At 40.7% G+C, this 64,329-nt stretch overlaps 2 protein-coding genes and 1 long non-coding RNA gene across 3 annotated transcripts; 1 reads left to right on the forward strand and 2 right to left on the reverse strand.

The window, feature by feature from the left end:
• Positions 1 to 5,890: 5,890 nt before the first annotated feature.
• On the reverse strand, positions 5,891 to 18,991 carry CMTM6 (CKLF like MARVEL transmembrane domain containing 6). The gene is made up of 4 exons (XM_085226415.1): positions 18,620 to 18,991; positions 13,493 to 13,669; positions 11,976 to 12,074; positions 5,891 to 10,580 (listed from the first exon to the last, which is right to left on the reverse strand). Exons 1-4 carry the CDS (start codon positions 18,971 to 18,973, stop codon positions 10,431 to 10,433), a joined length of 780 nt encoding a protein of 259 aa, XP_085082541.1. The 5' UTR covers positions 18,974 to 18,991; the 3' UTR covers positions 5,891 to 10,430.
• Positions 18,992 to 19,007: 16 nt separating this feature from the next.
• On the forward strand, positions 19,008 to 43,705 carry LOC146544148 (uncharacterized). Its single transcript, XR_014883972.1, has 2 exons — positions 19,008 to 19,543; positions 34,406 to 43,705. It is a non-coding gene; the product is annotated as an uncharacterized LOC146544148 (long non-coding RNA).
• Positions 24,144 to 46,052, reverse strand: DYNC1LI1 (dynein cytoplasmic 1 light intermediate chain 1). The gene is made up of 13 exons (XM_085226410.1): positions 45,830 to 46,052; positions 45,546 to 45,619; positions 36,650 to 36,766; positions 34,552 to 34,782; positions 32,018 to 32,187; positions 30,794 to 30,887; positions 29,088 to 29,223; positions 28,591 to 28,702; positions 27,735 to 27,794; positions 27,563 to 27,607; positions 26,450 to 26,570; positions 26,162 to 26,320; positions 24,144 to 25,080 (listed from the first exon to the last, which is right to left on the reverse strand). The coding sequence occupies exons 1-13, from the start codon at positions 45,943 to 45,945 to the stop codon at positions 24,968 to 24,970; spliced, it is 1,548 nt and encodes a 515-aa protein (XP_085082536.1). The 5' UTR covers positions 45,946 to 46,052; the 3' UTR covers positions 24,144 to 24,967.
• Between the last annotated feature and the right edge of the window lie 18,277 nt (positions 46,053 to 64,329).

The raw sequence follows: 64,329 nt of genomic DNA on the forward strand, positions 1-64,329 counted from the left end.
TTCTTTAAGCCCATGGAGCAGCAGAGTGCCCTCTCTGCAGAGCTCTGGGGTATTCTTGAGCAGGCTGTGTGCACGCCTCATGTTTCAGACTGCAGCACAGGTGCAGGATCTGCCCTTGGCTTACCTTTCTCTCCTTTGCAGATGCGTAGGGCTACGCTCTCACAGCTCCTGCTGGGAGCACACAGCTTATGGTTTTGGTCCCTGGTCCCAGGACTTGTTTAACTCCATGGAAACAGGTCAGAAATTCACACTGTTGTCTTTCCCTCCTGGAGAAAGATGATTACTTTTTTTTCCAACATGAGACAGTAGCTGGAAAACACATGGCCATTCTAGAGGTTGCTCATTACCTCCAACTGGCCGTTCTGAAGTTTGTTTCTATTCTGCCTGTCCCTGAGCCCAGAGTCCAACAGTCTCAGCCAGTCCCCTGTTCAGCACGCCAGCCTCTTGCAGGCACACAGTAAGCGTGTGCTGTTGTTTATTGGTAGAGACTGACCTGTATGCAGTGGGTTCCCACCAGTTGGAGTCTGAATCCAAAGGAAAAGCCCATAAACAATAAAATAGCTTTATGCTCTTTTTGACTGTCACCTTGTATCTGCACTGATTTACTGGGCTAATGACTTTACAATTTATTAACTATCAAACAAGCTCTCATCACCTGCCAGGCCCAGCCACGCTGCAGCCCAAGGAGTTTCCTCCCTCGTAGGCGAGGTAGCTGCCAAGACAAGCTTTCAACTTTAGAGTGAGGCAGAATTTAGAACCTGAAATTTCTGGTACTGTTCTGGCTTTGGTGGTGTGAAAGCTAGGCTTTAGAAATACAGAGTAGCCACAGGCACAATACTGCAGATGCTTGTTTTGTGCTGGCAAAAGCTACTGGGACAGCAGCGTGACAGGAAGGGTTAATAACAATGAGGCAGAGAGCAACCATTTCCGTTTAAGGCGACGGTACTGAGGATTGAGGAGAGCAGAGCTAGAAAAAAAAGTGCAAATGAAACCAAAATCGAAGTGACCCAACATTTTCCAAGAGAGCAGCTTAGAGCACTGCTGTTCTGTGGGTTAGTGATTTCTTATCGCATCCTGAACACGACCTCCAGTGGCACCTTTTGTTCCATAGTGCTGAACTACAGCTTTGTGAAAAGGAGCATATGATGAATGTTTTCAAAAGCAGTTTTATCAGTGGTTGCATGCTTACTGCTCTCAAGTACAGCTTGTGTTTGAGCAGCAGAAGACTTGCAGAGATTATCCAGTCAGGAAAGCCCTAGCTTTTGAAGCAGAAGAAAGGAAGTAGATAAACTGGATTTCAATTGAAATGCACTTCTTTGGATCCTGGCTTGAGCTGAGTTAAATTCAAAATGCCCCAGGTGTTGTGGATGTTTTATATTAATCTTTAGATTTTTATAGACCTAGAATAACAGCAGTGCACAAAGCAACCATTTGAAATTAATAAGCTGCAACCTAAGACATTAGCAAAAGCACAGCAGTCCTGCCCTTCTCCCTGTACCAGGGAATTCAGACAGCAGCATGAACTAACACTGAGGCACAGTGTTAAGAACAGGTGTCCCATGCCAACACTCCCTGCTACAGAGTATACAGGTTGCTTTGGTTGGCCCTTAAATGGTGTTAGTACTGTTCTGGTGCACAGAGGTACTGCCCCATAAATCACCCTCAGATCTTTTCTTCCCTGAGACTGGAGAGGCATGCCATAGGTTGGAACCCTGCAAAGCTGTACAGCTGCTTAGCAAACCAAGCACCTGCAGAAGAGAGAGAATTGCACAGAAGGAAAGCAATGAACCAAGTAACCTGTGCTCAGTGTGTATGTGTTTCCAGGTGCAGAAAAAAGTAAGGGTTGGTGGTGAAGGAAACATCTGCATGTTTCTGTGGCTGATGAAGGGACTGCCAGAAAGACAAAAATGCCCCAGCAATTGATGTGTGGATGACATAGCAGGCCAAGCAGAGCAGTGGGTCATTTATCTCTGCAGAGCAGAATATCAGACCAGACCTCTAACAGAGTCAGCTGTAAATTCAGTGGGTCTGAGACATGTGTTCTGTTCTTAAACGTTTACACTTGTGCAGGAAGAGCAACAGCAGTCAAGTAGCCTTATGGCATAGGAGGAAGTGCAGCAAGGCTCTAGAAACCTGGAGGAAGAAAACAAAGGTGTAGCCTCAGAGGCACCTAACCCTAACAGAGACAGACTAGGAAATTACATCATCCTTGTTTTTCACAGCCCGATGAGAGTAAATAAACTTCATTCTGCCAGAGACACGCACTGTGTCTCTTGGAGGCTATTTTCTTAGGACTGGCCTTAATACTTAGCCATTCTTCCTTGTGCACTCAATGAAGAGGAGGATTCATAGCAGCACAGTGACTCAGGAGCATACATTACCCTTTTGCTAATTCTCCATGTGCCTCTTCCTCCATCAGCTACCAGGTGGAGTGGTACATCTCAGGGTAGGGCCGGAGTAGATTTGCTTTGCCATGTGGAGCTGCAGCAGCACACACCTCTTAATTCCAGCATGTGCCTCTTGGCTAATAGCAGAGCTCATGCAATAGCTGGGTGGATGTGAAGAGAGCAAGCTAGGAACTCTGTATCATTATCTACAATACTATGACCTCAAAGCCTGTAGCTAGCCAAAAGCATCAGTTAAATTTTGATTTCCTCCCCCTCCTTGTACAGTCCTGCAGCATACGCTATTACAGAGCACAGCTTTTTCTTTTTCTTTTTTTTTCTGAGGTCACTGGGGCTTGTACCAAGGTAGACTAGTGCTGATGGCTTCCCTGACATGGGTGTGAATCACAGCTCTGCTGGTATAATAGCTCCTTCTATTTCAGAAGTGCTTTGTCCATCTAGCACAATCTACTGTTATTTCTATGTCTGTAAATCACTTTTAACATAAAACTTAATGAGCTGCATACCCCTTTTTCATGAGCCCCAGCCAAACGAGCACAACGCTGCAGCTGTAGCTATTAAGCTATGGTGGCGGCAAAGCACTCCATTAATACCTCATGCTCAGCAGTTTGTGATGCATGAGAGCTGAATAATTATGCCCTTGTTACCCTCAAATGAGAGGCGCCACTGCCAGAAACAAGAGTTAACAATTAAAAAACTGTACCAAGTCAAGGACAACATTTATTCATTCATAAAACAAGCCTTTCTGGGTAAGAGAACTGTGAGACAGAAAACAGGCATACTTACATTAGTAGACTGGTTTCTATTGCTGCGTTGTACCCCTTCAGCTAGACCTCCACAGTCACTTTATCTCAGCTGCTTTGAGAAACCAGCAGAGATGCAGCTAAAGCTAAAGCTCATGGTACTATAAAGCAGCAGTTCCAAGTCTTAGGTTAGCTGTGTAGAGACTACAAAGTGGCTAAGAAACCACTCCTCCCTTACGTACAGATGAGTGGGAGCGGGGATTTCAGAATGTCTGCACTGAGATTTTTGGAAGAAGAATGACAGCCAGTGCAAAGGAAGGCTGTAATGAAGACAGTCAGATGGGTTATTTTGAGCAACACTTTACCTAGTAATTCTCTAAGCAAGTGTAGAGCATATAATAATAAAAAACTTGCAATGCTTACATTATACAATATTATGACTTCAGTAAGTCTTATGACAAACACAAATGATGGTTAAAGGGAGTTGTGAAGTAGTCTCCAAACTTGGCTCTGCAGACGGCGACATGCTTTTGTGCAGAGTATCTAGCAACAGATACCTGACTGGATATGCTTGTTGTGTGTTGTCCTCATCAAGCTGCAAATGAGTTGTGTTACAGAAGAATGTGTTTATGCTGTCACCTCCTTGTGAAGCCCTGACTCTCACCTCAGGACGTGCCAACTTCAAAACAGCCCAGGCTGTTTTATTTCTCCAGTCCTGTTCTAATATTCAGCCAAGAGATAATAGGTCATATGAAATAAATTGAATGAGTGATCAGGACATGCAAGTGGCTCAAAGCAAGTTTTGCTGTGGTGCCTGTGGAGGACTGGAAATGCGAGCAGCCCTGTCAGGCACGCTTTATGGCTATGTGTGCCAACATTTCTGTTTGTGGACCCTGACATTTTTCCAGCATACATTATTTGCATTTGTTTTGATAATAAGCTTCTCTCATTTAGCTTCCCCAGAGTCTTAAGAAATGCACAGGTACTCCCCATTCCTTTCTTCTGCCTCCTCGCCTACCCAGGATCAACAGGCCTTTCAACCGAAAACCACAGCATAATACAGACCACAAAAGTCTTCAAAGCTGCAATAGTGCATGATAGGTCCAGAGTCATCATGCAGCTGAAAGTTGACTTCATAATAAAAATAAGGAAAACTTAAAGAGATCTCTTGACAGGCTACAAAACAGAAGGAATAAAAGCAAAACTTTCACTGTTGCAAACTGCTTAGCTAAAGTATTGCATTGAAACAATATTGATCTACTACCAGAAATCCACCAAGCTACATTTTAAGAAGTGACTGTAAAAATCATCACTAAAATACTCTGTTCAATTTATAGTCACACTGACAAAAGCAGAGGGCAAATGGGCTTCGGCTCCAATGAAAATACAGGTCGGAAGAGAACAAAGTGCTTCGGACCAGATTATTTCAATTACCCGACCGTCTTTGCCCTCTTGTGGGCAAACTTTTCTCCTGCAGCTTCTCAGCAGATGCAGACAACAATATGTGAGCAGCTGCACCGTGTGGGTAGTGCAACAGAATGCAAAAACATTACTCGACTTCCTTGTGCTTCCTTTAAGCGAGCAAAGAATAGCTATTCTGAATTCAAAGGGAAGTCAAAACCACCACCCAGCCAAGGAGATTCCTGCACAGCCACATGAAGGAGGTTATGCAATAAGGCAGGTGGTCAGCAAACAACAGCAATCAGGAGGTGCCTGTGCCACTCACAAAGATAAGATGCAGATTACCAATCTATGTTCAGCCCTACTCTGCCATTCTGGTCATTTACAGTAAATTAATTTGGATTACACTGCTGAGAAAGGAGTTGTCACAGTTCTAGCAGTAACAGGACAAACTGTGGTTATGTTCCTAATTATTAAATCTTAATCAAGTTTCTTAGAACTCACTCTGTAAATCCTCTGAAATTCCCTCCTTCTACATTTTGCCCTTATTGTATGCTTGCACCTAGTTTTCAAATTTAATTTAGTTTATGGTATTAGAGGCCTTTTCCCCCATCAACTCTTAGGTTTACATTCATCTCTGGCAAATACATCATAGAGAATTTCACATTTAATAAATAATATAAAGAAAAATATAGTTCATTACTCCAATTTCAGTGTACAGGATAAAAAAGTGCAACTCTCCTCCTGCTCCCAAAATGAATAGGCAAGAAGCAACCTGATTATACAAAAAAAGTTACCCTGCCAGAAAGCATGCAAGTTTATTATTTCCTTTTCCATACCCCAGCCACCAACAATCAAACAGACATTTCTAAAGGATCCAGTGACTCCTCCTCAACCTGGTAGCTCGGTCATCTGCATTTTTCTACACCAAAAGATACAATTTGCTCATGACACCTTATGTTTATTTGTGTTCCTTCCTTTAACAAGTTACCACTTCATTTCTCATCTCCAACTAATCAAGACAATAGGAAACCAGCACTTGAATTACACTTGTTGCAGTACCCTTAGGCCATAATAGGTGTGAAGTCTGTCATTGACTAGCTTGGTTGGACCCTATGACATGGGACAATACTGACATTATTGGACCTTTCTTCCTGGAAGCTTCCACTGAAAACATCCAGCTTTGCAAATTTGCAAGTTGGACACTCTTCCCTAGTAACAGGCAAACACAATGCAAGCTCCTTCCTCCAAACCAGGAACAAAGAATGATGTTATTTCCTATAGTTTGTTCTGAGAGAACTACATACTGATACAGAATCATTAGCAGTAGAAACCAGAAACTTATTTACTAATATTTTATTTTAAAAATGATTACAAAACATCTTTAAGGACCAAAAGAACATAATACATTAAAAAAATGACAGATTTAGAATGGAAAAATAATTAAACATTTTACAATTATTTTAATGGAAGTTCAAGGCAACGCTGGCTAAAAAACTATATGCTTTTTTTTTTAATATATATAAAACAATTGCATTATCATTCTGATTTAATAATCATTAAAAGGCACTTAAGTTCTCAAAGGTATAAAAGTGATAGTTCTGAACAGCATAAAATTTAATCTAGACATCTCCTGCTGCTTACAGCAATAAAATAAAACAAAGATGAATTTCCATCTTAAAGGCACTACCAGCATATTAATTCATTACAACTTTGTACAATCCCTCAAATATCTCACAAAATGTTTCCCTTCAGTGTAGTAAGGTTGGTATTTTTATTGCACAAGTTTGAATGGAGTGAAGATTACCACAATGGCCATTATGCAAAAACATCTTGTGCTGAGCTCTTAGCATTGCACGAAACAGTTCACTGCATTTTAAAGTTGGTGGGTGCAATGGTAGAACTGAGCTGTACAGGACCACAACCCTGCCCTGCTGTTTTCAAGCACAGAGTACAAGCTGTAGGGCACAATTCCTTCAAATACTTGAATCCAAAGGGCATGGCCAGCATTATGATTTTAATATGCGCTTAACACTTTAAAAGTTCATACTCTACATAACGTACATGTGGCTTTTCAGAGCATAAACTCACAGTTCAGCTACTTAACAGCAAGTCTTCACATGTCCAGGAGAACCCTCTGCACTGATTCTCACAGCACCGTAAGCATAAGAGATGCCTGAAAGTCAGTGCGGAGCCTTCAAATATTTTTGGACGGGCTCGACTGGAGAAGGCTAAAGCTTTGAATGTGTCTGAGCAGGCTCACAGCACCACTGTCAAGCACAGCGTTGAAGAAGGTGAAGACAATCTTCAGCTTGATGTACCATGCCAACTGCTCCTTTCCACAGGTTTTACTATCAGTTAAGACTGTACAAGTGTGGCTGCTTTGCAATCAGGGAAAGAAATTTAAGATAGTTTCTCATAACTGCCCTTCTGCTAAAGCTCCCACCATTCTCTTGAAGAATCCCTAATCCACTTCAGTCACATTCAGCCAACTTTGTTTAGCAATGTAAATAGCTGATTTAAAGAAAGCAGAATGGGTTAATCAGGTACAGGCTGGGAAACTTGCAAACCACTTTGCTGACAGCGCACGAGAGTGTAGGAGACATACAGCCAGAAAGAGTTCCTGCAAAAACTGATGTTTAATCCAGTGCCATCCTTTGGGATCAGCCTACTGGGAGGAAAGACACTCAAAGCCTGCAACCAACACCAGGAACATGACGGGAGCACATCAGGACAGCAGGAGACCACTCTGCTTGGCTGTGGTAGTAAGGAAGTCTCTCATCCTAACTGGCCTGGGGGTTGCAGAGACACACATCTGCCCTTGTACCCTGGGGAACTGACAAAGCAAGTTAAGCAGCAGCAGAGGACTGCATAGATACAAACAAACCTCATTCCCAACTATTTCTAAACAACAACAACAAAAAAACAACTACACCCTACCCTCAAGCTTAAAAGCCTAGGATTAACAGTACAACCATACAGAAACTGCTTTGTTAACAAACAGCTGTTTTGGGAGCAACAGTTTAAGCAATTACCTCAAACTCATAGCCCTAACTACTTCACTATATGACAGATGAATGCCAGTTAAACAGTATCTGGGATAGAGCACTATGTATTGTTTTAAAGAATTTCATGTCTCCTATTAGGAAAATCCTATGACAAGGGAAAACAGATCTAACCAGTTTCTAGAAAACTGCCTGCTCATTTTCATTAGCTGGTGGCAATGCTTTCATCCCTTTCAGTCAACAGAATTTGGTTCTCAAATCCATAGAGAGATCAGCCAGTTGGTGAGAGAATGTGTAAACGCTTACTGCTTGGAACAGCTACAAGGAAAATGAAGCGTATGTTAAAAAATCCTCACTCTTAACAACCTGAAATATACCAGGGATGCCAGCATGTACGTAGCAAGAGAATCCATCAAACTATTCTGCAAAGGTTGGCAATATTTCTGTTTCAGAAGGTCTGACACAGGTCGTGGGAGTCACAACTCAGTTCCAGTCACTTCTGACACCAACTGCTTGTGGCACCTTTTTGTAAAAATAACTTCTGTATTCCAGTTTGCCTGTAAAGAATCAGTGGTAGATACCAGATAGGATAGGGAAGCCCAAGGCAGAGAAATGGCTTCATGGATCCCTCTCTCAGTACCTACATCTCCAATTCAGGAGTGGATGCCAATAGCAAATCACTTAGGCAGAGAAAAGTCGATAGAGAAGGTAATCAAAACCCATAACTCTCTTCATATATTTTAAGCTAAGAAAAAAAAAAAAAAGGAAAGATTACCTCAAGATGAAAGTTTTGTTATAGTCCTGCATTGTTTAAATAATATCAGCAGCACCTTGTTAATTTTATGCTGTATTTATAGCATCAAGATTAAGAAACAACAGAAATCTTGATGTCGGAAAAATTCAGAAGAATCTTCAGCAATAAACTAAAAAGGAAACAAAAACAAACAAACCCACAAAAAACTCACACCAACCTAAAATGCTAATCACCATTGTGAACATATACGCCAAAGTCAGACACTGAATTGCAGCAGAGATATTTCTCCCTGTGACCAGTTTCCTATTGCCTATTGTAAACAAACACATCTCTGATCTACCCAGTTTTCAGACACAGCTACAACAAGCTCTGTACAGCTACACTGAGATCAGGTTAGTGCAAATGGATTCTAATAAATACAAGAAAATAAATGACATGCAAATAACATTTCATCTTCAAGGCAAGATCCGTACAAGGAAATATGTATTTTATACATGGCTCTGAAACCAAGACACAGCTTAAACTTGGTGCTTCACACCAGCTGTCAGAATGTTACATTCCCCAAGCAAAGTGTAGTGTTAAAGTTAAGGCTCGGAGCTTAGGGAGAGAACATCACAAACTCATGTTCACCTGAAAGTAACAGTACTAGGAAAAAAAAATTGACCTTTTACACTGCTTTCTCTTACACCGGCTTCCTCATCCCTTTCCAAATACAGCCCTCATACACAATTCCTGGAGGGCTTAGTCTCAGCACTGCCACAACAGGTTACAGGACTATAAATTTGTCAGACAAGAATATTGATGAGATGGTGTTAATGCCTGGAAGACATTACAGATGTCATGAGAATTCAAACAAGAACTGTTTTTGCATAATCAGCTTTTTTTTTTTTCTCATGTGCTCTGGTATTTTTGGAACATCTCTTGGCTTATGGCATTTTGCTCTACTTTTGAAGGCATTCCTCTACATGATGTCTAGCAACTTTGCTTCTACCTCAGACATCTAAAAAAATGCCTTTTTTCCATTTTATTTATAGCCATCAGCATCTAGCCTGATACGTCCATCACTGGTCTGATACATGCTGCATCAGCAGTGTTTCTTGCAGTCCTATGGCCTGTTGCTTTAGGGTACATGTATTTATTTACCTGCTCACCAGCTGAGCCAGCCAGTAGTAAGAAGTCTTATACCAGTGCCATAGTGCACTAGAGCAAAGAAAATAACATGGTCCACAACAATTCCAGTAAAGCTCACCATTAACTATGCATAGACAAGTTGTGTATGCCATTAACCTTGCAAATCATATTCACCTGGATAGTACCAGTGTGAAGTAATGTTTTTCCCAGTAATGTTTTTCCCATTGATGTCCAAATTGCTAATTTAGGGTTACTTTGTGAAAATACTTATTCTTCAATTTTTCCTCTCACAGCTAGCTTTTCTTTATTCCTGCAAATTTTCTTGGTTTTGAAACAATCTGAAAGAACATTCTGTCATACAAGTTTGAACACCGACGATCATGATGTGCAAAGCTCTCTCCTTAATAAACAACTACATTACCCCCTGCATAAAAACTCTATGCTTTCATTAAACTGATCTCACAGGCAGAACTGAAGAAAGAGATTGAACAGTAAAAACAAAATCCCACACTCTTGCATAAGGATAAGCATTTTTGTAAGGCTGCAGTTAGGTGTCTCTTACATTCACTGTTTGACCAATAAGAATGAATTCTGCTCTCCTAATTTGGAACTTGTAAGAGAAGTGTCTGGTCCAAGTTATATAGAAAATGTCGTCAGAGCATAACTAAGAATTTCTGCATCACATATTTCCCTTTATTAATCACTTCTACCAAAATCAAATCAGCACACTATTGTCCTTCAGTTATTCTATTTACACTTTTTTTTTTTTTAAATGTATGCCACCTAAATAGGTGGCAGGACCAGTTACTTAGAAAACTAAATGAAGCACAGTGCTCAAGATGTCATTACTTGCCTACAGATCTTTAAATTTTTGTGACGAACAATGCATACAAAACTGATTAGAAGGAAGAGACAGAAGTTATTACCTACAGAGCACTGAAACTTTGTTTTAGTTTGCTCCACTCACAAAAATGAACTAATTTCAGAAAGTTTAGCTTGGCTTATTCAGTGGCTGATCTTCTGTGGCACCTTGAGTGTGGCCTGGATTTTCAGAGCATTCTTCAGTGCTTTGTTTCCGACTGCACCGAAGTTCCCATATAAATTCAGCTAAAAATGTCCCACTTGCAAAAAATCCAAACACCTATGAAAGTGAAAGGAATACAGGAATTAAAAATGTACAAACACTGACAGTATTCTGTGTCTGGAGAGATATGTTGATAATGCTCGTATATTAAATCATTGGTTCCATTTAAATTGGCAATGGGTTGGAAGTCATATTGTAGCATATAAAATGTAAAAGATTTTACAGTTCTCATTCTCTTAACCAGCTATGGATGTTAAAATATTTTCTAAACAGATCTTAATAGTGAAAGTATATATATATTCTCTTTTTTTCCAGTAAAACTAATGAAGAAGTATAGCATTGATGGTATAGCAGAACAGTTATACAACAGATGCATGCAGTTTAGAAGGACCAAGCGAAGAAGAGTAACAGATAGAAGGTGAAGAGAGAGAAACCAGCAGAACCTCAGCAAGGCCTTGCTGGGTCAGCAAGTAAGGATGACAAGTTTCATTGTTAGTCATAGCAGAAGAGTGGTAAGCAGAAGGTTGGTTTTAGCACCTTCTTTCAAGCAAGGAGTCAAATGTACACACTTACACTCATTTTGACTGAATTTAAGTAGCTGTTTTTTCCCAAAGCAATTAGACACTAATAAGTCTTAAATCACAATTACTTTGTTTTTCCAGTTTAAAAAAAAAAAAAAAAGCGAAAAATGGGGAGCCTTTATACTCAAACCATTAGGTATGAGTATATCAGCATCAAAACAGGACCACACGGAAATGTGTGTATCCAATAGCTCATCCTGCTTATGGTGTGGAAGTATTTCACTTTCCTTTCTAATTCTTTTTTAATTCATTCAAGAATAAAAATCAAAATTTGATCTATTAAACTCACATATTCACAATTTCAAGGTTATTTAAAAAGAGTGCCAAATAAGTAAGAACTACGCCACAAAGCCTCTATAGTGTATTGCTCTGAGCCTCTTCATTGTTCCCGGGAGGTGCATGCCCTGTTGTTCTATTTCTGTCACTGAGGAAACTGTGATTCTTATCGCAGCCTTTACAAGCCAGCATTCTCTACATATGTTTTATAATGCCTGACAAAATATATGGTTGCTTGCTGACTTTACAACTGGAGGATATTATGGAAATGCAGCTGATCTGCATTTCAGAGATGAAATTATCAGGGAGCGGTGACAGAGGACAGGGAAGAGAATGGAGCCAAGGGAGCAAAATTAAGCGAGGAACAAAGATGCCGGGGAGCTCAAGAGTACACAGAGCTCCCCAGAAGTGCTAAGGAATGCCTGCTTTCCAGTTTGTAGAAGCTCCAAAATAGCTCTCTCTTCCTGAAACAACGTAATGCACCGAAGTCTGTTCCCTGCCCAGCTTCTTGCCTGCAAACTAAGTGAGGTTTCAAGAGCAGAGAAATGAAGATACAATTTAAATGTAAAGTAAATGATACAATTATAAGACTTACACAAGCAGCTTTTTCAAAAGCAGACCCCGAGCTGGTTGCAGCAAGCACTATTGAAGCTATTAGAAAGAGGGCGCCTATAATTAGCATGGTCCAAAAATTCTGCAAATAAAAGAAATGAATGTTACACAAGCGTAGATATGCTACCTGAAAACAAACATCCTAACAGCAACCAAGTTAATCTGACAATGAATTTACTATTTGAAACACTGAAGTTCATGGGAGATTCAGGAAACTGATTTCACTACCAACCAACATTCAATATCATTAACTATTTTTAAAAGTCAACTTTATTAAATCATTTTTTAATCTTCTTTCAGTATTTCTCTCATTACATTTAACCTTTTTCACAGTCAAATTCAAGTGCACGTCAATCATGCTAACATTATTCCATCTGGTATGGACTAGAAACCTGTAAGTGAAGGTGCTCATTCAAGTCTCTGACTACACTCCCTTATCTGTACCTTCACATGATATTGTTAGTGCTTGCACTGAAAGGACAGTCCAAAAACAACAGCTTTCCTGACTTCACAGAGTGACACTGTGACACCAGTGCACCTTCTGAAACATAAAAGCATGAGCATTAACCAGTACGATTATTATCAAAAAGGAGATAGGCTACACTCAGTAGAAAAACAGATACCACAGACAGGCAGATGTCAAGTACCATGCTGGCAGAAAACCATATCATACATATCAAGGCTGCTCTGAAAGTAATGCCTCCTAATTTATTATGATGGCCACAAGGTCAGAGGCAGGCAGATGCTGATGGATGGCAGCAGAGGTTGAACCTTCCCACCAACGTCCCATTACGTGTTATTGCTATGTGACAGATGGCATCAAAAGGGCAGTCTGACAGAATGGTGTCTGACATGGGAGTGCATCTGAAGCAATGGGGTGGAACTGAATTCCTTCATGTGGAAAAAATGGCACCCACTGACATTCACTGGCACTTGCTGAATGTTTATGGAGACCAAACAGTAAATGTTGGCACAATGAGGCGGTGGATGGTGCGTTTCAGCAGTGGTGACACCAACAGTGGGTCACCTCCACTGGTGCAATTTTTTTTTTTTTTTTTTTTTTTTACAAGCGCAGGCTTTTGTTCATCTCTAGTGAAAATGCACAGATGACAGTGGTGACTGTGATGACAAATGGCATTTTCTAGCTGTGAATTTGCTCTATCTCACAGTGTTACTGAGCTCTTTGTATCTGTTGTAGTTTCCACGGAAATAAATAGAAGGTGTTGCTTTTGGAGTGATCTATTATAACAGTGTAATAGTGGAAGCCTTTATGAAAGACTTTCACATAAGTCTTAACATCCTGTATGTAGGACAATTTTTAAAAACTGTCAATATTAAGAAGACTCTTAAAGTTGAAAAAGTCCAAGTAATGTAACCTCCTTTAGTCTACTTTTTAAATGGAGAATAATAGGAGATTCACTCTGCACAGCCTTTTGATTCCACAGCAGTTTTGAAGAGCTTACATTGAATGGTTTATTTAAAACAAATAAAATTCCTTACCATTTTGTTTACTTTATCTTTCCCAAATGTTTCATATGCAATAGTGCAATACACACACAGGATCAGAAGGCTCAAAAGAAAAGCACTGCAGCTTACAAATTCAAAGAAGTACAGCCCATGACAGTTGATACAATCCTCCACAATTTCTTCAAAAATAACAGCCAGAAAAGAGAGGACCTGCAAACAAATAACATACTTCAATCATACCAAGTCTCATCAATATCTCTAACAAATGAATGTCTGAATGCCTCTGGTATCAATATTAATGAAGACAGCTGTAAGAAAACACTGGATCTAAAAAGAACCCCGTACAATTCTGTACTGTTTTATTACATGCAGAAATACAGGGACACAGTTTTGTCTTGATGTTAAAGTCAGGCAGTGAACAACACTCGGTTAAGCTGAGCACATGCTGCCAAACTCGCTTTTTGGTTAGAAAGTAAAGACTCCTGATTTGTGATGCTGTGCAGGAGGCAGTGGGAAGCAAACCAGGCAGATGAAAAGCACAAACTCTACTGCTTACCACTTACAGCTGCATTTAATTTTAAATGCACTTTGGTTTGGGGCAGGGGTGAAATCAAAGACATTGATCCAGCCAGCTGCCTCTCTTGATCAACTTCAGAGAAAGCGTAGCTTGTGTACTTAGAACCCTGTAATAACAGCAGCTCAACTGCAGGAACCAGAAAGTTTAAGCTATGTTTAAACTACACTGGACAATGTTTAATCTGTGCAGAAGCTTATGCTAGCCTTCCTGCAACTGTCCTTTTTTGAGGACGCAGCAGGAATTAATTCCCATACAGCTGTCATGCATCTGCTGCTGGATTTTCTGCTACCTTTTTGTGCAGGAAGGAATAATGTTGTATTTAAATAATCCCTCCTTGTGGCCACTTCTCGCTGGTTTTCTTCATCCTGTAAAGATGACACAGGATATAGATCCGTGCAGTAAGGAGTTCAGAAAATTAGAGCAAAGCAATGATTAGGAACCAGAGTCGGTCATAAAATCAAGACTGGTGCAAGGATGATCATATTATTAATAACAGCATGTGGGAGGGTGACAGTTCTATGAAAAATACCAAATTCTAGAATTCAGAATTGTCATTTTTCCAGATATGGCATGTAAAAACAGTTGCAGGTGCTTTATCTGCATCTTATTTTGGAAAATAATTATCTGCCCTCGGTTTTGGCTTTCTGACAGTAAAAATAAGAAAAGCGACTTAGCACATGAGAATCACACATTCCACCAACTAAGCCAGACCTCAGAAGGGCACTTCAAAACATTGTATTTTGAATACACAATCCTGTATAAAGTAAACAGGATCTCAGAAAGGGAAAGAACTGGAGGTGGGAAACTGCATATTACAATCAGGCCTCAGCATACTTCCCTTCCCTCATGCAGCTGCTGGCAAAGGCACATTGCTCAGGAACACTCACACCTAAATCAGCGATTACAATGGTTGGCCAAGGAATGTATTAAGCTCTGAATTTCCAATTTTTAGAGAGTTTTTTTTAAATAATCAAAAGATTACTTACACTGCTTACGGTTTTGTCCAATGACTAATTCACATTTTTTGCAAGGTGAGCTAAAATAGGAGGTACGTTTTTATTTTTCTTCCCCTCTCTTCTGCGATTTACATTTCCACCCCTTTATATATCAGCACTCTTTATATCAGCCATCACTTTCACCAGAAACAAAACAGACCAGAAGGAAAGCAAAAGCCCTTCTGGAAACCTGCCCTGAGAAGACTTCAGTACCCAGGTAACCATAACCAACCTCTTGGCTGAGCGTACAAGCGAGTGAGAGAAAATCACATTCAAAGAGTACTTAAAGGAGTTCCATGTCAAAATAAAAATTAAAATAAAAGGATTGATCAACTGGAGTCTTTTATGGGACTTGTCCTTTGCTTTAGTTTCACATTTGCCTTCTCCACACTGTGCCTGTGGAGACTTCCAAGCAATAAAAGAACAGAATACCAACAACTGTTTTCCTCCAAGCTGTCAGCAATGAGCAGAGAGAGGCAGCTCAGCTAAACCTATGGGACAGCTTCCTTCACACTGAAGACCAAGGTCACACCTGAAGACACAGACAGTCAGCTTCCACCTTCCCTCCCTCTCCTACAGAAAATAATTATCTTCCTCTGCCCTTTGCCAGCAAGAAGTTTTTCATCTACACTAACATTACTGCTACTGCGAGTTTCTGCACAAATGTCACGTTTCTCAGGTGGGTTTAATAAAGAAAAGGCTACAAGAAATGCTGCAAATATAAAGTAAATCAGTGAACTTGCAGCAGGCAAGCAGCAGTGGTATTCCTGCCACAAACCTTCCAGTTTAGAAGAGCACAAATGTTAGTTCTGTACTGCTCCAAGGTGAGGGCTACTATAGGAAGCAAACAGTTCAGGACAAATAGCAGATGGAGGCTGAATTACAGTTTTCCTTTCTGGTCAAGGTATTTTTTAAAAAGTAAAATAACTGCTAATGAGAAATACTACTGCTTTAGATGAGAACTCATTTCTACTTCAACCATGGCACAGTAGGCACCGTGACATTTAACTTAGTGCTGAATTTGAACCAATCATGGAGTAAAAAACAACAAAACAATCCAGCTATAGTAAAAGTAAAACAAAACAGTAATTTAGAAACCCACGCAATTAGGATGCCTACAAAGAAGTTTTCTGCAGGTGATTTCACGGTATTTTATAAAATACTTGATCTTCTTGTTCAATGGAGAAAGAACTGGCTGCAGGATCAAGTCCAGAGAGTGGTAGTCAATGTCTGGAGTGGCTCAACGTCTGGACGGAGATCAGTGACAAGTGGTATCCCCTAGGGTTCACTGCAGGGACTGATACTCTTTAATACTTCACCAATGACATTGACAGCGTGGTCGAGTGCACCCTCAGCAAATTTGTGGATGACACCAAGCTGTGGGGTGCAGTCAACACACCAGAAAGACAGGAGGACAGGATGCCATTCAGAGGGATCTAGACAGGCTTGAGCAGAGCACCCAAGTGAACCTCATGAGGTTCAACAAATCGAAGTGCAAGGTCTTGCACCTGGGTCAAGGTAACCCCTATTACTAAAACAAGATGGACACAATACGAAAGGATTGAGTGCAGCTCAGCTGAAAAGGACTTGGGGGTACTGGTGGATGGGAAGCTGGACATGAACCAGCAATGTGCCCCTGCAGCCCAGAAAACCAATCATATCCTGGGCTGCATCAAAAGAAGTGTGGGCAGCAGGGTGAGGGAGGTGTTCCTTCCCCTCTGCTCTGTGCTGGTGAGGCCTCACCTGGAGTACTGCATCCAGATGTGGAGTCCTCAGAACAGGAGAGACATGGAGCTGTTGGAGCGTGTCCCGAGGAGGGCCATAAGAATATCCGAGTAATAGAACACCTCCCCTGTAAGGAGCTGGGGCTGTTCAGCCTGGAGAAGAGGAGACTTCAAAGTGACCTGAGAGCAGCCTAAAGAGGAGCTACAGGAAAAAAGGGGACAGACTCTTTAGATGGGTCTGTGGTGATAGAACGAAGGGAAATGCTTTTACGCTTAAAGGCAGAAGATCTAGGTTAGATATAAGGAAAAAGTCTTTTACAGTGAGGGTGGTGAGGCACAGGCCCAGTGATGTGGTGGAAACTTTCAAGGCCAGGCTGGGTCAGGCCCTGAGCACCCTGATCTAGCTGTGGTGTCCCTGTTCATAGCAGCAGAGCTGGACTAGGTGATCTTTAAAGGTCCCTTAAAAGTCTGAGGATTCTATTATTCTATTCTGTAACAAAGACAGGTGATTTTTGAAACCAACACCCTATTTAGCAGTCCACCCCAGTGATAATCAGTGTATAATCCTGAAAATAACAAAATCCTTATTTTAACAGATAGCTAATAGATGCTAATTTTAGCTAAATCACAGGGATTTCCAAAAATCCTTCCTAAAACATTTACTGGGGATACTGACGATTCCACCCTCAGTAATTCCTGGTGCTTCTTTTAAATGCTTTGACCAAAAACTCCAGAACAGTGCATTTTGGTAAATGGAAACAAAAGGAAGGGAAAATGTGTCAGAAATCAGGAGAGTGAATGATTATAATTCAGTATTCTTTTTCCTCTCGTTGTAGGACAAGTATAGATCACAAACTACTTTTGGAGCCTATCAAGGAGCTACCTATCATGGTTAGGACTAGGCCCCTCGTAACTTCTCTTTCTCCTACCTGGAAAGCTTTTTAAGGAATGCTTCTGCTCAGGTAACAAGTTGAAGGCTTTGCTTCACTGGTGAAGTTGCACATGTAATATTTTATTCTATTCCATCAGACTACTGATACAAATGATCTGCTTGTTTGGCAGCAACAGCCAGCAGATCTTACTCTAGATGACAAAGAAAAAGCTTACATGCTGTTATATCTGATTATATATTTAAAGTATTCTTGGGCATGATGATTTTAAAGCACTATTAAGAAAACATTGCTTTTGGCAGCACCTATGTTTAACTTTCTTTTCCTTTTAACTCTGTGTGAGCCAAAATTTAAAAACAGAATGTCCTCTTTTCTGCACAGTGAGCACACGAGAGTGTTGGAAACCACCTGTGGTTCCCCCGAGCTTGAGACATCTGACTGAACAGCCACTTCGCCGGAAAACAGGCACCGACACACTTAGAGTCAGCAGCCGGTCCCACTGCTTCCCTGAGAGTACTTCCCCTATCTGTTCCTTGCACCGTTACCAGCATCGCCGGACAGACAGCAGCACGAATCGGGCGCCCACGTGCTGAAGGCACTCAGAACATGACAACAAGCAGGCAAAAGGGGAGCCTGCATTTTCCAGTGCGCGCAGGACCGCCCGGGGAGAAGCAGCGTCTCAGCTGTCCGGACGGGTCACCATCAATCAGTGCGTTAGATGCTCTACGGGAGGCAGGAGAGGCGCTGCCGGGGTGTGCGAGGAGCGGCCAAGTCCACAGCCGTACCCCGAGCTTCGGAGCAGGGTTTCCACCTCCTCTTTCACCCCCGTCGCCCTCTGCAGGAAGCACTGCCCCTCAGATTGTAAGCCACGGCACCGAGCAGCGCAGCCGTGCTGGCGGCGGCCTTTCGCCTCAGCCAGGACACGAGAAAGGAGCGCGCCCCGTTCCGCCCCGCCGCGCCCGGAGGGCACTCACCGGCTGGAGGGCTTTGTGCGCCAGCCGCCAGCCCCGCAGGTGCCGCAGGGTGCAGCCGCAGCGGCGGCGGAGGGGCAGCTTGGCCCGCGGCTCGGTGGTCTCGTTGTAGACGCCGCCGTTCTCCATGGCCGCGCTGCCGAGCCGGCGAGAAGCGAAAGGGCGGCGGCTGGAGCGGCGCGGCAGGGAACGGGAACGGGAAGGCGGAGGCAGCGCTCCGCCCGCCGACGCTGGAACAAAAGCGCTTCCTGCGGGCCCCGCGCACGAGAGGAGGGGCGGGCAGCTGCGTGCCGCTCTGCTGCCCTGCGGGGCCCGACGGCCGCGTGTGCCGTCCTTTGCGCGGGAGCTGGGGCGCATCCCTGTGAACTTTCACCAGACGGCGGTGGGCGCGGCCACAGGAGCCAGAGCTCAAGGAGTGTTTGGACGGCGCTCCTAGACGTTGAGTTTGGATTTTGGATAGTGCTGTGTGGAGCCGGGGTCGGACTCGATGGTCTTCACGGATCCTTTCCAACTCTGTTCTGTAATTCCAACGTGCTGCCGTACCTCTGCCCAAACCTAATTTCATAGGCAGCTACAGCTCTTACTGCCATGAGGAAATAGATGAAGCCTTTTGTATATAAGCAAAAGTGTACTACATTGACTTTAATTAGCATATCATCCACAGAACTTTTATGGTCCTTCGCAGTCAAATTCAGATATACTTTGCTAAGTATGATCTACTGATAGAAAAGCAGCAGTTTGCTTTCTTGGCCTTAGTTCTACTCATGCTTTGTTTAAGTGCAGTGTGTGCAGAAGAAGCCAAGCGAATGGTCACACTGCCCGCCTCAGCCCGGCAGTGCAGGACACGTGTGCAGCACCGAGAGAACAGGCACCATATGTGCCTGCTGGGAGCCGGCACGCCTGGACAGCTAAGGCAGCGCAGAGCAGGTAAAGGACTTGGGGCGTGCTCTGGGCTACTGTTTGCCAGCAGGCTGTAAATGGCATCCCTCCCTGTAGGAAAACACAACCCAGAGGAACATTGTGGGAGCCCTGGGCTGGGTGGTGCAGGTGTGTTTGTGCCATAAACAGTGCCTGTTGCAGGAGCTGGCTTTAGAGGCAAGTGTGTCGGCAAACCCTGTGATTCCTCAGGCACAGGAGTTCCCAGTGAAATGAGGAAGGTATTGCCATGAGTGCACCACAGCTTCTGCCAGGGGTTGGGACGTGTCTAACACAGTTTTGCATGCAGCATCCTGGGAGTGCAGAGCTGAGCAGGTAGGTGTAGTGAATGATATTTACTGTTATGGATCCAGAGTACTGCTGTGCCTTCATTGCTGGTTTTTACATTAGTAGACTGTAAGGAAGGTTGTATTACAGATGCCTTTTCTAAAGGAATTTCCTATTTTGTTTTATTTCGTGATTATATTTCAAACCGGGCTGAATGACCACATGTCCTAAGTGGTGAGACTACTTTTGTCTGAGGGAGACAAGGCTGAGGCAGATATAAACAGTTGTGAGTTCTTCTTAGTATGTATTCAGTACCATCTAAGGATATCTGCAGCTGCTCCCAGTCTTGTTACCTGTGCCCTAAGGCAGCCTTACAAAAGGATGAACGCAGATGTTAGTGCTGAGGACAACTCTTGAAAGGAGCTTCTCAAAGACCAATAGAAAAACTACACAAAGTTAACTAAAGATAAAATATATTGTAACCTTTTTCTACTTGCTGCTGTTTTCTCAGATTTTTTTTTCCTGCTCAGGCCTTCAGCAAGAAGTGTAAAAGCTGGCTTGCCACTTAAATCCTAGATTATTTAGGCTGCTTTCTTTATTTATAAGGCAACGCATGGAAAGCAAAACAACCACAAAGATCCGTAGCAGAGCAGGAATGAAAACCAGACAGCATCGGACAAAATACTTTGAAAACAGTTACAGCGTTTTGTTAAAACATGCAAATGCTGCTATGCACACAAACTAGAGCTGTTCTTTACCTTTTCACTAGAACTCTTTCAAGTACAGCTTTAAAGTTCACTCCCCTTTAAAGAGGGAATGCAGAACAGTAGTTGCGATACATAATGTCTGTTTAATGAAAACAACTGCAATTAGCTGGCTGTGATGTAACAGAAATCCCATTCCAGGTGGGCATCTTACTCAATTTCTTCTCTTTATGTACTGACAGAGTTTTCAAAAAATAAAGTCTTTCCTACTCATGCAACCTCTACCAGAATGGCAGAGCCTGAGCTTAAAGCAGGACACTGCAGCATAAAGCAGTCCTGGAATTAGATTGTAAACTGCCACAACGTCTCCACTCAGCCAAGGAGTAGGAGGTTAGTGGGAGCAGATTAGTGATGAGTGACCTAGTTTTCTCCCGCATTACATCTTCTCCAAAGATAACCATCACAGTGACCATAAAGCAGTACCTATTAAATGGAGAAAGCTACGTCATTAGGGGAGATTACAGTATAGCTTTATAACACGGATATCACTCCTCACCGCATTGAAAAAATTTAATTTACAGAAGATCTGTGACTGGAGTGACAAAACAGTTGAATAAATGTCAGCCTCTGGGATATAGTGAGTACAAGCCAGGTATCATCCCAGTTTTTACAAAGTGAAGCCCCAGTAGACCTTTGGAACTAGCTTCGTACTGTATTATAGAATTACCCTGATTATGCTGAAACATAAATCTTTCGCTCCCTTGACCTGACTTCTCACAAATGAATTCTCATTTTCCCATGTCCAGAAATACAATTCCGTCTTTTTACTTTCCTTCAAGGAAAGCAAAAGAGAAGGAAGCATAAGAATAGAAAAGCAATTTAAAAGCCCAAACCACCAAAGGAGGCAGGCTCCATTTCATTTGAAGAGTGGTGAGGTAGATCACCACAGAACAAGTTGGGAAACTCCACAGAAACTCCACAGTCATAGGCACGGCTCTCCCCTAGTTTCGGTTCCCATGCAGGCATCTAACAGCATTCTTTCACACAGGTTCTCTGCAGGAGATGACCAGCTAGCCATGGGAGTCACAGAGCAAGGACTGTGACAAGTAGACAGACTCAGACAAGACTTGCACATGCTGCATCTCCTGACTCTTGCTCAGCTCCAAAGGCTCTATGTCTGGGCTCAGTGTTGCAGCTGAACTTCACAAAGCCTGAGCACCATACTAACTAGCCCCAAGGTGGGCTTTTTAAACAGCCAAAGATCAGGAATCAGTATTTCTAACAGCTATTTCTGAGTAGCCTTCATGGCACCAAAATAAACAAAATGCTCAACTCTCTCCACGTTTCCCAAATGCTGGGCTAGGATAACTATTGTTACTGGTTTTCTGCAATGCATCTGCATAAAAAGAATCCTAAAGCCATGAGAAATTTGACAGCTAATGGTTCTACAACTGCAAATTAAGTAGCTTTATTTCAAAATACAATAATCTTATTTGTTATATTTTCATTTGATTAAGGGACAGCATACTTTCTCATTAAAGAGTTAGCCATATTCAATACAATTCATTCAGAATACTGAATAGTGGACTGGCGTAGGACGTAGGGACCGCTAACCATTAATCGATTGTTCCAACTGCAGTACTTACAATTGTGCCTACGGTGGTGATTCAGCAAAGGTGACGCATGGAGAAATGCATGACCTGCTGATGAACAACTGCATGGAGTGAATTGACCTGGAAGGTGTGGCAGGAGAAGCTTCCCATCAGGGATGCAGGGCATGCATCACTATCAGAACGCTGGGAAAGCTAGACAATATATTAGAAGCTATCAAACTAGATGGTTTGCCTTTTATTCTTTTTCTGTGGAGGAAGGGACTGGGGAAAACCGGTCGAATGACTCATTCAAATTTCACTTCATAAAAATAAGTTCTAGAAACAGCAAGTCACTTCTGTGTATTTAAAACTTCTAAATATGTTTTTTCCCTAACCACTGCTAGCTGTTTGGTTTGTAAAGATTTTTAATATTATTATTATTATTATTTACAAAAAGGCTAAGAAAGAACTTTCTCTACCTGGTCTTTCTATTCAACAGCATCAAGGTAGCCAGCCTCCCTACTTCAAGTTTAAGTTCTCTTTAGGCTGCCATCACTAACTACAGCCTGTTTATGCTGGTTGGACAGCTTGACAACAGCAGATGGAGAAAGTGGAATTTACCAGAAGCAGTGTGCAAAACAAGGCTTTGTGACAGAGGCCTATTTCCACTTCTTTCAGGCACCAAAGCTACTCATTTGTGAAAACAATGAAAGGATGCTTGGAAAGGATACTTCTTCCTTATTCATTATTGTTCCCTAAACTGTATATTGTGCCCTAAACTGTAGGCATGTGAGATTTGCAACGATCTCAGTTCTACAAGGAATAACAGCACCAATAACATCGATTGCATTTCTCATCACTCCTGCATGCCTTTAATACCTTTAATGTTACTTAGTACAAGGCTTTGGCCTAGCACACAAGAAGAGCAGATGATGATTTTTCATAAAGTAGTATTTCAAAATGTTTCACAGTATGAATACTGCAAAACCACTACACAATAAAGAAGTTACTTTGCACTTTCAGAGCTAAATCTGTGTAGTTAAGGAACCAACTACGAACAACTTTTAGGGGATTTCCTTTGCTCTATGTTCTTACATGATTTCTTTGACTAGAGTGGTTATAATAAACCTGCTCTGCAAATTTTAAGCTTGAAAATTTGGGGTAAAAGATCACTATTTCCAGGCAGTTCTTACATTTCAGCTGAAAACATGGTAGTCTCTGAAATGCGTATATGACTTCTGTTACATGGACTAGCTACCGTACTAACTTTAAATTTCTACTTATACACCTGAAATGGAGTTACCAGTCTGTTGGGTTGCAGTCTTTTTCACTGGGAGCAAACGTAATTTAGAATTTAATATGACTAGCATCACATTCAAAATACAGAAGATGTACTCCTTCATCAGGAGCCTTTAGAAGTTTCCTGAATAAGCTGGAGAAATTAAGGCTTTATTTAAAAAATCCAAAACAAATAACAAAACTAAAAACAAACAAACAAACAAACAAACAAACAAAAACAAAAAAAAAACAAACAAACACCTTAAACTCATTGAAGTTACTTGGTAATTAAAAGATTGGGATATACTTTTTACACTTAATATTCTGTGGCTATCAGTAGGGAAAGCCCATAAGCTTGAAACAGAACAGTGAAGGGATGCTCAGTGTTTGTGTACTGAAAGCTGAAGCCCTGACCTTGGTCAGCTATCTAATACAACACTTGATAATCTTTATGGTCCTTTTCAACCCAGGCCATTCTAACACGCTGGAGTCATTAGCGGGATTCTTGGTGTAACTAGCGTGCTTGCAGCAGAACCCACACAAGTCTGAGAAGCTAGTTTGACTGCTAGCAACAAACACAGCAGACTTTTATCCAGTTCCTCTCAGAAACAGTGCTGTAAAGAAGTTTAAATCTCTACCAGCGATACTATTCAAAGAGAGATACAATATAAAGTGTAATTTAAGATATTTTACATCACATCCTCAAATTTAGCTGTAAACAAAGAACACCATGGCTTCAATGAAAGTTACTTAAATTTGAATGCAGAGAACACTTTATTAACTGATTACAGTTTTGATGACCAATCTTAAACCATAATTAATATGGGAAACATAGTGGGGGACATTAAGGCTGAGCCATATATATATAGACAAATCTGGATACTGATAATCTGTACATTTAACCTCTGCTTTTTTTTTTTATACATCTTTTATTCAGTGTCTGAAATTAATCAAAGAAAACAACCAAAAAACTGGCCACTAATTTAAGATCTTAGTCTGGAATGAAATTTTTGCATGGGTTTTTGAATGCAGTATAGATCTCAGGGGAGATCAAATAAAAAAAGATTTGCAAACATGCTCCAAATCAAGCATTCAAGTATATTTGGAGTTTATCATTACAGTTCTGTGCAAGTGATTTTATTTTCAGCAACAAGTAGTAGTTCTCTCCTTTAGAAGTTTACGCTCTACTTAAGAGGGTATTAAAATCAACTAATAAGTTGGGAAATCAATATAAATTAAGTGCCTGTGGTGTGCATCAGCTTCCTGCTCTAAGCAACCTTTATCTGTAAGTGGACGTAACTGCCAGTTTCACAGAATTACACCGACTTATCAACAAAACCCAGAAATTTATCTACTATTCTTGCACTGTGAACAGTAGTCCTACATGATGTGACACCATTTTTCACCTGTACAGCTCCCTTTTGTAAAGTTGGGCAACACATGAAAGAAAGACAGACAAACTCTTTGTGTTCTGAAACGACGTTTCAGTTCTTTAGTTCCAGTCACTGAAGGAAGAGGCAGAGGCAAGTTTGAATTACCCCAGAAAACTGAACAATTGGTTTTATTTGGTGTCTTCAAGATGCTTCACCTTCTGTGGGAGACGTAGGTGATGTCGGAGAAACCATTTCAGGTTTTCGTGAAATTCTGTCCAATTCTGCCTGAACATCTGTTAAAACTGGCTTCTGACCTACAAAAGAAATGCACATCACTCAGTGATGTTAATGAAACCATTTTGGGAAAGACTTTCTATTTTCAATTCTCAAGCAGCATCTGCAAATCTGCCAAACAAAAAAAGCCAAAGAAAAAACCAACCTGTTACTGCTTCAGGCAAATCCTAGAAATGTTACTCTGCACCCCGAAGTGTGCAGTAAAGGCCTAAGGCCAAGAATCAGCAGCAAAGGAACAAAAGAAATATAGTCACGTCCTGTATTTCAGATTTTTCAAAGTAACTTCCATAACTATATATAAAGTTGTGGGCATATGAAGAGTTAATGTAAAGTCTAGAAAATACACTTCTCTGTATTTTATAAATTATGAATTCTTCTGAACAATTTGCTGTATCAGCTGTATTTTGAAGTAATTCTGAATAGAAATCAGGAGTTTTACCATAGACCAGTTTCTGTTCCACAAACATGGTCAGCTGAAGTTGACACTGCTGCTCAAGGTATGTGCACAGCTTCAGGTGGCAAATCTCTCACTCTCCTCACCTGCTTACCTCCCCCATAACTTGGGATAGCACAAACATTTGTACACTTACAATTACCCTAGCTTGCAATACACCTTATTCCCCAGCCTTGCCTACATCTAGCTTTAAAGGAATCACTATCAGACATTTTGGATGAATACTAAACATGCTGTTGGAAGAAAATACTAAATTGATTGACTGCTGAAGTCACTCATTCAAAACCTTCATCAAATCAGAGCTATAGCACTGGCAAAAGGAAGTTTAAAAAGTATTAAGAAGTTAAAAAGTATTGAAGTCATTTTAACATCGATGATAAAAATACACTTCACTTTGAAATGAAGTCCCAATGTATCTGAATAATATTAAGATTGCTTATGGCATAAGCTGCTTACACAGCTACAAGAGAAGGTTTTCTTTCATTCTCTGAGCCATAAGAAGGGCAGGCAATACTGAATCACTGTGAGAATAAAAAGCCATATCCAATGAAACATGCAGTTAAAAGTAGTAGTGTTCATACTTCTGATAAACTACACTGAATGATGCACAGCTCAGTCTAAATTGTGAGCTGATCTTTTTAGCATACCTGACTTTTTTGCTGATGGTGGTAGATTGCTGCCAGTACCTCCTGTGCTGCCACCTCCAGGACTGCCACCAACACCACCAGGGCCACCAGGGGAACCAGTTTTCTTACTCAACAGACTATTAAAGAAGTTTGCCAGGACTCCCTCACTGGTAGCTCCAGCTACAAGACAAAAAACATCCAAACATTATCCAGATAAACAGCAATTCAATATTTTGGTTATGCTAAATAAGCATATTAAAGAAAGGTACGTCCCCAAATTAATTCTTGTTCCCAAAAAGAAAAAGATACCTTTCATGTTGGGATCAATTTTTTTGGATCCAGCAGGGATAGGTGTAACACTGGCAACATTGGATGTTACAGATCTATTTGGTGTCCTAGGAGATCCTCCAGGAACTCTCGGTGAGGCGTCCTGTGCAAAGGAAGAGGAGAAAATTAAAAAGTCTTCCAAATAATCAAATCATGCACTGTAATTGCATGTGAAATTAAGCACCTGCTTCTCAGTTCTACTTCTTTTTTAATAATGTAGTTTCCCTCACAACTGAAATGAGGCAAGATTAGATTTTATGTTGTTTTTGTTTGTTTTTTTTTTCCCCCCACTTATGATATTATTACAAATATTAACTTCAGTGCAACTGAAGCACTGCTGAAGCTTCCCTCCAGGCACCTCAATGAGAAAAATGAAGCTGTTATTTTATAGTTCCTCTGACCACAGTGAAAACTGCACCGATGAGATTATAGAGGACCTAAAATCAGCTTCTTGGAAAGACAACACCACATGCCATCAATTACGTGGAAAGGACTAAAGGCAGTCCAAGGAAAAAAAAAACAAGTGAACAAAAGAGCTCCAAACAAAATAAACCCCCCAAAACATTACTCAGTTCTTCAATGATAACAGATGTTTTTGTAAAATTGCAGTTCATCTAAAAAAAGTTGAAGTAATCTCTAAAAATTAACATGCTCTCTATTAAGCTTCTTACTTTCTAGTTATTTTGAATTTAGACATCATAATCCTCACTTAACCATATATAATTTTTTCCCCCAGAGTTTCAATATTCCTAGAATGACAGCGCCAAATTTTGGATATAAAACTCACCAAAGCAATTCAGCTGACATACAGTTTGCTCCCTGGCACACTCTTGGGATGGAAAGGGTAGTCAAGTAACTGCTTAGATGCACTCTAACATATGAAAAGTAAAGCCACAGCATTTAGCCCTTGCTGCCAATACAAGTTGTCATGCCTAGCTGAGAAGAAGTGTCATCATTTTAGAGCAGTGTAAGAAATAGGCTTTAAACACTACATAGTTACAAATAAATTGATCAAAACTACTTGATCACACAGTTAAGAGACAAACAGCCCTCAAATACAGGTGATGGTATTGGAAGTACTTTGTTACTACTAACCACTGGTCTTCCTGCAGCAGTAGGTGGCTGTTTCACCAATTGAGACTGCAAAAAAGAAAAACAAACAACCAATAAACCCAGATATTATTAGATATTACAAAACTTTTTTTTTTTTTCTGAAGAATCTTGTTAGATGAAACATCAGCTGTTTGTTTTATAAGCAGAACATTACCTGCTGCTTCATAAGAAACACTTGGTCATCTTCTGCAACAATTTCTTTCTCATGAACAAACTGCAACACAAAAGAAAAAAACACACTAATACCAGGACCTGCAAGAATACAACATAAAGCATAGGATACACAGTATCTGTTCACAGATGCACGCTCTGACGCATATCGTTACCTTATCCCGGCCTAAGCTTGGCCTTACTTTCAGTAAATTTTGCACTAGGATGAAGTGGCATAAGAAATAGAGACATCTTAGATCCCAGGTCTACACAGCAAGTCACCAAACATAAGCTTTGCCAAAGCAAGCAAGGCAAATACCAAAATTTATTATCTGCAGTATATAAGCAGGCAAAAAGTTTGCCAGTTACATTTCCCTTGGATTCTTAGTACTCAACACATTGCTGTATGCCTTGGTTTCTCCCCTGAAGATTATAAAAGGGCACAGCATTATGTTTTCTCAGCTGAAATAATCGACACTTGGAAAATGATCACTCCCAAACTCTTAACTTCACTAGAAAGAAGGCAAATATTTCTGCGATAACTATTACATATACATGGGCCCACTTTGCTGGCATTTTGTTTAATCCCTCTATGTTTTCCATACAGTTCAACCTTTTTTCTTAAATGGTATGAGAGAGGAAATAGACCAAAAAGTTCTGAACATACTGTGTAAGCTGGAGAAGAGCTATACAAAACACTAAGAAAACATTGAGAGCAAAATGAAAAGACAAAATAAGCAAAAATAAGTTTATTGTATTCTTGGAAGCAAAGCTCTGAAAGCTGACAGGGAGATAAGCAAATAAAAAGCTGCCAAAAATATTAGCAAAATGTATTCCATTTTTAAAACCTCTCATTTTACCTTTCTGACCGGTGGTTTTCTTATGCTGTCTTCAAAACTGTCTTCTGCTTTTAGTGTTTGAAAGTTCTCATGCAAGATGCCAATCTTCTTGTCGTTATCCCAACCTGCAGGACTAGAAAGAAGGATCATTTGGCTTTAAATTCCATCATTACTTCAGGTTATTCTTGAACGCAGTTCTTATCATGGATCCACATGATCCATGATCCACAAAGCCCAGAAAGTTGTCATTTCCTTTCTTCTGTGCAAGGGTGTTATTGACCAGTACAGGTAACTGCAGACAAGGACTGGTTCACCATAACAGAAAGGAAATGTCTCTTGGTTTATCATTTTTCTTTGAGGCAGCGAGTATTTGTTAACTCAGCCAACTTCCCTCTCCAAATCCCCCAGCTCATCAGACTGCTACACTCATCTTTCAAAAACATAGGACAAAAAAGGCTCTGCAGTCCTGTACAAATGTATGTTGTAGTCATATACACACAACAGTGCAGATAACTTACATAAATACTGCATCTTTTTCCACAACAACAGCTGGGACATTGAAAGGAAACCCGTACAACTTCTGGACTATATATTTATAGACTAAATCAATGTTTTTGTTCTCCTTTACCGAGGTGTAAATAAGCGCGGCCCCATCTGAGTGCACTTGTTAAAGAAAACTCCATTTTAGTGGTTAGTAAGAAATAGGAAAATGACCCACTTTTGTTGTTTTAAAGGTTATCTCCTCTGAAACATTTAAGAGGAATACAAAAATCAAATAGGCCAAGCAACTTCCAATGCCATTTTTTGAAATAAGCTATTTAAGAATTTAAGTCTCTCTTCCTGCATATATATTTTAGGGCAACTCATCTATTGGTTTTTGAGTAAAGGCTCTTCTCACATTCGAAGCCCACAATACCAATAGCTTCACTATGATGTCTTTTAAACCTTTTTTTTTTTTTTTTTTTTTTTTTTTCAGCAAATGAAAACTTTCATGCCATATCCTTATCTCATCATTCTCCCATCCTGCAGGACTACACAGAGATGTGACACAGATACTACAGCATTAACATCAGTAGCTCCAAGAATACAAAAGTTCTTTCACTTTCCCAGCTGGGTTTTTAAATTTGGGACCAAGCTCTTATATTACAGAGCGATCTCCTCTGAAAGGAAGATAAATGAGTTGTGCTCTACTTTAGTACTAAAAAGAGTGATTATTATTCTCATACGGTTCAGTATCAAAGGAAGATTATTTACACACAGGATTAATAAAAGCAGCAAGGGAAGTTTCAAGTAGTTGTCACTTTGATATTATAAAATTGCCCCAAACCCTAACCAGTTTCTACATAGATGAAATTCAAATTCTGAAAGAGGTAAGTAATCTAACAAGATCTGATTCCCATTCAGTGACATTCAGAATAGAGTACTGAGTTGCATATGGCCTACTAATCTTTCATATTCCTTTTCTTCATCTACAGAACTTACTGCAATTATCTGTAACTCCATTTTGAAAAACTAGCTCCAAAGGAGGTGCCATCACAGTACTTTAATGAGATCTCAGGGTTTTGAACTACCTTTCCATCTGTTAATTTTTGTCTCTCCAGGAGTATTTAGACTCCCACTTCCTACAGCACACATTATGATGACACAATGAAGGCACATTATTGGCATCTAAAATCTAGATCTGAGCACACCTAGCTACCTAAACAACATTTTATACATAGCATAGTGACAGTTTACATATGTTGTGCCTACTAATAGGAAAGCCAGGGGATCTTTCCCACAGCACTCTGTATTTCCTTTCTTCCCTCATCACCTTACCTGTGGGATTACTGAACCCTGAAGACACCACATATTCGGTCAAAAAGATTTGGGCATCTGAAATGATTTCATGCTAAAATGAATTATCTTCTTGCTATTTTAGGGAGCTTGTTGGTTAAGATTTGCTGATTTAGGAACTGATTCTTCAGTGTGGAATTGGCAAGGAAAGAAATTCAAAGTAAGGGAACGTGCCAGACTCTTGCATATCTGTAATGAATTAAAATTATTCAACAGAATGAAGAAATATTTAACCCAGCATTGTATGTTGGGAATAACCAAAGCAGACGTCCAGCAACAAAGAAGGAGTTGTGCACAGTTTTGGTAGAGATGCAATATTCTTTTAAGCTGGTCACAAGTAATGCAAAGCTTTGAGTCCTTATCATCTTTATGATGTGTTCAAGGATACACTGTAAGCAAAACCGTCTGATATGTGACTGAATGAAGTCAAAGTGTTCATCTCTGTAGTCATGCTCTTTTTCCAGGACACTGATGGCATCGCACTGTTAAAATAAGCACAGAATTAATATACCACTTCCAGCCAGCTGTTGAAAGCAGTGCTGCTGCATCTCCTGTTCACAGCTGGGTCATAGGAGGCAAAGCAAAAAAACAAAAACCTCCTGAGATGGTTTTGAAACATAATTTTTTTTTTTTTTTTAAATATGCATCTTGGCATGCATGTAGCGTGGGCTGCCTTAAATTGGGAGTTAAAGTGTTCGCCATTTTCCATTCTCTTCCACACTGCAACCATGTTATGCAATAAATCAAACATCTCTATTGAACACCAATCCATTGAATACAAGCATTTTCTGCACAGTGCTTTTACACGTGCTATTACAGAACACAGTCTTTTTGACTGGCTACTTGCTCCCCCTTTGCAAAGGTAAGCCAAAGCAAGGAGCGTGGAGATGAGAAGAAAAAAATAATGGTTGTGGTGAGGGAAGAATAATGGAGACCCAGGAGGTGAGAAAACTCCTGCTTTCCAAACAAGAGAGTCAGCCTTCTCTAGAAGTAACGGCATTAAAAAAAAAAATTCTCTCTCTATGGGCCAGCAGAGGCTGCAGATGCAGTATGTTTAATGCCAATGAGAACTGAAAAGCCACGGGGGAATAAAACAAAACATGAGAACCACGCTACTTTCTCTCTAGACTAAAAGTGTGGAGTATTTAATAGAAATCAAATCAGGTCACAGAAACACCCTAAGAACTGAGCAATGTTAGCAGAGCAGCACTCTACTAGCTAGAACCCTGAAACTTATTTTCCTTCACATATAAAAAAAAAAAAGCAGAAGTATTTAAAAATCGAAACTATTGTTTGCAGAATATAGAATGGCTGTGTAAATTAAAGGGAATTTCAGTTGCTTACTGACTAGCTCACTTCTGAGAGCAAAACCAGGTCTGAGGTATTTCTCAATTCCCTGAAAACTGGTAATACCACAGGAAATACTACACCCAAATTAACATGCAAATAGGGTTTCCAGAAGATTCCCAACCTTCAACATAAAACCTGTTTATAAGAATTCTTATCCAACATATACAGAATGAATTTAGAACCAAGAGTTTCCCACCCCAAATCCACAATTTAAAGCATCCCCTTAATAAAACATACAAAAAACCTAAAATGTGAAACAAACCTTTGTACAAACTACTACTACTGGAATGCCTAAGTTACATGTTAGTGTATCTGCACCCAGGGGTAAAATCACACTGTCATCTTTGTCTTCCTGTAATGAAGTATTTCTTCTCTGTGGAGAAGCTGGAAAATCCTCGCCTGGTTCTACGTATTCCTGGAAGTCTCTTACCACTGAAAAGAAAAAAAAGTTATATTAAAAAATCATCTACTTTAGTATTTCAACATTGATTTCCACTGCCATTGATCTCTAGTACTGCTGACAGTACAGTACTTCTGTAGGTTGAAAGAATTGAACATGCAGCAAGCGCCACTCATTTATTTGGCGAGGCAGAAGAACATGGCCAGTTTTAAGTGTCCATGAGGACAACATTAATCCATTTTGATTTTTTAGCACTGTGGAAGAACCACTGGGCAGTTGTTATTAGCTATCACTGCTTGATAAATCTCCTAAAGAACCGAAGACCCTTGCATTGCTCTTAGTGAAATTAGCAAAAATCTGTTAGCATAAACAGCAGCAAGCCTTACACAGATCATTTAGCTGGTTTGACCTAAAAGTCCCTCATCCACAGTCTTCTGTACCATGAATCTATACTAGTAATAAACAAACAAACAAACAAAAAAAACAGCTAATAACTAGATTATTAAGTAGCAGCATGTTAAATATTTGGCATGATTTTACAACAGATCAGATACTACTTTAAAGTTTAGCAAGAAAGGCAAGTCAGAATCCAACAAGAATTTGAAGGGAAAAAAAAAAATGACAAGGTTATAAGTCAGTTCTGATGCAAATGCCCAAGGTCTAATTACAAGGTCACTTAATGTGCTTCCCACCAGGGATGCAGTATCAGGCATCAGATGTTTGTACCTTTCACATCAAGTGTCTGATTTCACCCAGCAGAAAATGGATTCTACCCCAAACCACCTCCATTACTTTTCCATGAGTAGCACTGCCTGAATCAGCCAAAAATCCAGGCAGCAAGATGACTTAGCTGAATCACAGCTGAATCACACACACCAGCAGCGCACTACTCTAGTACTTTCTCACTGCTTTGTCCTGATTTGCCTTCATCCATCCCTACCTTTTCTAAACTGACTGAAAGCCTGAGTTCCTACCTAGAAAAGCATTCAGAACACTGAATTATCCAGCATCCAGGATAAAAGTGCATTGGGCTGAAGTTATTCAGCTCTTCTACCCAAAATTCAGAATAAAAAGAAGCATATGTACAGATCATCATCTCTACTTCAACAGTTGATTGAGGCTCTTATTAAAGCAACACTGCCCCTTCAGTCTGGTCTGAGAGCCTCCCAGACTGTTTATGTTTTTAATCCAGAGCTCTCACCAGGATATGCCAGCAACTCAAGGGAAGAAAAAAGATTAATGCACTGTATCAACTCAGAGACCTCGGAATATTTTTTTTCTGGATTTTGTAAAATTTGCTATTCTGTTCAGTCAGTCGGTAAAGAAGCAAAGCTACCATCTCCACAGTTTTGATAGCAAAGATATTGCATCCCTACTTTCATCCAGTAAGACCATATCCTGAAACAGTTGGCAATTTTAATACACAGCCTTCCCACCAAGAAAACAAAATGACCGACACTCAAAAGCACTCTTCTCCCCCTCTTAATTTTCCACAATAAGAATTTAAGACAACTCCTAGGAATGACACTCCCCTGAGAATAATCTTTTAAAAGAAAAGTAAGCTGTTGCCTTACTGCCCATTTAATCACATCACAGCTACAACTTGGATTTCAAAAAAAAAAAAAAGAGAAAGAAAAAAAAAAGTTATCCAACAGCTGCTTAAGAACATGACCATTCTAGAGACAAACTTCAGACTTCAATAAATAAAGTTTTAATCACACTATTTGATCAGACACAGCCTTCCCAAATGCTTGCTTCCTGTAGTAATTCAGAGAGGTGAAGGGGCAAGGTTGATGATTTAGTACGCCAAGTGAAATACGATGGCTGCCCAAAACCAGTAGGTGCTATGACACTAGCAAGCTCAGTCAGACAGTTCAAGGAATTCTGCAATAACCTTGTGTTCTGCATATTTAAGTTAAAAAGATATGAAAGTGATAGAGCATATTCATGCCAAAAACAAACAAAACAAAACAAAAAAACCCCAAACCAAAGCATACATAGCTGCATTTGTGTCAAGAATAACTCCTCATGCAGAAAGGGCCCAAACATTACCGTGCATGAAATAATCCTGAATGCTTTCAACATTTACATTTTTGTTAAACAAAGAAAAGACCCAAAATCGTCTAGTCTGACTACAGGAACAAGTACAGACTAATGCAGTGTAAAAGATGAAGATCTGCCTTTAAAATAATAAGATATAAAATAGAAAGCCATTACTTTTTTTCATTTGATAAATCTTATTTTCTCTAGGAAACAAGACAAATTCAACCTGGAACTCCTGATTTTAAGCCATCTTTACAATAGAGAAAAAGACTGCAATGGAGAGATTAAGTTGTGCAGGAAGCATTAAGCATACTTGACTTCAGTGGAATCCTAAATATCTACAAAATACTCACATTTTTGTTCCATTTCTTTCATTTCTTCAGGAGGAATTTTTAACTTGTCAATGTGTTCTCTTACAACACTTGCCCATTTTTGCAAAGAATCCATTGCAGTCCAAGGCCTTGACATGTCTACTACCAACATAACTAGAGTGTCCTTTAGTGAGTTTGACTCCATTGCAAACTTAAGGAGACCCTTGTGATACAGGTCACCATCCAAAATCCGTACATTGCATCTTGTTTGGTCTATAACAAAAGAAGAAACATTTTGAGATTCACTTGCAACACTCCACTCCATAATAACCATTACATCTTCATTAGGTATGTAAAATACAAGTCAAGAAAATTAAAAAACATGTTTTAATCGGTCAGTTTAACACACACACACACACACACACACACAGAGCAGCAAACTGCAGCTTGTGGAGAGCCCTTGCCCCTCAGAAACACTGAAGTTTGAAGAATTCAGCTTAATGGCCATAACTGAAGATCTTGAACACAGTACCTGAAAATGAAAACTCAGAAAAAATTGACTATTTCCAATGTTAATCTTCATCAGTTGTGAAGGAAAATGGTTCTCTTGGAAAAGCAACTTAGAAGGGGGAGTTTTGAAGGAGAGATGGCAGTCAAGGGCCAAAAAGGGATGGCTGAATTCATTCAATGTGATGTGCATGTATAACTGTATCTTGGCCATCAGAAAACTGAAGCAGAACTGCAAGTTTCTGTCATAAGCTTTAATGATTTAGATGGAGAGTGAACAGGCAAGAAAGTTATTCTTCGGATCTGCAGAAGGACAATCACAGTGCAAATAGGCCATCCTACTGCTTCTTCCACCAAAACAGTGTATGTACTCCTACACTCAGAAACACTTTTAACATAAATGAAGAGCCAGTGATTCAAAATTAGCTTAACATAATTATATTTTCCCTTCAGGTAAATTTTCATTGCTTGATACAGAAGCTCTGAGGAAAACATTCAGAACCAATTCTTAACTTTGTGATGTCAAGTCATCTTTGAGATCAGAGGTGGAAGTCAAGAAAGCAGGTGATTTCAGAAGGTAAAAGGAACTAACTTTCTTTTCTCCTTCAACCTGCATTTGTTTTCATAGCACAGAGAAGTCGTTTTTACCCACAAGTACTTTCATATGTTCTTATTCACACACAGCTGCTTCTAAGCATTGCCTCTAGATAATTCATTGCATTTCATCAGCTAGTGGTGAGACCCCACCTGCAGCACTGTGTTCAGCCCTGAACCTCAAAATAGGAAGTATATGGATCAGGGAGAGCACATCCAGAGGAGGCCACAAGGTTGGAGCATCTCTCCTACGGAGAGAGGCTGAGAGAGCTGGGGTTGTTCAGCCTGAAGAAGAGATGGCTGTGGGGAAACCTTATAGTGACATTCCAGTACCTAAAGGGTCCCTGCAGGAAAGGTGGGGAGGGACTTTTTATAAAGGAATGCAGTGACAGGACAAGCAATGGCTTTAAACTGAAAAATGAGAGATTTAGGTTACATGTTGGAAAGAAATTCTTCACTCAGAGTGTGATGAGGCGATGGAAGAGGTTGCCCAGAGAAGCTGGGGATGCCCCATCCCTGGAGGTGTTCAAGGCCAGGCTGGATGGGGCTTTGTGCAGACTGGTCTAGTGGGAGGTGTCCCTGATCATAGCAGGGGGGTTGGAACTCACTGGCATTTAAAGGTCCCTTCCAACCCAAAGTATTCTATAATACAGTCTACAACCTCCTTCCCTGGCCCTCTCCCCTTCAATTTAAGCATCAGGGTGGAATTAAGCATTCCACAGGTATAGATATCTGTAGTGGGAGTCTTACACACCTTTTCCTCTAGGTTTGACAAGCGCACTTTTGCCTACCATCCATTCAGAATGTTGCAAAAGACTGCTTTTCTTCTGGCCTTTTCAGTCTTTTAACTGGCTCCTCTCCTCCTCATGCCTGGTCATTCATGATATACGTAAAGGAGATTAGAATGAGAAACCTCATTATAACAAATTGTTTGTGGACTGAACTGACCTTTTACTGAGAAAGAAAATCATCCCATTCTCGTTCTAAACATCACAATACTGAACCACTACTTTGGTTTAAGATATTATTAGAAACTTACCATCTCGATCTTCATCATGCACATTTAAATACAAATACTCCATGCCTCTTCCTTTTTTGTATTCCTCAATTCCTTGAATTTTTCCTATTAAGCTAGTTTTACCTGCTCCATCTTCACCTGGAGAGACAGAAATTAGATAACACTCAATCTTTAAACTCAGCTACATTTAAAAATCATTTGTGACAAGAAGGAAACGTTCTTTAACAAGACAACTGAGCTCATTAAATTTTCGAAATATAGAGGGCTTTGCCCAACTCATCCATTTGTTTAAAGTGCGTGCTTCATCTTCAAGTCTCATCTCTAATTAGTTATAAAGGCAGTTATGACAGTACCTATCCTTTTTGAACAAAGTTTTTATACCTATTTTACAAGCTAACTTAACACTTGAAACCATTTCAGTCTTTCACTTGTAACCAAAGTCTTTCTGAAGTAGAGGTCCAACTGAGAGTAAGTTCATCACACAGTCAGAAGAATACCACTGACAATTCTCCCCAGTCAAACAGGGCAGAACACCAGGCTGAATAGGGCAAAACTGTTTCCTTACAATTTTATGAGTTGATTTCTCTGAATCTTTTCTACAGTTCTTTAAAGCTTTAAAGGAGGTGGAAAACAGAAAACTTTTGTTGTACAACAAACATTTTGTTGTACATGACACAGCCTACAGTCCAGATCCATCGACCCACTCCTAATGCCCACTTATTCCCCCCCCTCCAAAGGGACCTCAGATTGCCAGCGAACCTTACACCATAAACACACTACAACTGCTCAACTGCTGCCAAAGACTCATCCTGAAAATCTTCTTAGTACACGTCCTAGAGCTGGAAAACTTCATGCACCATTTTTCAAGTCCGAAAGAGTAACCTAAGTACACCTGGACATCGATCAGGGGTTTTGCTTCTCTGATTTGATAAAGTGATGAGCACATTTGACAGGCTGAGAGAGCTGGGGCTGTTCAGCCTGGAGAAGAGGAGATTTCAAAGTGACCTGAGAGCAGCCTTTCAGTACCTAAAGAGGAGCTACAGGAAAGAAGGGGACAGACTCTTTAGATGGATCTGTGGTGATAGGGCAAGAGGAAATGGTTTTAAGCTTGAAGAGGGGGGATTTAGGTTAGATATAAGGAAAAAGTCTTTTACAGTGAGGGCAGTGAGGCACAGGAACAGGTTGCCCAGTGATGTGGTGGATGCCCTATCCCTGTTGACTTTCAAAGTGAAGCTGGATCAACCCTAGGCAACCTGATCTAGCTGTGGTGTCCCTGTTCATTGCAGGGGAGTTGGGATAGATGGCCTTTAAAGATCCCTTCCAACTCTAAGGATTCTGATTTCATGACAGGAGTTAGTGAAGACGGAGATTAGTAACTTCCCAGAGCTCACTCACAGGTTACAAAATCAAAATTAATAACAGGTTCATAGGTACCTTATCAGCTTTATGTCAAAAAGAACATTTTTTCAAGTCTCAACTATACAGTGAAAGTGTAAGCACTACATAAAAAAGAAAAAAAGTGCAAGGGCAATAATTTTCTCTGTTACATATAAGGATGAATTTTCCCTTTAGAGGAACTTGGTCATCATCCTCTAGATGAATATTACACCTAGAGTAATAGACCACAGAAAGAGACACAGAAGATAGCAGAAAAAAAATCATACTTACTGATCTTGATTTTTCCCAACACAAAATGCCAAGGTTGCTGTAGGAAATACTCAGTGTAGAGTTCAGCTTCAGATTTGACCAATAGTCTAGAAGCTTCCAGAAAGCATACTGCTATTTACTCTAAGTAACCCAAAAAACTGGGTTACTTAGAGTAAAAACTGGAAAAAACTGAAAAAAATGAAATTACATCAGTTAAACTTTAAATTTGTTTGGAAAATTAGTCAGCGAGGTCCTTAGCTTTATTAAGTCTGGGCACACCTCAGAAAACACAATTACAGGTAATTTTAACTAAATGCTGGAAAGCACAGCAAGTTTCTATTCACACAAGTTTTTCTTCTTGTTGTATGAATATTCTCTTAAATAAGAAATTCTGCCTGAAAGGTGAACAATTGAAATGTCTTCATTCCAGATGAATTACAGTTCTTCCCTTGCCTTCACCAAAGTACTCCAACTTCTTGAACTTGTCATCTACAAATAACTGTGGAGATTCTGTTGAGCTGCTGCACTGGCAAGGTGCTTCAAGAAGGTGCTGTTACTACTGCTAAAGTTTTCTATAGGTTTTACCAGGCTTAAATTAAAAAGAAAAAAAAAGAAAAAAAAGCACAAAACTAGGTAACTTTGGTTCCAAATGCTCAAAAGACAAAACAATCCTTATTCCTTTCAAAGAGGACTGTAGTTTGCCACTTCCCAGGGTGCTCACACTAGCTACCTCCAGCTAAGTTCTTTTACATTCTACTTTGTTTCACATCTATGGTAACAAAGTTTACAACTTATTTGCACTGGGAAAGTTTAGCACCTTCAGCAAAGTTCGTCTGCCAGTTCTCAACAAAACTGCCTGCAACCTGACTCTAAGAAACATCTGTGGTCATGAGAAGTTCCAAACATCGCAGAAGAAACCCTTAATTTCATTAATTAGTCAGGTAAATGAAGAGAGTAGTGAGATGTGCAGCTGACATAAAGGAAGCCAAAGGATACATGAAGAAAGGCATTAAAAAGAACACTGGCAAGTGGTCCAAAACAAGCAACTCATGAACTAAGCAGTGTACAAACGCAACTGCTCACAAGAGTGCAAGATGGCTGCACAGCCAGATGTGCCCCAGCCCACAGGTGATCCTGAGCTCCCAAAAGATTCATAAACCAAATTAGAGTCAATGTCTGGAAAAAGCTGTCAGAAAGTAAAAATGGGGACATGGTGTATGACATCAGCACTTTCTCCTCGCCCACACCATTCATTGGAAGTAAGAAAAGATTACCTTTAACAAGAGAACAAAGTCTTGATGCTCCGTCCTGCCTCTATTTCTTAAGTATTCTTAAGTATGTTGGACATATCTTTTACAACTGTGATAGCTGCAAATACATCTGATCCCTGCTATTCATCTATTTTTTCCTCATCCTAAAGCCTTCAAAACAAAACTCTGAAAAGTCTCTCAAATGAGAGACAATTTTGAATACACCCAAGCTATGCTGGGAAATAGCAGCAGTATAGTTCTGCTTTCTAATTATTTTTCAGCAAATTCTCTCTGCATGCAATGCTAACGTCTAAGGCATCCCAAAACCCAAATCTTCTACTGTAATGCTTTTAGTATATCCTGAAGCTTTCCTCCACCAGAAGACAAGGAAAATATTGGTGAGGAAATGGAAGTCTGTTGGTTATTTTATGTTTGAGGGGTAACAGACAGTACTATAATGCAATTAGTGTAGATACTGCCAGGCACATACATAAAAGTGTGCATATACTCACTTATTTCTAAATAAGAACACATGGATACACACACCTGTAGCAGTTGACATTCTGAATCCTAACATACTTAACAATATTTTTTTGTCACTGTCTCTGGGTAACCCTGAAGTACGTAAAAAAGCAGTGGTACTTAGTTTCAAACAAAAGGGACAGTTCATATCCCCAGCTCTTAAACGTTACTGCCTGTTCAAGTTATGAAATAAGGTGCTTCATTTTATCTGAAGCTCTACTGAAACACTATGCGAGATAGAGTGCTATCGTGCACCTCCAGGAGGATTAATCATCATACCCCTCTTCCCTCCAAAATTTTGAGACAGAAAATCCTTCGGCTTCTTTATTTCAAAAGATACGATAATCAGATTTCTATACCTAAGCTCGTAGAGCAAAACATTTCTGACATGCAATTCTTGCTCTAGAACTGCAAGGCAGAATAAAACTCAAGGTGCACATGTAAGATTTTGCATCCTGCTTTCATAAGTAACCAAAACCCTCCTTTTCTAAGATAAACCTTAAAGAACTAGACCTCCCCACTACATCAAGCTGCACTTGTACATTAATCATACAGTGAGGAAACAGAAGCAGTGCTTGCCAGCAAGCAGTGCTGTACACTAAAGCTGAATACAAACATGAGAGACAATAGATTTAATTTTTCCGGAAGCCGAGCTAGGAAGCAGTCAAAGCAATCTGCTTACACAGTATTTCACCATCTTGTTAAGCAAAAGGAGAGCCTTGCATTCAGCTGAACAAAAGCCATCTCACTTCCATGCCCATGCTGCTCCTTCACTCCCTGACAAGCCGCTCAAGCACTCTCGGCCAGGAGCACCAAGGCAGCATGCTACAAAACCCTGCCCTGCTCCCTGCTGTTGGGTGCTGTCCAGCCCCAAACCCAGAGGAAATTTAGGTTACAGAACTTCTGTCCCACTGAACATTGGTAATTATCAATATTTACTACTCAAACTTCCACTTTTCTTCCCGTTTAGGAAACAAAAGCAGAAGCAGATTATCACTTGTCTTAGAACAAGGCAAACATTTATTAATTTCTTACTGCACATAGAACCATCCTGAGTATCATTCATTATTGCCACGACAGACATTAGTTTGCACTTATGTAAATCTTCTCCACTGTAAAATGTGCTCAAAATACGTGAAATCAACAAAGCAGAATGCAAAATGTTTCTTTTATTGGTATTGGTACCCCTTCTACGAGGGGCTTCTTTTCCCCAGCAGTAGTTTGAAAAGCTCTGGACTTGCTGAAAAGCTGTACATGTAACCATAATGCCAAAGGTTCCTTGATGGAACTTGAAACTGAGTTATCGAGGGCAAAGCAGCTTTCCCAGAATCTCAGTGATCTCTGTTCTATGCAGTGTGGAACCTCCCAGCCCTAATCCAGTAGAGTGGAGACACAACAGCCTTCACACTACAGTCAAGGGCATGCGTACTATAGCTATTTTCCAGATAAAACACTTCCCTCAAGCACAGGCTAGTAGCTGCCTTTTCCACAGCCTCATATCAGTCAGTGAAAGAGATTTGCTTACGCATACTATACTAATTGAAGAATGCCTTCTGTGGAGCAAGACCAAAATAATCAGGGTAAGCCAAGTTTAGTTTGCTTTCAGAGAATGGAGGAACAAAATTAATTATGCTGACGAGATTCTTTTTCACAATTCTTCAAAACAACGTGCAAATGTGCAGTCAGTAGGTCGTATCAAGTCTTGGAATAACTCACCACCAAATTAGACTTCACTTGTTCGACAAAAAGCTTTGTTTTACCCCACTGAAAACATTTTTCTCCTCACACATCATTTGCTTGGTTTTACCGTGGCACTAAAAATTAAACAGCTTTTCTGAGGAGCACAGAATCTGTACTTCTGCACAACAGCAGAATATAAAGCAGAGCATAAACAACCGTTCCAGCATCCTTTTGTGAAGTCCTGCAACACAAGAATAGATGGGCTGACCATGGAAACAGGTAGAGCAGTAGCAGTATTACTTATTTCTACAGTGAATACAAGCAGCACAGCTCTAAGGCAAGCACTAAGTCCCTGTAACACAGCAGTAAGCCATCTACTGCATTTTAACCCAGGTTCACTACCAAAAGAGAATAATCCTGCGCTACTATCAAAGGGATGCCTTTATTAGTATTCCCATCACGAGCCTACCTGGAGAGTACAGAAACACAATTCCTTCCACATTATCACCTTCAAAGCTATTTCTGAGATAGATCCAGACATCAGCAACACCACTGGCAAAGTGGAGACAAATTGAATAAATGCAGTTCAAGAATTCCACAGTTTGCCATGCTGTTATGATTAAATATGGCTTACTACACAACTTCCATTTAATTCCAGCCTCTTGGAAAACGAGTTAGAACAAGAAGAACATTCCCAAAAGCACATCTTCATTCTGAAACAGTAACCTAGTTGTTTTGCTGCTACACTATCTAGGTAAACGTCCCATCAAAACAGCTGATACTTTAGCACTGTAACTCTGTTGACTGAAACGGAACATGGCTTACGTTTGGAAGGCTCTTACTGCACAGAAGGTGAAGAAGTTCAAATTTGGATTTGAAGAGGAAGAAAAGAAGTTATCTAGCAACTCTTGCAAGACTAGAGAATTACAAATCATTCAAAATGAACAACAGGAATCAACAAGCAACATTTCATCAGCTGAAATGATGAAGTGACGGTGGAAAAGCTGCCAGACATTTGAATAGGAAAAAAAAAAAAAAAGAGCAAATGGACAATTAAAGTTGCGTTCAATGCTAAAAATTAAGTAAAAAGATTTCATATTCTTTTTTGTAGTCTCATTACAATCCGCTGTCTCAAAATGTAATGCTGAAGCTCGCTATAGTTCAAGGATCCACTAAAGAAAAGCAACAAGCTGAAACAACTCCTTGGGATATACCTGTTCCCTGCAGTAAGTCATCCCAAAACGTGCGCACGCAGAAAAGCGCACCTGCAAATCAGCTGTATAGGCTGCGGGAACTTCTTCTCAAGCACCCTGACAGCCAATAGACAGGAGCAGAGCTCAAAGCTTCAAACAGACAGGTCTGGCCCTGCAAAATGAGAAAATGTGCACACGAGGCAGCTGAGCGCTGACTGCCCACTCTGCTCAACCTTTAGTACAGAGTGGAGTAAAGCACAGAGAAAGCCAAAATACTAATGATTCAATGGCAGTGTAAGTGAGCAACACAGACACAGTCGGGTTCACGTGACACTGGATGGTTTGACATCCTGAGTATTGCAGGCAAAGAACTGTGCTATGCTTCAGGGATTGGAATGCACGATAGAAAGCAGCTATTCAGTTGGTTTGCAAGCTAGGGAGCCTGTTTTCTCATGCATCGTGGAATGACTTTGCACATTACTGCTTGAATACATGCTGCAATTTACTGAATGAATGATTAGTTCAGGTCTCTGAATTCAAGCCTTCACACATTCTGTGCTGCTATGGATTCCATCCATAACCCACAGTGGTGACATTTCACTGCTCCATCTATCCCACTTGCTGGTTCAGGTTTAATTATTGCAGGAGGGAAAGAACAAGAGGGCTCTCAGTAAGCATCAGCTTTATCATCACACTCAAGAAAAAAGCACCAGTCTCTTCTGGTCAGCATCTTTACCGTACAAGTGAGCAGAAGGAAGAGTTTGGGGGGAAAAAAGAATGAAAAATGCCAACGACAAGAGCTACACACTTCCAGCTGTCTTCAAAATCGTATCTAGAATTGGCAGCAATACAAGCCCAGTACCTTAAGAAAACAGGGATGACATGTTTTCTATTGCTATGATGTGCTAAATGAGGTGGCTAAGGCTCTGACAGAACTGCTTAGGGATCAGAGCATATTTGCTGTACAGAATTGTTTAGGAAAACTTGTATTTCTATTATTAGTTCATACAATCATAGAAAAATGCTTTTATACTGCATGCAGTGCCAATCAAAGTTTGAAGTCTTCACATTAAGACTGAAACAATTCTGGAGAAATAAAACTATAAATTAGTCTGGATTTTGTCAATTTTGAGTAAAGAATTACCAGCATTACATGCTAACCTTCATTTCACAAAACAGTGCATCATATTCAGAAACTGGCATCTGGTATCCCACTTTTCTTGAGTTATTTCTATGGTGTTTTGAAATGTGTCCTAGGTTCTTAAAAATGAGATGTTAACACAGTTAAAAATAAATGCTGAAATAGCAGAATTAACATGCCAATATTATAACTGCTCTAGCACAAAATACGTGAAAATGTACTTTACAACTCCTGCTTAAAAGCATTCCAAGAGTAAAGAAATTGGAAATAGTCATGGCAAGAAGTGATCCTTATGAACAACAAAAAGCCAGTATAAGAACTACTTAAAGGAAGAAAGCTTAAAAACAGAGGAAACCTGGGACAACTGAGAAACTGCCTGAAGAGATAAGGCTTCACCTACTCCAACCTCAGTCTGTCCAGTACAGCACACACCTGAGCTCTCCTTTCCCACTGGCAGCATGCTTCAGGGACAGCACCCTGGGTTGCAAAGGAACAGTCAACTGAGTACGGAGGTTACACAGAATTCTTACCAAAAACAAACAAACAAAAAACCCAACAACAATCACATGAGAAAAAGAAAAAAAGCATCAGCTAAAAAGAAGAGTTGCATTTAGGTGTTGAAGAACCACGTGGATGTGGCACTGAGGGACATGGTCAGTAGGCATGGTGGGAGCAGGTTGGTGGTTGGAATAAGTGATTTTAGTGGTCTTTTCCAACCTTAATGGTTCTATGATTTATGTAGAGCTACAAGCTCTACATAAAGAAATAAATAGCATATCTCTATACAAGAGATTAAACAAACAGAATGAGTGTTTGAAACCATTCTACGATGCCCTCAAGCTCTGAAGGAAACACAGATTCACACTGCTGATCACTGAAGATTAGCAGTATCCTATACACCACACTACAAAGAGAGAAAGACAGCGTAATCTTCTTGGCAAGGATCACCACTGGAAGGAAGAAACCTTCCAACTTCACCAAGAACAGCTATCCAATTTAATTTCAAAGGATCACATAAAACGCTCTCAATTATTACGCAATCTTTCTCTAACATCAGCAGAACCTCCAATCTCAAAAGCCTACTCAGTTACATCACGTAACAAGCAACAAATCAGAGGGCAAGAAGTTCTGTAACAGGTTCAGCAGGCAGCCCCGTAATCCCCGCACAGCATTCTCCTCACTGGGAAGTTCTAAGGCACCACTCACAGCAGGAAGGGTCGCAGCCACAGACAGCTCTAGGATGAGAGAAAACACTCGGGAAAAAGCCCTCAAGGAAGGGATGACCACATGGCTACAAAGAGCCACAGCGCTCCCAGAGCCCACACGACTCCCCCGGGCTTCAGCCACGCTCCCACACGCCGACACGCAGCTCTCGGAGCGAGGAGGGCTGGCCGAGCGGGAAGAGGCAGCGAGCCCGCAGATCCACCCGCCCACAGCCCTCCGGTTCCTTGCGGCGGTGCGCGCGGGAGGGCCGCGGTGCTCACCCAGCAGCAGGACGCTCTTCCCCGAGGGCAGCTTGGAGCGGGAGCGCGTGGACACCTCGCTGAGGATGCAGGACCTGCGGCGGAGAGAGGCGCGGCTGAGCCGGGGCTGCGGGGCCGCCGCCCAGCGCCCCCCTTCTCTTCGCTTCCCTTCTCTTCGCTTCCCTTCCTTCCCGCCCGCCCGCAGCGCAGCGCGGCCCCCGCCTCCCCACCCGCGGGGCCGGCAGCCACCGCCCGCCCGGCCGTGTCGGCCCGCAGCCCGGCGGCGGGGCGGGGCGGGCGATTACCAGAGGTTCTGCCCGTCGTCCTCCTCGCCGCCCGCCCGCAGCTCCGCGCCGGCGTTGTTCGCGGCGCCGGATGCCGAGGAGGAACCGAAGGAACCGGCTCTCCCCACCGCCGCCATCTTCGCCGCCTCCTCCCTTCCCCGCCCCGCCGCCTCCCCGAAACGCGGAGCGGGCGGCAGCGCGGCGGCGGTTGACAGGAACCCGGATGTGGGGAGCCGGGGGCGGAGCGGAGGGAGGCGCGCCGCGCCCCGCTGAGGCCGAGCGGGCGTCCCTGAGCCGGGCGCCGGCGGGGAGCGGCCCGAGGGCCGAGAGGGCGTGGGGAGCGTCTCCTGCGGGCACAGCCCTGCGGCTGGGAGAGGGAGCCGCGTTCCCCTGCCCGCCCGCTCTCACGGGGATCGGTGATGCCGGCTGGTAAACGCGCAACGATGGTTGCAAATGTGCTAAAGCTTATTCACCGCGATGGAAGCCCTCCTTCCCTCAGCCATTCCCACTTCGAGGCGGCTTTCCCTTCTCCTTCTGCAGTCGTGGAGGGTTCAGCTGCGTGCCTTTGCACGAGATGTGAGAGGTGTGCAGTCCGAACACCCGGAGGACTCTCGTACCACAGGTGGGCACCTGACGCCTCTGGTGATGTTGCGTGTCCAATGCCTTCACCAGAAGCCGTCCCTCCCTCCTCTCCGTTTCGTTCCGCTCTCAGGCAATGCGGAGAATCACAGAATCACAAGGAAGTGCTTGGTCATCGCGCTGTCCTAGCTTAGTCTGGGGGATAAAACAGCAAGGTTGAAGCCTGTATGCTAGAATTGAGCCTTCACCAGCTATGCAGTGTGCTGGCACGCACGCTGTTAACAGGCGAGGCTGCAATAAGGCGAGCATTACTCAGTTAGCTGTGCTTGTGATGGAGGAGGAAGTTTAGAAAAGCCTGTAGTGAAGATGGTGCAACCGTAGAAAAGAATGAAAATCTTTAAAATGTTATTTCCTTTCCCCATCTGTAAAGTAATCTTCTGTCTGGCAGAGACAGTCATGGGGATGTGTGGGAACTGCTGTTCCACGCAGCCTGTACCCAACGGGCACTGCAGACAGGGGCTGCTGGTAATGGAATGGCACCCAGTAAACGTGCAGGCCTCCCTTCCTCACCCAACCTGTAAGGATTTATCCAAGCACATTAAATAGGAGGGCTTTCCACAGTATGAAACTGTAAAATTAAACTTACACAATTTAAATATGTTTTCTTAAAATATTATGCTGTCAATATATCCACTCCAAAACTACTGTTCTTTTCTGGTACCCAGGCACCATTACGCTTGCAGGGGTAGATCTGTTGTATGCAGAGTATAACAATAATGAAGATTTAGGTCCCTCAGCTATGATGACAAATAACTTCATCTCTGCTGTTGATTGTTAGCAACAGTTTTAACTTGAAAAACGGGTGTCCATGGTTTAAGGACCTCTCTGAGGTACCCTGAGGCAGCCAGTCCTGGAGCAACCAGTCATGTTGGCAGCAGGGAAAGGCATCTCCTGGGTGCAGAGGTTGTTGACTGCAGGAGTGGAGTGTTGCCTTCCCCAGTGTTCTGAGCCTTCCCCTGCCTCTGACAGGCTTGGATCATTCTGTATTCATCTGCTTGTTCTTTGTACAGGGCTCCTTGTTGGTTGTCAGTCTTCACCTAAAAATTTTTGTCTGAAATCCATGAAATCCAAGAAGTAATAGTCCAGCTTCTCTGCCTACATGTATTGTCAGTGGCCAAATGCTGTAAAATTGGTTGCAAATCTAGAAGGCATTTTGTTCCTATAGCCTATGGAAATGAATTATTATAGTTCAATTACATTTAAAAGATCCATTTTAGGTTGTTGGAGAGATTTTACCTTTAAGGCAAAGCTGTTCTTCTCAGTATTGTTGACCTTGTTGCTGAAACCAAAATCACAAAGGTCGCAATGCTCTATACGTGCTGTGGTTCACTGTGCAGAAAGCATCTCTCTAAAGAGGCAGCAGTGAAGAAGCTGAGTAAGTAGAATTTCCACAAGGTATTTTGTTGCCTTCGGCTACAGTTTATTAAAAGCTACAAAGCTAAGCTTTGAAAAGAAAGACAAGTGTGATTTGTTGTTATTTGTTGATGTGAATTTGTACTTACGTAATATTCAGAGAGTGCTCATGAAGACATTAATGATTTTTGAAAGTGATTTTTTTTTTTGGTAGTTTTAATCGCAGTCATCTGAAGTGAATCTTGAAAGCGAATGACTGATTATTTTCTTGTTTACAATGCCCTGTTGTTCTTTCAGGGAACAAAAAATATTGTTTGACTGGGCTGAATAACTGACAGTAGTGCGAATTGCAAAGGGACGACATCAATACAGATTGAATATTCAGCCTGGATGCTGACATTTCTTAAAGTATGCATAATAGTTGTGAAGAACAAGCACGTCTCCAGAGACATGCTGGGATGAATCCATAAGAAGTATTACACTATGACCAGGTATGTCTTACCTATTCCTGTTTTTCTTTAGACCAAGTGAAGGTTACATTATCCATCCTCTGATGATTTTGTTGGTTATTGATAGTTGCTTCTGCAGAGATGTGCAACAATGTGACCACTGAATTCTGCATTTATTTACTACATATTCATTGTAAGTTTTTAAATACGTGCAGGGCTAAGTGTAATTTTACAAAGCAGAGTATTACGGTCTGCTACAAAGGAGACAAAAGAGTTTCCTTTCTCAGAGACAGTTTTATTTCTTTAATCTAAACTGGTTAGCATCCTGCAGCTGATGTAGGAGAGCATCTTCAATATATGTTTAAGTACACCCCTAAATTTACTTGGAACCAATAGAATTTAAAGTGTGCTATACTTGTCTGATTGGCAAATCATAAAATGGCTTGGGTTGGAAGAGACCTTTCAAGATCATTGATTCCAATCCCCTGCCATGGGCAGGGCTGCTACCCACCATGTCAGGCTGCCCAGGGCCCCAACCTGGCCTTGAGCACCTCCAGGGATGGGGCACCACAGCTTCTCTGGGCTGCTGTGCCAGGGACTCACTGCTCTCTGAGTAAAGAATTTCTGCCAAACACCTAATCTAAATCTTCCCTCTTTTAGTTTAAAGCCATTCTCCCTTGTTCTATCACTAGCAGAACACGTGAAAAATCAGTCTCCCTTATATTTATAAGCTCCCTTCAAGTACTGGAAGGACACAATGCGATCTCCCAAGGCCTTCTCTTCTCCAGCCTGGACAAGCCCAGCTCCCTCAACCTTTCTTCATAGGAAAGGTACTCCAACCCTTAATATTCACTGTGTGTGTGCAGAAGGAAACTGTGCAAGGTCTAAAGGAAAGGAGCTGGATGGCAGATATGTCACCCTCAGGGCATGCTCAGCACTCTGAGGGACATGTGGTATGAGCATGTTTGTTCCTTTGGTTTGAGCAGGATTTTTCCTTCAAGGAAAGAAATGTCTCAGTCATATTTTATTCTGGATAAAGACTATTGAGCTTAAATATATACAATTTCTCAGCCTAGGGTAGAGGTGGTCAGCAGCAGCACTTCCTCATGTGTCATTCACAGTTCTGCTCTACCTTCAATTGGCTTTTTATCCAGAGCAGTTGAGCAACAACTTCTCAAGTAGGTGGTTTGCTTTATGCTGGCTGTTTGGTTCTCGAGCAGCATGGCTGCAGGTGGGTTACCCTAAAGCAAGGAAGTATATTTCTGAGTGATGTCATAGCTAGATTGTGCATGTTGTCTCTAGGTATCTCTGAAGACATTTGTATTTGCTCTATCTTGAGTGGGAATAAGGTAAGATACTTCCATTTACTGCAGAATAAGAATGTTCATAGAGACAATTACCACAGAATAGTTAAAAGTGTAAACTGTACTCTGACTACCTTGCAATAATTAATTCAGACATACTCTTCTAAGTAAAGACTGCCAAGATGTCATCCCATTGTGTGCTCTGAGAGCCTTTCACCCTCAGGACTCGGTGCCAGTTCAGTCTTCAACCTCTGTCTGATTCCAGCCCTTAGCTGGGATTTCCACAACCATTCCATGCTGGAAAATCCTTAGCCCTCCTTAGGAGGTAATGGGCTCCATTTTAGCTGCCATCAGAGCAAGCATTCCACACCACTTACTTTGGAAAGAAATATTCCAGTTATGCGAGCATTGTATTAAACAATCTGAGTTTATGTTTTCATCATCTCACTGGCTTAATGACCTCAAAACCTACTACCATTATACCCTACCTCTTTGCAGGAAGCTCTGTTTTGTTACTTTCTCCAAGGCAGCTCTATTTTCAGTTTGATATGCCTTCAAAAGCAAAAACTTTGGAATATGTTTCTTTTATTTATGCAAACTTTTGCAATTCCCTCCATTTTTCCCTTTAAAAGCCTAGTCACTGGAGGTCTACAGAGCTCAGAAATACCCATCCACCTATGTTCCTGGGTGATGGGCTGCTATTAAAGCTGAGCAGTGTGTTCTGTGTTGGAGGAAGATACTCTTTTCTGTATTTCTCTTTCTGTAATCGTGAATAATATCTTCAGTGAAGATGATGTGTGCTTTTCAATGGAACTGCCTGTTTTGTTCTCATCCTCTGAACTGCATGAAGGGATTACTTTGGTTAGTATGAGCACATGGGGTGTAATCTGATAACTGACAGAAAAATAGGGCTCAGATAGAAAATAAAAACAGTCCATATGGGGAAGAAAATAATACTTGTCTTAGAATTGCCTCACAGTTCTAAGGATTTTTTAAAAGTTTTTAATATGATGTGAGGAGTAATAGTAGCAGTAACAGTTCTCACTTGAAAGCAAGCTCCCCTACAACTACCCTCCCTCCCCACCCCCCCCCAAAAAAAAATATTTTCAGTAAGCAGAACTATACTTCCAATTCTTCAGAGTGGAAGGAGGCTGGGGGGTTTATTTAAATCCTGAAGAAATGTATTAGGTTGTATTGAGGGATGCTATGTCTAAAACAGATTAGCAGAATTACACTGAGACTACCAAGAAGATATATCATCCAGGCACATTTTAATATATATGGGAACACAAAGGAAGAGGGAAAAAACAGACCACGAATGGAAAAATCTTGTCTCAGCAGCAGGCATTTGTAGCCATCCCTGAGATGAACGGAGTGACGGGACAGGGCCATCACATGGCCCTCTGCCTGGCTGGCTAAAAATAAGCAGTGTGCACACTTCATATGCATCTCTCCCTGTGGTGAGTGGGAGGACTGGAAAATCTACACAGGAGCAGATGCTCCACCCTTGTGCTTTTCACAGCACCTGCCAGCTTCTTCTCCCTGCCCTTCTCTGAGGGAAGCTGCACTTGAGAGGAGTGCTGTGTTTGGTTCTTAACCCCTGTATGATGGCAGCAACTCTGGGGATGGAGCTGAGAATCAGTGGATCTTCTAAAATAATGTTATTTATCAGCATTTAAATTTTTTTAAGGGTAATTGACTCAGGCTTTAATGTCAAACGTCGCACTCTCAAAAATCAAACAATCAGCACAATCTCAAACAAGAATATTTTACAGATTTATTCACTCAGTAAAATAAGAAATCTGGTATCTTGTGGCTTGTTAAAGTCATTTCTCGTATTTTGTCAAGAATCTTGCCAAGATGGAGAAAACCTTCTTGCTTCCTTTCACCTCCACCACTATTCCCCCCCCTTCCTTTCCTTTTCTTCCCCTGGTCAAAGAGTATCTATTGATAGTTGTCCCACTGAGGGTTGCTGAGTTTGGTTAATTTTTTTCCCCCACTTGTTTGCAAACAATGTCATTTGCCTATAAGATGATGATCTGTGGTGAAAACTTTCTGACCCATCACTGTAGGAATACAGTAAGAGTATTTTAGCCACATGTTCTGAAGGCTCTGAAGCAAATATTTTGCCTTTGAACAAACATTTGAAATGCAAGTCAGGAACATTAGGGGTTTATGCATTAGTAGGTGGATTCAGTGGCCTTGAGATAGGTTGTGAGGTTGATCTAAATCAAGTGAAACCCCTCTCCTGGCAGACATATTGTAGCAATGCAAAATAAGTATGAATGTAGGACTAAACACAGAGTCTTTCTGCAGGCTGTTTCCTCTTACTCGTTCACTTCTTCAATGTGTGAGGGACACAGACACCAGGTGCAGTGCCAGTAGGACATCTGTCATGACAGCATAAAGGGAAGCAGGGAAGGACCGCTCTGGACATTTGCTCTGCCCAGCAAATGCAGATCACTGGGTGCGTGGACTTATTTCAGTTATGCATTATAGATTTCCAAAGTATATGTTAAAGGCTTTAAGTTGTAGCCATAATAAACATTTTAAAATAAAATTTAGAAATAAACATTTTGTGGGCTCAAGTAGGCTACACTCATTTTGTGCAGTGCTGAATGCATGTAGTCTGCATGTGGGACATCAATAATTTTTTAACTTGCTTCCATAGTAATAATCATTATTATATAGTCTTGTTATGTGATTATATTCAAGAACTAAATTGCAGTTTATGCAGAAGGTCACAATTTTTTTAAATTCTCTTCTCCATTTTAATGTTTTCAGTAATTCCTTTCTTCAAATCCATTGTGTCTTTCATAGCCTTTTCTTCTCATCATTCTTATCCATCTATAAAACACGTGAAAGTCCCTAATTTTCTCATTCACAAAGTCACTGAGCCAGTGATGTCCTGGATTTCTCATACCATCTTTGCATTGTGATAAAGTTCTTCCTATTTCCCTATGTTTTGGAGCCCTCAAATCCTCTTCCTAACATTTGTGCAGATTGCCACACTGCTCTTCCCTTCATGCTTGTGTCAGATGGAGTCTACTGTCCAAGCAATTGCTCTCATCTCCACTCTGAGGCCACTGTCCTTCCTAATTTTGAGGGAACCCTTAACTAATAAGAAAAGGAAGCACTCATTCAGATGAATGGTAGGCTTCCCAAAACCTCTGTGCAGTACCTGTTAGTGAGAGTGACTCACAGTAACAACTCTGCATTGTGGAACAGAGCCAGAGACAGAAAGGTGTTCTGGCTAGCTTGGCAAAGTGGACTGTATAGGGGAAAGATAGACTGTTTTTTGGTGGTGGTGGTGATGTTTTTTTCAAATAACATTTAGAAAAGATAGAACCATTGTCAGGTGGTGAGCCAATCTTCATTTCCTATTGCTTTAATTGCATTTCTTCTCTCATTTGGCATCTGTTAGGAATGATGTGATGACGATACCACTGTGTGCCATCGCTATATTAAGGTGTTTCTTCCAAAATGATAAGAAGTGATGTCATTCCCATAATAGAATCGTCACTGAGCTTTAGAATCGTTTTGGTGACTCAGGGCAAAGCATTCCAGCAAAGCTGTCAGCTCAGACTCAGCGAAGAATCTGGCAAATAACAACCACAATCTTTTCAGTTCATGTGCCAGAGATTAATATAGAAACATGAAGAATTTGAAATATATGAATAAATCGGGATCTGTACTGTGGAAATTCTGCATTCCAGAGGGACAAATCAGAACAGGGGCAGTGAGGAGGAAGGCAGTGTGATGATCCACAGGACTGGAGAAGTGTGGCACACAGTGAGGAGTGTAGATATGCCACACACTGAAATACGGTACAGAAATGACTGAGCTAACTGCCACTGAGCTGATCCAAAAATGAATCAGTACAGTGACGATAGCTTGGTGTCGAATGTTGAGGAAAACTGGCTGCCTTGGTGACAGGGCTTATCAGCTTGAGAGGAATGTACCAGCACATCTATATGGTGCCTAGTCCCAGGGGCATTCTGGCAGGCTGTCCCAGTCTTCTTGGACTTCTTCACATTGCCTACCATGCTGTAAGACAGGTGTGCCACAAAAGAGTTCAACTTGATTAGCCAGGCAGAATGGATATTAACAGAATAAACAATTTCTTTCTTTCAATATACCACTAATGAGATAAAAGCTCTGTTTAATTTAAGGAACAGTTCTGGTAAGAGAGCATGAGTGATAGACTGACTAGGAATGCACTGAGCCTAGAAATCAGAAATAATTTTCTACAAGGGCAGGGATGCTTTGGGACTGCCATCTGATTGAGTAGCTATTAAAGGGAATTTGGTCCATTTCTGAAAAGGGCTGAGTGTTACGACTGCACGCGTTAGAGTGCATCATCGCAGTGCTTCTGGAGTTCCTTTCTGTTCCGATGCCCTTGAATTCCACAGTGCTGTTCAAGTGGCAGTCAACAATAAATTCAGCCAGATGAAATATTGAGCTAACCTAGTACCCTGTTTGAACAAGTGGATTCTTACTTCGTAAAATGAGCTAAAATTGTTAGGAGGCCATCATGCTCACACTGATTTTTTTCCATCATGTTCTAGCATTGAAGTCAAGAATTTTTTGACTCACGTATGGTTTGTCCTTCACAGTATGTAATGGAAATGAGCTCCATTTATTATTACAACCAAATATTCATGTCTTCCAATGTTTTTATTTTGAAAGCTAGAGAATAATTGTTCCCAGCTCACCTTTTCCATGAAATCCATGGTTTAATACACCTTTGTTACGTCCATCCTGGGATATTTTTCTAATTCTACCACAGCTTTTGTGATAATGGAAGGGCCCAAACTGCATATATTATTGATAACGAGGCTGTAGCCTGAATGTATACAGACTTCTTCTTTTTAATAATTCCTAAAATCCTGTTTGCCTTTTTAAGCACTGAAACATTTCTGGATTTCTTTTCTGGTGGTGCTGACTAGCAGCACATGTATATGCATATAACTGTGTTTTCCCTTCCTCCCTTCTTGTGTTACAGTTATTGACACTGAATGGCCTCTGGCATTTTATCACCATTCAGTATTGAACCATCCTCTGAAGCTTTTCACAGCCAGCTTTAGATTTCCTCAGCCTGATAATTTTGTGTCATCTGAATTTGTTTTTTTTATTATTATTATCTATCTACTTTTAATTTATGAATACATTTAAGAGTCCAGATCTCTCACAGCTAAGCCAACGTTGCTGAATCTTGATGCTTTCCTAATGTGAATATTTCTCTGAGGAGAAAAATACAGGGAATATAAAATCTGACCCATTACAATTGGTCTCTTCCTTTTTTAGTTCTCTCAAAATAATTTTTTACTGTTTTAGTTTATTTTTTTACTTATTGCATAAGTAGATGCCTTTTAAATTCCTTTTCAGGGTGTAGTTCTGCTTTTCAAAGACACACAGGGTAATGGGAAAACAAGACAACAGAAATTCACCAGTATTTCATGATTTAGTTATCACATGTTGAGTTTAATGTCTCTAATTAACATTTTTATTTCATCTCAGTATGAGATTCTGGCACATACAGACAATTGAGAGCGATTGTCAGGCACGAGTATATAAAAAACTTAATTTTTTTTTGAATGCTGGCATGTAAAGTTCTCTTTGGTTGTCTGGCTACAATCTCCTATTGGCTTAATCCAGTATGCTTACTTATTAAGCTATGAATACCTGCAAATCCTTTAAAGGATTAACTGTATCTAGATGCAAAGCTTTCAAGGCAGTTAAAAATAACTTCAAACTGATGTTACTGACACACTAAAAATTGGACCTACTCTACACTTTATGCTGTGTTTGCTGCTGCTTTGCCAGATGAAATAACATCTGGAGCTGCTTATAACTTTTAGGGAGCTCTGAGTTGACCAAGTGCTCTTGAAACCCTCTCTGCAACTAGCAGTCACTTTCTGTTACAGCCTGCAGGGAAGCAGTGTTTGTTTGCCTCATGAAAAATGCCAGTGGCCGAGGACATACAAGGCAAAAAAAGAAATTCAGTTTTATTCCCATGCGTGAAACAAAGGTGCCCTGCTCTGTAGGAAAGGCCAGGACTTACTCAAGGTGATTTAACTAATTACTGCAGTGCAGTCTTTTGTCTATAATGTGTCCTTTGCTAGCTGCTATCACTGTTCTCAGATGTGGACCTTTTTCAAATTTGTAGTTATTGTCATATTCTAATGCAGTATGAGTGTGTATTCTGGATGCTGCTAGGTGTTAGGAGCCAAGCAGACTGGATCCACTACAGTGGAAGACTTGTAAGGAGTGCAGAGTTTCTCTTGGTACTCCAGAGAGCGCATGGCAAAGCAGTACATTGCCTCTATGTCCTGTGATTCCCATGGATCATCTGGGAGGAGGAGTTGGCCATCACCTTCTTCACAAATCAGAAATATTAAACTGTGAAATATATGACTGTGGAAACTTTGAGACAAGGCTTTCCAGGAAAGTGTTACAGGAAAGCAATGTTTGTGACACTTCTGTTTCCCTGGGCAGCTGCTTGAGGCCTAGTTTCAGGTCATCAGATATCCTTTTCTTCATCACCTGGAACCAGGGCTAGCACTGTCACACAGCAAAGACACATAAGCCAAATAACTCCACAACTTGACTTGATATGTATACACCAACAAAACAAAAGGCTGCTTTTCACAGAAGATAAGATTTCTCTATTTCAAAAATGTTGAACTCAAACTATGTTAAAAGTTTTAACTCAGATAGGAGTGGAAGCATCCTTTTTTTGCCAAAATGAAATAAGACATGCTTATCTTGGTGAGAGATAGAACTTACTCTTGAAAAAATTGCCAGGCTGCTACTCTGCTTAAGTTTAAGCATTCCTACCAAAGACACCATGTGTCACATTCTTAAACCAAGACACTTTCTCCCTTGTGCTAACAGCAGATCCCTAAGATCTCTTGCCATCACAGTATGGCTCACGTAATTGTCTTTTGTCACATATTTTCTCTCTGATGTCTTGTACTGGTACAAGGATCTAGCTCAGACTCAATAAGCAGTATAACCCCATAAAAATTAGTATATGTTTCTTCTTGTCTAAAATACTTCTGGAGTCTGAATAAAGTTTGTACTGAGCCAACTTTACACTAAACTGAGTCAGATTGTATTATCCATTCAACTCCTTCTAGCAAAATGATACCAACAAAGCTTGGGAGAGTGATAATAAGAATGAGAAGAAATGATTTCAAGTTGCACCAGAGGAGGTTCAGGTTGGATATTAGGAGGAATTTCTTCTCAGAAAGAGCAGTGAGGCAGTGGCACAGGCTGCCCAGGGAGGTGGTGCAGTCACCATCCCTGGAGGTGTTGAACAACCATGTGGACGTGGCACTGAGGGACGTGGTCAGTGGGCATGGTATGGGTGGGTTAGCAGTTGGACTAGGTGATATTAGAGGTCTCTTCCAACCTTAATGATTGTCTGATAACATTTTTAATCAATTTTTGCTGTCAATGGCCTTTGCCTTCCTGAAGAAGTGCCATGTTAAGCAAATACTTTGCTTGTGGGATTTCATCAATGTCTCTTCAGAGTAGCTGCAGAATTGCTACAGTGCTCACTACTGCACTATACAGGCAACAGCTGTCAACAACTGAGCTATCAGGTAGATTGTACGGTCTATCTATTTCAATGCCAGTTTTTCTAATTAGATGTTTGTTCCTTAATACGTATTTTTATTTGAACTTGATTAAATTTTACTCAGTGTGAAGGGAGAAAATTGACTTTTATAGAACGCATTTGCTAATACAATTATTTGGTACTGTAATATGAATAGCAACACTCATTTTCATGAGAAAATAAGAAATGCTGTGGAACCCAAGCCCGTCAGACTTCCATCAGAAGCTTACTGGTTCCCTGCCAACTTGCCTGGCAGGCTGTCTGTCCTCCCAAACACTGCGGCTGCCTCCATGCCAGGGACAGCAGCACTGCCAGGACTGCGGCTGCGTGGCAGGAGGCCAGAGGGACTGCCTCTCCACCCAAAAGTACCACCCAAAGGGCCCCCAAAGGATGACGTGACATGCTATTCCACACAGACAGCCTCCAGGCACGCTGCTGGGCCAAGGAGCTTTCAAATCTGGAAATGTCTTACCTTGTGCCAGCTTTTAGTAGTTTTCTGAGAAATTCTTTTATCAGCGGACATCCGTTCCTGTCAGTCAGGATGATTTTTGTATTTGAAAGGAGGGATGTACGCATTTAAGGCATCACTCTCCAGCAGTCTTGCTTCAAAGGAACAGGTAGAAATGACACAAAATGCAATTGTGTGTGTCTAGAGGAATGTTACTTTTTAAATCAGAACATGGCTTCTGACAGAGCATTAGATTTTGCCTGGGTTTTGGGTTTTCTTTTCATCTTAGCAGACGTTCTTGGTCCTCCTACAAATCTGAATTTAGGTTCACCCAGACCTCAGCAGTGTCATATGGACTAGCATGCACTTTTTAACCAGTTAGCAATTCTTGGTATTCGATACACCCTCAGCATTAATAATCTACTGTGGAAGGACTGTAATAATAAATAAAAACTGATCTTGATAGATTTTCTCCTATCTTTTCAGGGCCAAGAACAGGACAACTTAATAGCACAAAGCAGTGCTAGTGAAATTGGGGCTGTAACTCTTCATGCTTGTACAAAAGCACTAACCATTGCTACACCAGGTAATAATAAAATCACACAAAACAGTTTTGCTTTCTTTTTTTTTCTGTTTTTTTTTTCTTCAATGGTTTGCTACATTGAAATGTTAGAAAATATGCCTTTCTTAAAAGAGTTTGCTCCACAAATAGATTAATTCCATAGTAGTAGGGGTGGTTGGAGAAGAACTTTCTTCTGCTCCAGATAATATATGTAGAGTGCTACCAGATGCCATATAAATATAAAAGTCTCTCCATTGTATTGAATCTAAACAATGATATTGAAAGAGACACAAAATTAATGTAGCAAAGCAAGTGTGATAAAGAAAATATTTTTAAAAGCTGTTGTCTGGAGGCAATAAGTTTTTTATAATTACCGTCAAAGAAATGTAATAAAGAATTTTTGATTAACATAATACACTAGACCATAAGATAAGTGATGCTTCATCTAATTAATCTGTGAAATAGAAACAATGATACTCCAGTTTGGTAATAATTTACTTCATGGCTTGTCCTTAGAGTTAGCATAGTTCCTTTCCTGAAGTTAGTCATCAGGTAGAATAATGGGTTTGGGATATAGGTGAATAATCTTTTTGCTTTTACGATGTTATCCACGTTAAAGAGCTGAAGAATCAAACCCTGCCTTCACAGGTGGGGCCAATGGCTTATCTAAAGCAATACAGTATGAAGGTTGGAAGCACTGTAATTTGAAAGATATATTATTAGCTCTCCTGTTTCTCAGCTAAATGTGATATGGTGGATTGGAGAGGGCTGACCTTGTTGTGCATTTAGCAGATGCTTTCAGTGAGCTGTCCAAAATGAAACCAAATTCAATTGATTTGTGTCTGTGTTATGCCAGCCTTATGTGTATTGGAAACATTGGAGCTATGCTAATAACAAAATCAGAACAAAGTAAAGATAAATCATACTAACTGATTCTTGCTGAATGAACAAGCCGCTTCTTACTGATCTAGTTCATTTTGCACTCGTCAGTATCAAAATGTTGCTAGTATGTTTCTCACAAACCTACATGCCTCAACATTCACAGACTAAAAGTAGTTGTATGGTTGCTCACTGCCTGCAGACTTAATAGCATATCAGATTATGATAGTCATATTTTCAGCTACACGCTGGCATAGCTCCAACTGCATAGCTGTTGACTTCGCAAGGATTGAGATACAAACTTAAAGTTAAGCATAGGCTTAAGTTCTTCTTTAGTTTCTCTCTCTCTCTTCTTCCTCTTGATATCGTGTACGTATCCATGTATATTTATCCATTCTCAAAGGCAATGTATCAGCCTCTCACCTAGCCAAAATGTCTATAATCAGATGGACTGCATTTCAGAATAAATGCTTCCTAGTGAATCTTCCCCCAGTTTCATGATGTTTGTGGTAGATACAAATGAAGTCCTCTTTGTCTGGGGCTTTTGTTTTAAATCCCTTCATATTTATTGCAGTTATGGATGCCTGTTTTTCATTATGCTTTAAGAAGTTTACAGTAAATATTGCTAGCTGCAATTAAGATTTTTAAAGTTAATTACGTAAGAGCTGTTTTATAGCCTGAGAATAAGTTTCATCTCCTATACAAAACATAAACGTTGTTGCACAAAGAAGGAAATACTAAAATTATGACTGTAGGCTGTGACTTTAATAAACAGTATAGGTTTGCTTAATACTTAATAAATTAAGAGAAATTACTGAAAGTATAACGTCGTATTCCTGTGATATATTTGTCTTTTGCAAAATAGCATTAATTGACAGTAATACTTACTCGGGCATTCATGCCTGACCAAATGAACAAGTGTGTTATTAGGCTGTCTAGAGAGTCACGGGTGTATGCAAATAAAAAGATTCATAAATGCTCTAATTATCTTGACAAATCAGAGAACTAATTGGAAATATTAGGATGGATTAGAATAAAATATAAATTTTAATCATATTTCCTATTTTTTTTTTCATAAGAAGGCTTATGGCATGTCCATATGTCTCTTGTGTATGCCTTTATCTTTTTATCTGTACACTTTTAGTATTCACTAGATGTACTGGGGTTTCTCCTGACGTATGTGTCCTGTAAAGCAAGGGACAACAGAATCAAGAAATAAACATCTGACCGTGTCACAAATCCAATTAGCTCTGACAAGGCCAGTAAAGTCAAGTCAATAACAAGTCTGGAAGCAGCTTTGTATTTCAGATCATACTGGAAATGGTAGGACACCAGCTGGACAAAGCAAAACCACTCCAGGCACCTGAATTTTCTGCATCCAAGAAGACCAACTTATAGCCTGGCGAGATCACAAGCGCTGTAGCATTTTCAAGTGTCAGATCTCATCTCTTCAATGTTTCTAAGTAGCAGAGAGGAGGATGGAAGCAGTCCCCTCACTGAATATAAAATGTGTGCTAATGTCATTGCAAGGTAATGCAGTGAAGCAGAAACCACAGCAAACATTGCACAGCCTCTCCTCGTTGCCACCACCATGTCTGGGTATGGCAGTACCCTCATTTCAGTGCAGCATTCTTCAGGCAGAAATTCTGATGAAATTCTGGCAATTGTCTAATCCCAGGGTCTATGCATGTTAAATGCAGCTTTCCTTATTCCAGTTGTTGTATTTTTGTCCCATTTAGTGAAACTGAGCCACCGATCCGCTGTACTCATTCCTGGCTGAGATTTAAAAAACATCAGTGAATTTTTCATCTTGAGTGTAGCAGTGTCAGTCTGGTGATACTCCTTTGATGCTGGCCAGATTACTTTGGATTTTATCTGAGACAAGAATCCATTCCCTGACTTCCTGACTAGAGATCTAAATTCTTCATTGTTTCTGCATAGAAGTAAACTACATAGGCCACTTAGTTTCTTTATGTAAATCAGTTAATGCTGTATTACACTTGGAAGTTCTGCAGCTTTCTCACTCAAACCTAATTCATAGTCATGTAGTATGCTCAACTAAAATGCTCTCTTCCCATATACAATTGAGTAATGTAACAAATAATAAGGACCCATCAAGTATAATGCAACATTCACCATTATTACTGTTGACTGTTGATATTTGCAGCTCATCATAACCTACTTTTGTAGAATAGTCAAACATATGGTTCATCAGCAACAATACGGGCCTAAAACTGTCACACAGAGCTACTTCAACTTTGGGATGTCAGAAGGGATCTTTCTTTGGAAGCAGTGTGCTAACCAGGGTTAGCTCACATCTTGCAGCCACTCTGCAGCTGAGTTGCATTGGAAATTTCCCAGCATTTTTCTTATATTTCTATTTGAGTGAAATTTAAATTATATTCATTTCAGCATTTTATTTTATTTTTTTCCGAAGGGAGATTTTTCAGACTTAAAATGGGATTTCTGGTCTGGAAATAAGAAACAAATACAGCAACACAGTGATTAGGTTATTACATTATTGAATTTGGAATAGGAAGCTGAAATTGTTTCCCCTGTGTCCTAATTCTGTGTTTCTTGCCCATAGAGTACATGTTTTGTATGCACTGCATCTTTTGAATATTTTCCTCTGAGTTTTATTCCCACATAGAGGACAAAAAGAATCAATACCTCCCATGTTCTGCAGCACTGTAGTGCCTGATTTCTGGCTAATTGTGTTGGTCTCATCTTTCTTGACAATGAGAATTTAATGTGGGGTGAAATGGGTACATTTGTTTTAGTTGTCAGGATGGTCTCAGAGGTCACAAAAAAGAGCAAGGAAAAAAAATAATGTGCAAGATGGCCTCTACAGATAATTACAAATTAAACATCTTGTCATGCTTTTACATTTTCCTAACTGCATTGAAACCTGATCTTTTTGCTACAACTTTGGACACAAATAAAACTTAGCAAATGGATACAGACAGTGCGTGCAGTGCAGGCATATGCTGGCATATGACTTCCATATGTCAGTCCACAGAGATTCTACAGCTCCTGAGACTGTTTTGTTCTTTAAATAGCTTTCCATCCTTTTAACATTTTTCCATTCTCATTATGTTCTTTCTTCCTTCCTTTAACGCCACATTCATTTTTAAGTTATTTGGATTTGGCAGAAAGGACTGAGGGGAAGAAGGTAAAACAGTTTTCAGAGATTTCTACTGTAGACAAATATATCTGGAACCCAAAAGACTGAGGTGAACTGTTGAAATAAAATAAATCCTGCATTAATCTTAGTAAGTAAATAAATAATTAAATCGACTGAGATTTTAGTCCTGAATTTATCCAGGGTCCTATACAGTATTTTACTTGGAAGTTAAATTTAATCAGTTTTTGATTATTCATTGTTAATTAATTTACTCAGCAAGTTAAAATCTAATCTGAAAAAGATAAAGCCTTTGTATTTAATAGCATATCATCAAATCCCAAAGTTTCATTTTGAACTGGAAGCAGCCTGAGCCTTACTGTCTTACACAGAGTTTAATCAGAGAACCAGGGGAGCTGCCAACAGTGTGTTTCCTGTTGGTTTTCACAACAAAAAATTGATATCTTCATTCATGTGATGTGCAGATGCGCAGTATGAAAGCACTGAGATGTGAGTTGCACAGAGACCTGCTGTTTTAGGCAAAGAACGGATAAACAAACCTTGTATTGTCTCTTCAAAAGATAACTCCACCGAAGCAGTCCAACATCTTTAGGAAAACTGTGTGAATATGAAATGTACTCAGCCTTACATTCTTCAGTTTATAAAAGCTTTGGAAGAAAAAAATACTTCAAATTAACTTAAGTCCCCTGAAAACTTTTAACTAAGAGCAAGCATAATGAGAACATACACAAAGGAATTACTCACTATGTCAATGTACAAAAACTGAATTGAACCCATTCTTAGTCTTTTTCAACAACTCATAGTGTTAATCAGCAAAATGCTTCACTTGTACCTTTAAAGAGAAAAAGAACTGCCTGGAATGTCTCAGGAAAGAAGATCTCTTCCTGCTATCCGGAGAAATGCTGAGAATAATAACTATAAAAAAAACACGCAATTAGTAAGAATTTATGTATCTTTTCTGATGTATAGATTTTTTCTGCCTGGATTTCTCACCAAACACCAGCTTCCTAACGGTTGCAATACCAAGGGCATTGAGTGTTGGGCTTCCTGCAGTCTGCATGTTAGCATACGGTGACACAAGATGAGTGCTTAAGGCTGGACTGAAGAGCCAGTGTTTGCTCCAAGCCTCAGAGTCAACACAGAGCACATTTGCTTTCTACGTCTTGAGGTCAAAGTACTCTGTGATGTGAAAGGGCATAAAGCAGTGCTTGATGTGTTGGGCCTAAACACATACATCAAGCAGACATCTTACTGTGGTGAATAAATCAGTTTGGTTCAGAATCCTTCTGTTGAAATAAAGTCTCTTCTGTCAATTTGAGGCTTGAAGAGGACACCAAACTTTCACCAGCTTTAGGCTAGCCTCCTCTACAGGAAAGTGAAGAACCCAAAATGCAGGGTTTCCCTTCCTTGACCTTGACATTGATTTTTAGAGAATTCTAACTGGATGCACAGATTTCTTCTGGATGACACCAGAAAGGGGAAAAGTTGTGGAATTCTATTAAAAAATGTGTTCTTTATCATAGAAAAGTCTGAGAACATAACACAATTCAGGTGATCCCAAGATTTAAACCCATTAATAGAAAAAGATAGTGAAGCTATCATGAAAGACAGGTGGAGATAAAACATATAACAGTACCATAAGCAAGCAGAATCAGAGCAGATATAATGAAGTAGAGGAGTTAGGTGATGCCACAGGGGAATTAATTATGAGGTGCTGTATGCTTTGAGGGGAAAAAATGAGAACATCTTTTCAAAAGGGGAATCACAGAAATGTATTGAGGCTGTGGTGGCACCAGCTCTCTAACTGCCTCCAACTCCATTGATCTGTTTCCCCATGGTATCCTGGCTCCCAGGGGCTCTGTACCCCTGCTCCATCACACCCCCAGCGATGGTGAAGTCCCATCTGACTCCACTCATCTTCCAGGCCCTTCATCCACGTGGGAAATGTTGCTGGGAAGATGTCCTGCCTCTCCTTGTGTCTGTTGAAGAATGTGTTGGAAGGGCTTACTCGAGGTGTTTGTCTTGCACTGCTGCTGTGGCTGCAGGGTGAATCCACCATTCCTCCCTCACAGCACCACCATTGCAAGTTCCAGTGTCAGCAAGGAGCAGCACCAGAAATAA

This window comes from Meleagris gallopavo, chromosome 6 (assembly GCF_905368555.1).
Source record: "Meleagris gallopavo chromosome 6, MGAL_WU_HG_1.1, whole genome shotgun sequence".
Classification (NCBI taxonomy): Eukaryota; Metazoa; Chordata; class Aves; order Galliformes; family Phasianidae; genus Meleagris; species Meleagris gallopavo.

Excerpts from the sequence above, each read along its gene's own strand:
- CMTM6 (XM_085226415.1), bottom strand. The coding sequence starts at position 18,973 with ATGCGCCCCAGCTCCCGCGCAAAGGACGGCACACGCGGCCGTCGGGCC. Across the intron at positions 12,075-13,492 it reads AAGATAAAGTAAACAAAATG|AATTTTTGGACCATGCTAAT; the intron begins GTAAGGAATTTT and ends TTTTATTTGCAG. Across the intron at positions 10,581-11,975 it reads CTTTTGAAAAAGCTGCTTGT|GTGTTTGGATTTTTTGCAAG; the intron begins GTAAGTCTTATA and ends TCACTTTCATAG.
- DYNC1LI1 (XM_085226410.1), bottom strand. The coding sequence starts at position 45,945 with ATGGCGGCGGTGGGGAGAGCCGGTTCCTTCGGTTCCTCCTCGGCATCC. Across the intron at positions 34,783-36,649 it reads GCATGATGAAGATCGAGATG|ACCAAACAAGATGCAATGTA; the intron begins GTAAGTTTCTAA and ends CTTTTGTTATAG. Across the intron at positions 28,703-29,087 it reads GAAAAAGATGCAGTATTTAT|TCCTGCAGGTTGGGATAACG; the intron begins GTAAGTTATCTG and ends CCTTCTTTCTAG.